Source organism: Silurus meridionalis, chromosome 9, assembly GCF_014805685.1.
Source record: "Silurus meridionalis isolate SWU-2019-XX chromosome 9, ASM1480568v1, whole genome shotgun sequence".
Taxonomy (NCBI): domain Eukaryota; kingdom Metazoa; phylum Chordata; class Actinopteri; order Siluriformes; family Siluridae; genus Silurus; species Silurus meridionalis.
Genome location: NC_060892.1, coordinates 6,765,971 through 6,838,059, shown reverse-complemented (window position 1 = coordinate 6,838,059; position 72,089 = coordinate 6,765,971).

Below are 72,089 nucleotides of genomic sequence, written 5' to 3'. Positions count from 1 at the left end.
GTCCGTTCAGGTGCGTTCGTAAACAAAACGGTGGCTCAATGCTGGAAAGCTGCGCCCTCAGGCCCCATGAAAAAAAATCAGCTGTTTGAGCTTTGATCTTTACCTTCAAACCTTTCTTTCTCTCACTCTCTCTCTCAGTGTGTGTGTGTGTGTGTGTGTGTGTGTGTGTGTGTGTGTATTTAGGGATTAGGTCTGAATCAACAGGTCGACTGCAGTAGGTGTCAATTTGGCCCCTTATTTTCCAACACACAAGCAATAAAGTGAAAATGATTAATGTGCTGTGTTATAGATATATTGTACAGCTGAACCATCCTATAAATCCTCAGGCTCAAAAACTTCAAGGGTACAAAAACAGCCTGTATCTGTAGAATAACAGGTCTGATTATTACATGTTATCCCACCTCCCCCCTTCCTAATTTCTACCATGCACGCGATAGAGATCAAACTGGAAATTGTAATTGTTGTGTATTATCAGGTGTATTACAGGTGAAGTGCTCTATAAATCTTGTGATTATAAAGTGTCAGGAAGATGAAAGAGGGGCCAGACGAATTCGCTGGTCTGTTGAACAAGTGCAATTGACTCAATCCTTTTCTTTTTTTCCCAACGTGTAATACAGGGAAAGGACACTTAAATTGTATACTTGGCAAACTTAAGCATATAAAAGTTCTGAAGATCGCTGACCTGTGTTATTAGTCACATTGTTATCATCAGATTTTTTTATTTAACGCATAATCACAAGGTTGGCGTAGAGGTGGTTATTTTACATTTACCTTTAATCTAAATTCTATTGACCCTCTTAAAATCATAATCAATGATCACAAAAAACAGAGGTCATTTTAACACCAGGTGTTGGATTTTTCCTTTTAACATCGGATGCACACGCTACTGAAATGAAACTGAACACCGTAATTGTGTGTTATCAGGTGTGGTGTACTGCTTATAAAATGCAAAAGAAGAAGAATGAATGAGTTTGGTCTACTGAAAAACAAGAAAACATTTCACCAGGAGACAAGAAACAGAAAATTCCAGATGTTGTTTTCATAAAGAAAACAGATACAGTACACACATAAAAGGTGTAAGAATATTGTGTGTTATAATAACACAAAAATATTTGTGTTATTACTAGTTATATCATTATTAATTGTTTTATGATTTTTACTAGCATTGTTATTATATCATATTCTATATGGTTGAGTTGTGTAATAATAATAATAATAATAATTATAATAATAATTCTTCTTATTATTAATGTATTTGTTGATTTGTTTATTTGTTTATTTATTAGTGCATTCACTTTTCAACTCCTAATAATGGCTTTGGGAATTATTGTTCTTTATTTACCTTTAATGAAAAATCTACATACAGTTGTGTTCAAAATTATTCAACCCCCACTGAAATTGATTGTTTTGGTCGGTTTGACATTGATTATGATCATTCAGTCATCCTGCTTACAATTAAATCAAAGAGGCACGTGTAGGTCAGACAAATATAACATAACATTTATAATGAAATAACCACAAATGTCTTTTCTGAGCTCACATCATTATCAGTTTTATTCAACCCCCAAGTGACATTCAATCTTAGTACTTAGTACAACATCCTTTTACAGTTATAACAGCTTTTAAACGTGAAGCATAGCTTGACACAAGTGTCTTGCAGCGATCTACGGGTATCTTCGCCCATTCATCATGGGCAAAAGCCTCCAGTTCAGTCACATTCTTAGGCTTGCGCACTGCAACTGCTTTCTTTAAGTCCCACCAGAGGTTCTCAATCGGATTTAAGTCTGGTGACTGCGATGGCCACTTCAAAATGTTCCAGCCTTTAATCTGCAACCATGCTCTAGTGGACTTGGAGGTATGCTTGGGATCATTGTCCTGTTGAAAGGTCCAACGTCTTCCAAGCCTCAGGTTTATGACGGACTTCATCACATTGTCATCCAATATCTCCTGGTACTGCAGAAGCAAAACAGCCCCAAAGCATGATTGACCCCCCGCCATGCTTCACAGTAGGCAAGGTGTTCTTTTCTTCATAGGCCTTGTTCTTCCTCCTCCAAACATAGCGTTGATCCATGGGCCCAAACAGTTCTAATTTTGTTTCATCAGTCCACAGAACACTATCCCAAAACTTCTGTGGTTTGTCCACATGACTTTTGGCATACTGCAGTCGACTCTTCTTATTCTTTGGGGACAGCAAGGGGGTGCGCCTGGGAGTTCTGGCATGGAGGCCTTCATTACGCAGGGTGCGCCGTATTGTCTGAGCAGAAACTTCAGTACCCACATCTGACAAATCTTTTCTCAGTTCCTCAGCAGTCACACGGGACTTTTCTCCACTCTACGCTTCAGGTAGCGCACAGCAGTCGAAGTCAGCATCTTCTTTCTGCCACGACCAGGTAGCGTTTCAACAGTGCCCTTTGCCTTGAATTTGCGAATGATGCTTCCTATGGTGTCTCTTGGTATGTTTAACATCTTTGCAATCTTCTTATAGCCATTGCCCTTCCTGTGAAGAGTAATCACCTGTTCTCTTGTCTTCCTGGACCATTCTCTTGACCTCACCATGTTTGTAACCACACCAGTAAATGTCTAGAAGGAGCTGAGTATCACAGTCATTTTAAAGCTGCCTAATTGGTGCTTATTAGGCTTTATTGCTGCTCCTGATATCCACAGGTGTTTTCAATACCTGATTGAAAACACTTCATTGAACCTCTGTTCTTCAGAGTGGTAGTCTTTAAAGGGGTTGAATAATTATGTCAATGAAGAATTCACAAAAGAAACATTTACTACTGTATTACAAAACTAATTGATGTCATTTTAGTTGCATATGGTTCTTTAAGAAGTCCTTGTAGGATTTCATTCTGAATACAATTACAAATGTACACTAAATTCCCTAAAACCATTTACAGCATTGGGGGTTGAATAATTTTGAACACAACTGTATGTAGAATAGAAAATTTCTCTCCTAAAAAAAAAACCAAATAGAACAACAACAAAAAATAGTTTTTTTTTATTTTTAATTCAGTTTTAATATTAATGGACATCAAATTAAAAACCTGTACAGTAAATATTATAATAAAATATTTTACTATTTCTTTACTATTTTTAATGCTTGTGTGTATTTCAGATATATGAACACTAAAATGTGTTATAAATAAATAGTTTAAATATTTTTAAAAAGCCTAAAATAACAAGACTTTATTTTTTATTGTGGCTGGTGCACTAAGAACTTCATATTAACTTCACATGAACTTTATATGACTTCACTCATTTGCATATAATTTGCATACTCTGTCGTGATTGGCTCATGGCTTCTGCCACTGCTAACTTATGAAACGTAAGTAAACTATACAGGTAATAAGAATGCATTGGATACTTAATAGTTTGGTGAGCGTGTGGAACGTGTGTTATAAAATATTTGTACAAAGCTTATGATTGAAAGCTTATGAAAAAAATCATGTCACCTTAAAAAACTCAGGGGTGATTCTGTGATTTACACAATAAGGACAAACGTTTGTGGACACATGATCATAGGATTTGTATGTGCTTTTTTAACATTTCAATCCACAGTTAGTTCCCATTTGCTGTTATAATATTCTGGAAAGATGCTCCACCTTATTTCGGAATGTGTTTGTGGATATTTGTGTTTCATTGTGCATTCAATAACTAGGGTGTTAGCAAAGTCAGGTACTGATTTAGGTGAGGTGATGAGGCCTCTGGTGCAGTCAGCATTCCAATTCATGACAAAGGTATTCAATAGGGATGAGGTCAGATCGCTATAACAGGTCACTCATGATTTTCCACTCCAACATATGTAAAACATATCTTTACAAAACTGGCTTTGTGCACATGTTTCATGCTGGAACAGGTTTAGGTCTCCTAGTTCAATTGTAGGGAAAATGTAATTCAAAGACATCTTGTACAGTTATGTGCCTCTAACTTTGTGGTAACATTTTGGGGAAGAGGCACATATGACTGAAAAATACTGTTTGTCTATATAATATATCTTTAAGAAAAGCTTAAGAGTGTATTTTAAGAATGCACAGCTGGAGTTCAAGTCCTCAGTAGTGTGTGCACATGCATATGTTTGACTCAAACTTTTCCTTGTTTCCACACCTGATCCTTGAAGACCTCCACCACTGCCAAAGTCGAGTAATTGCAGCTTACTCAGAGATTACTCTGATAAATTACTCAGCTAATTGAAATAATGGTATTTGCCAAAGCTGGTAATTATTTCCAAATAATTAACCACGTGTGATTGAAGTGCCTCGAGAGTGGCTAATCAAATAATTTGACCTCGCATATTTGATTTGAGACATTTCGTAGCGAGTGTGTAAGCGTCATCCTGTGAAAAGGAACGCTCTGCCCTGGGGTGCTCATTTACTCGTCTCGTTTATTTGTTTACCCTCAGGGTTTTTGCAAGTGGTGGCTTTTTATGCTAATGCTGTTGTATTTCCTTTGGTAATAATGTTCCCGCTTAGCATATCAAACAACACAACAACAAGTTTTGCTACACTGTACTCTAAATTAAAAGACTCTCGCCAGCCCCTTTGGGCTTTTTTTTAGGTGTGAAGCAGTAGCAAGAGTGTTAACTAGGCGTGAAGAGAAACACAAGGCCCTCGTCTATGAACGACCCCTTCGAGGCTTGATGCTAAGCCTGCGATAAAGCCCGAATTTCCTGTTTCTGGTTTGTCTTAATGGTTCGAAGTTAAAGTAAAAACAGAGCACCCTGTGTGGTAGGGGTTTATCATTTTTTTAAAGCTGTTCTAAGCACCTGTCCTTAACTTTGCCTCCAGTCCACTTCACTGAATGCCAATGCAATTATGTTGACAAATTTTTTCTTTTTTTGTGCTGCTGGTCAGGGTCTAAGCTCATTAGTTGGGTCTTTGAGGATGATGACATCATCACATGGAAGTGTGTAAGTGTATTAAGTGTACTAAACCTCCTAAATCTGCTTTCTTTACCCTTACACCCCACATAGCCTCTACTTCCCTGCTTTGTAATGTCTGCATGAAAGAGTGCCATTTTTTAAGGGTGGCACCCATTTTTATGGTGCTTTTAAGATTGGACTTCTGTAATTTTTGAATGAATGCAGAATGAACTCTCATTTTTTTACTCTCAGAAAAAGACATTTAAAAATATTATAATTTTAACATATAATAATATAAATATATTATATATTATATACCAATATATTATATATAAACATGAAATAAGAATAAAATGTAATCATTGTGTACTTACAATGAAAGTAAAAAAACTATATGAATAAAGGTAATTAGTGTTTAACTTATTTGTTATTTACGGCCTAAATGTAACAACTAATCAACTAATAATTGTGAGTTTAATATTATAGATATGGCATATATTACGCACATTAAATCATAAACATACCAAATGTAAATATAACTAAATTTACTAAATTAATGATGACTTTTTTATATCTTCATATCTGTACTTAATATTAATCAAAACAGAATACATAATAATTTGCATTTTATATGTTAAGCACAAAAAGTAAAAATTAATAAAACCTATAATAATGAATACAAATAAACAACATAGTTTATTTCAAAACAAAAACCAGAAATGTCAAGAAATATAAAATTCCAGCAAAATCTCACAAACATTCCTTTTTATAAATATACACTTACACAGATAAGAAAAAACAATGTTATAAAATAGAAACACAGAGTCAATAAGCAAGTTTTACAATGCCTTTTATAGTGCATGTGTAAAGGTGGGGTGTGTGTACTGAACACGTGCATTGAACACACCTTGCTCTGTAGGTCATTTTACTGTGTAACCCTGAACAAACACTTCACTATCATTGAAAATATCTAAAAATAAGACTGATAAATGTTTAATGATGATCAGTAATGGTAAATGATGAGCTATATGATGTGTGATCTACACACACACACACACACACACACACACACACACACACACACAGTGAGAGTCAACAGTGCTTGTACTGATGCACTGCTGTCCCACTTCATGCAACTAATTAAAGCAGCACTGTGTGTTTGCCGAGGACATCACTATTGTGTTTGTATGGCGGGAAGCAGTGTGTGTGTGTGTGTGTTCTGTGTGTGTGTGTGTGTGTGTGTGTGTGTGTGTGTGTGTGTGTGTGTGTGTGGACGGGGGTCTTGCCACAGCCTATAGCTTGGCAATTACAGTGTGGGTCTCCTGAGAGGATTATGTGAAGTGCTTAAGGGAGAGTAATTGTTTAGTCTCGATGAGCAGAAGGCAGCTGCAGTGTTAAGTGTGTGTGTGTGTGTGTGTGTGTGTGTGTGTGTGTGTGTGTGTGTGTGTGTGTGTGTGTAGATTACACATCATATAGCTCATAATTTACCATTGCTGATCATCATTAAACATTTATCAGTCTCGTTTTTAGATAGTTTCAATTATAGTGAAGTGTTTGTTCAGGGTTACACAGTAAAATGACCTATAGAGAATGCTGTGTTAAAGGTGTGTGTGTGTGTGTTTGTGTGTGTGTGTGAAAGATGCCATCAGGGTGAATACCAAATTTCTGAATATTGCTCTTTTTTCATTTAATTTAATTTGTAAATTATACATTGGGATGAATCTATCTATCTGTCTGTCTGTCTGTCTGTCTGTCTGTCTGTCTGTCTGTCTGTCCGTCCATCCATCCATCCATCCATCCATCTATCTATCTATCTATCTATCTATCTATCTATCTATCTATCTATCTATCTATCTATCTATCTATCTATCTATCTATCTATCTATCTATCTATCTATCACTTCATATAGTAATCCACACACTTTTTGTCATACTTTTTCTTTCTCTCAGTCCTCTCCCACTCTGTCCCTCTTTCCTTTTTAATTTTTTCTGTTCTTTTATTGTCTGCCCCTTTGTCAATATCTCTTTGTCCATTATGTCTCTTAAGAAGACAACAAATATAGATATAGATAGGGAAAGTAATCTTTTTCTCTCTCTCTCTCTCTCTCTCTCTTTCTCTCTCTCTCTCTCTCTCTCTCTCTATCTATCTATCTATCATCTCTCATTTGGTAATCAAGGTCAACTTAAGTATTCTGTAGGTACCTACTAATGACATCATTACTTCTGTGAAGGGGCTCTGTTACAATTTGTAACATCATTAGCTCTCTGTAGTAGTATTGTCACAATGTGGAACATCATTACTTGTGTGAAGTAGTATTAGTACAATTTGTGATGTCATTATTTGTGTGTAGTACTTTTGTTACACTTAGTAATGTAATTACTTTTGTGTAGTAGTTATGTTACAGTTAGTGATGTCAATACTTCTGTGTGGTAGTTCTGTTACTTATTGTGATGTCAAAGTTAGTGATGTCATTACTTCTACCTGGTAGTTCTGTTACAATTAGTGACATCATTACTTCTGTGTTGTAGTTCTGTTACAATATTGACATCATTACTTCTGTGTAGTAGTTTTGTTACATATTGTGATATCAAAGTTAGTGATGCCATTACTTCTGCTGGTAGTTCTGTTACAATTAGTGACATCATTACTTATTTGTTGTAGTTCTGTTACATATTGTGATATCAAAGTTAGTGATGCTATTACTTCGGAAAATCTACACTTAATGGCTGATCACATACATTAAACAGTGCTATATTGGAAAGGATTTTAGTTTATGATGTTGTATATGTTAATTATAATACTGAAAATCCATCATTCTGTTACTTCTCCCATTACAGTAACAGAAAAAAGCCTTTGTTTTCTCCACACACGATTTCTGAGATTTTTTCTCCATAGCAAAACAAGAGGCCACTTTAATCATGACACCAAATGGCCGAGAGTGCAGCAACATTCAAATGGAGTTCGTTCCCCCTGTGTTTCTCATGATGGATGGAACTCGGAGACAGACAAGCGAAATGCTAATTAGAGCTGCATCAGTGAGCCGAATCGTCCTCCCAGGGGGTTCGATGTTCAGGTTCTTAAATTCAGACACATTCCTTTAGTTTCAAACACAGAGGGAACTGTTTAGGGTGGACGATGTGATGAATTCATACTATGGTTATCATCCATAATAGCCGTCTGTAGTGGGTGAAAAAAATTTAAAAACTGGTTTAAAGAGCATTTAAGAATAGCTTACTAGTTTTGTTACTGATGTTACATATTACATCAACAGGTTGTCAGTGGTGGAGCATAGCATGTGTAGATAAATAGCTAGCTAACTGTCTAAGCCTCTTATACCTTTACACAGGAAGTGTTTGCTTGTTTAGCATTTCAACTGAGTCACAGACATTTCCTGGTTCATATGTAGTGGTGAAACTCAAAATAAAAAGTTTAGAGTTTTAGAGTTTTAGATTTGTTCATTATTTCACTTTGGGTTATGGTTTGCTACATAGACATCTTACTCATACATAGCTAGCCAAATGGGTGGGGATTGATATATTTTACCATTAAACGTGGCCTATACCTACCAACGTTTTTATAGTTAATGGCTGTTTGACTGCCCAAAGATGTGTACCAAAGATTGGAGGTGCAACAATACACAAAACATTAGGATCGTAAGATAATTTCTTAGAAGAGAAAATATTCACTAATTCGCATCGGTGCATCAGCATTAAAGTTAGCAATGGGACGCTTTAGTTTAAAAAAGTTGGCATTTGTATCGCTAAGCATTGTTTTTATTCATATTTTCATTAGTAAAAAAACGATTTATTTATATATAATTATTAGTAGTTGCGCTATAGTTTTATTATGTAGAAAGTGACCAATAAATTATGACCAATATTTTAAATGTAGAGTTAGTTCTCCTCACTAAACTGTTTCTCAAGTGTGTTCTCTCAGCGCCACATCTACATTAATATGATGATATGACAACACCACAAAGACGAGGCATGTCCTGAGAATCACATAGAATATACAGGTGCATCTCAATAAATTAGAATGTCATAGAAAAGTTCATTTATTTCAGTAATTCAACTTAAATTTTTAAACACATGTATTAAATACATTTATTGCAAAAAGACTAAAGTATTTTGAGTCAATTGTGATGATTTTGGCTCACATTTAACAAAAACCACCAATTCAATTTTAAAAAATTAAAAAATAAAAAATCTCTTCATTAACATGGCAGAGGTAGAGCTGCATCTTCCTTGAGACAGAACAGGAAAAGAATGCCTGGATTTATGTTATTTTTGTGTTTTTTTTTTCCACTACAAAGGCCTGTTTGTGAAAGGGCCATGCATTAGAATTCAGAAGGCACGTAATAAAATTTGTGATTTGCTGTCTGTAAAAGTAAAGTATCTGTACCATATTTAATCGTATAGCATCATATTTTTTCATTGCATTGTATCACATTTAATCGCACTGGGTTGAATCTATTTGAAATCGGATCAGACTGCGTTATAGGTAGCTGCTTCATTTGTATCTTTATTGTATCGTATAGTTGGCTATGCATCGAGATGCGAATCGCATCGACCTCAGGTATGGAGATGCACATGCCTAATTCTTAGCACAGCTTAGATATTTTTGTTATCACCCGATTAGCAATCAGACAGAATCTTTGTGCAATGCAAAACTAAAATTATTTAATGAAACCTCAAGAGAATCTTCACTGTTTTCCATCCACAACCTGTTGATTAAGAAAAGCATCACGGTAGCAATAATCATCATTCTAAAGGAGGGGAAAAAAGCTCTTAATTGTGGATTCTTTTCAATAATTATAGTAATAGAACTCAAAATGCTGCTAAAAATGTTGATGTTTGATACCTCCAGGCTCAATCCAGGCAAAATCGGAGACTGAAAATTATTGTCATTATCTTCATCGTTATTACACAAATTATCATCACCATAAAGATGGCGAGGGCAGTGAGCAAAGATGGAGGATTAATGATTTGTTCCATGCTTTAAGATGAGAGCGGTGCAATTAATTACTGGTAATTAATTTTACCTTGGTTTGGAGCTCGTCACCATGGAACCTTATGCTTAATCCTGCTCATCTCAAACTGATGGGAACCCCTTTTATCCCGACTCTTCTAGAGGTAAGCAGGAACATTCTTCTTATTCAGGGGCCTCCATGCTAACATACACCACACACACATACACACACTCAGCAAGAGACAGAGAGAGAGAGAGAGAGAGAGAGAAAAGAGTCTGGCCCTGATTAATGGCTGCTAATTAGCAATGTTAATGACCAGGTGTGCGAATGCAGGCCAGCTCCTCTCAGCATGGAACTGCCCCTCATTGAGAGACTTGCAAATTCATTCCCACTGACCTCTTCCCCTCAGGCCGGCGACCCACGATGCATCACTCTCTCATTACCAAGAGAGCCAAGCATCGGGAGGCCAGGGCCTGAGAGCTGCCTGTGTTCCTGTTTCCAGCCTCCTGGATTGTATTAATTAAGCACAATCTTGGCCAAGATGGTGGGGGCACTTGGGAAAGGGGTGGGATGAAGGAGGGTGTATAGGGCATGTGTGTAGGGGTAAGGGGGTGAAGATGAGGAGGAGGAGCAGGTCCAAAGGGAAAATCACGGGTGTCAGATATTACTCATGAATTTAAAGCTTTGTGATGCTTATCAATGATTGAGAGAGAGAGAGAGAGAGAGAGAGAGAGAGAGATGGCTTTCACCTAGTGACCGTCTTGTTTAGTCTAAAACACTATTTGCAATACAACACTATGCACAAACATTTAAATTGCCTCATTACATACACTATACCAAAAGTATGTGGACACAGAACATAACACCTATATGTGCCTGTTGAACATCATATTCCTTAGGCATATGAATAATACAGGGTTTTTTCCTGAGTGTCGTTACAACAACCTCCAAGTTTCTAGACAGTATTTCCCAAAATCTTGGAATGAGGCTGTTGGAACCTGAACTCATTCAGCAATTTTGTTGAGATCAGGCATTGGTGTTGCATAAGAAGGCATGGTGTGGAGTTGGCATTCCAGTTCTTCCCAAACGAGTTTTCTGGGGAGGTTATGGCTTGTGCCAAATAAATGTTTCCAAGCCAACCTTGGCAAAATAGGTTTTTATGTCCTTCTCATTGTGCTTAGGGGATTTTGTCATTCTGGAACATGTTTGTGCCCCTTACTGAAGGCAAATCAGAATTTCAGAGCATACAAAGATATTATAGAAAATGTTATGCTTTAAAATTAATACCAACAGTCTGAAGAAGTGTTGTATATGAGGGTTGACGTTAAGGCAATCTTGATGTCCTTTTGTTTCTCCTGGAAGAAAACCTTAATCATCTTCTTACGGCTGCTCCAGTTAGGGGTCGTCTCAGCTGATCATTTGTCTCCATACTGCCCTGTTCTGCCAACCTTCTTTTGGCCTTCCTCTTTTCCACCTGCCTGTTTGCTCCATCCTTAGCATTCTTCTACCGGTTTACCCTGTACTCTCCATAGGACCAGACCATCTCAATCACACCTCTCTCGTCTTGTCTCCAAAACATCCTACCTGCGTGATCCCACTAATAAACTCATTTCTAATCCTGCCCATCCTTGTCACTCTCAATGAAAATCGCCACATCTTCAACTCTGCTACCTCCAGCTCCAACTACTGTCTTTTTGGCAATGTCACTGTCGCTAAACCATACAAAAAAAAAACCTTAATAGAGTACAAATAAACTTTAGGTAGTTTATATAATAATTTTTTTGACTGACCAGTCATTTTTCTTATAGTGTGTAAGTTTAATGTGCTGCTCTGAACATTTTCAAACTTTTCTTCACATAGGACAAATAGGCAGCAAGAAGCAGTCTGTTCACCAAATAATGTAGCACAGTTTCGATGTGTAACAATACACAAAAACTATAAGATTGTAAGGTCATTTCTTAGCACAGCTTACATTTTTTTATGTTATCACCTGAGTGATCACATGGAATCTCTGTGAAATCTGTGTGAAATACAAAACTGGAATTATTTCATAACACCTCAAAAGAAACCTCACTGTTTTCCATCCACCACCTGTTGATCAAAAAGCAATACGGTAGCAATAATCATTATTCTGAAGGACCACAAAAAAGCTCTTAATTATGGATTCTTTTAAATAATTATAGTAATGGAACTCAAAGTGCTGCTAAAAATGTTGATGTTTGATACTTTCATGCTCAATCCAGGCAAATTACAGAAAATAATGTAAATGTTTTTTTCCTGTGGTATAAATTACAATTTCTGTCATATATCACAAATCCATAATCATTGTATACATCACTTAAAATTAATGTTAGATTTTTTTCATGTGTCAAATAAAAATGTATCAGCTAAAATTTAAAAAGTGAAAAACTGATCGAATTCATAAAGTTTATTAATAATTTGTAATATTTCTATAATTATTTAATGAATTACTTAAAGTGAATAGCCTGCATCTTTTTTAGTGAGGCTTACACATAACACACATCACATAAAGACATTGTGCTCCAGTACATCTGAACAATTGCACATTATCAACTTGTGCTTGTTAATATTATGAACAGCAGCTATGCTAATTCCTCTCCACTGCTTCTCTTTCTCTCCCCATCCCAATTTTGCTCAGTAGCTCCTGGTTCCACAACATTAACTAATTGTATAAGACTGTAGAAAGGACATTACTCATAATTGCACACTCCGGTACTCATGGTGGTTCTCACTCTACTGTGTTTTGTATTGTTTTTAAAATTTATAACCACACTCCTGATATCACACAAATGAGGATGGGTTCTCCTTTTGAGTCTGGTTCCTCTCAAGGTATCATTGTCACACCACCTAAGGGACTTTTTCCTTGCCACAGTTGCCCAAGGCTTCATCATCAGGGATGAACACACATAATTCCCTTTAATTCTTAAGTTCTGAAAAGCTGTTTTGAAACAATGTCCATTGTGAAAAGCGCTATAGAAATAAACCTAATATTCAAAAAGAAAACATTTGTGCGTAAAATGGTGGTGAAATTATTTCATAGAGTCAGGAAAACTCATATGAAGTTCACTGATGTTCCTATTAAGATCTCATTATAAATATAAAAAGGTGTAATTATTTTAAAATACATGTTTGTTGTTTGCTTTAGATTATTTCTAAACAAATGTCTCCGCATGCCAGATGTGGAATGGCACACATATGTGGCAATTTCATTTCAAACATATTGTAACTCTAAAGCTGGTTAGTGGATCCTAATGGGTCTGTTATGGCAGTTTATTGAAATGTTCATTAATGGTAATCATTTATCCAGAAAACACATCCTACAGTGCGTTTTAACATTGGAGGACGCTGCTCTGAGCTATCACATACCAATACACAAAAAAGAGCCAACTAGTTTCTTTAATAATTCCTAATAAACATCTGATGAAAACCATTAAGCTCATCTCTATTAGAATTTTTATTTTAATTATTTTTTGCAGCAGGATGCTCTAAACACGATTGCGATGTATACATAAAAAGTCAGCTTATTGGGTAATTAGATAACATTAGTAAATATTCAGTTCTGCCACCCACACTGCATAGGTGTAGTGCAATAATAAACAGAGAGAGAGAGAGAGAGAGAGAGAGAGAGAGAGAAAGAAAGAAAGAAAGAAAGAGAGAAAGAGAGAGTGTGTGTGTGTCTGTGTGTGTGTGTACACACACACAGGTAGGATTTCGTGATAACCGGTGGCAGGACTAAGATGGCCTGCTTAATTCTCATCCATTCTCGGGCCTGTGAGTGGGAAAGTAGCGTTTATCACACGGCGCGCCACTGAGCTAGTGTTCCCACACACTCTGGTTACATTATTATGGGGTTCGTGAACGTCCCTGGCCAATCGTGACCCTGGGTTCTGGTCAGCTGACCCTGGGTAGGACAACATGGCGGAAACTCAATCTGTGCGATGGAGTTTCAGACCGAGCCCATTGATAGCCACCTCCTCTCTCACTGCACTGCAATTTTCAGCTTCAGTTTCACCTTTTGCTTTCATGCTTTGCTGTTCCCTTCTAAGACCTGGTGTGTGTGTGTTAGAGAGAGAGTTAGAGAGAGAGTAAGAGAGAGTTTAAAGTGGACTTTTGTACACAGGTGCTATGATGAAGCACCACCTAGCTGACATTACAGCCGTCTTTGCAGAGTTTGTGCTTCTCAATAACACCCTTTTACAATGTCGTTTCCTGCTGGGTGCAATCACTCCATTTCTCTTCTAGCTAAACCCATGAGGGTGGCCCAGTTCCCCTAATCTTAAAACATTTTGGAAAATATATCAGTAATAACCTAATCAAACATGGAAAAAATTTGCTGTATTACATGACTGAACTGAGATACCCTTCAGTTTCATCACACATAATTATTGTTTGTTTATTTGCTAGTACTGATCACTCAATTGTGGAGAAACTGCTGATGGTTTCATCAGCAGTCTGGGGATCCATGTGATTATGGAGCAACACAGGAGATTAGAGGATGTATTTGGACTGGAGTTAATGTCAACAGTCTACTACAAAGGCTTCGGACCACAGGTTGCATTAAAAAGACAGCATCTTTTACTGCTGTATGATCTGTAACGAATAGACATTCAGTGCCACCCAGATGAGGATGGGTTTCTATTCTGTCTGGTTCCTCTCAAGGTTTTTCCTCATTCTATTTTAGGGAGTTCTTAGCCACAGTCGCCACTGGCTCGTCATTAGGAATTATAAGCTCGTCCATTTATAAGGAACAAATACAGTACATTCTTTCATTACCACTTTATCTCTGTAAAGCTACTTTGATACAATGTCTATCGTTAAAAGGGTTATACAAATACAAATTTATTGAACTGAATTGGACACAATTCCATTACATATATACAGTATATGAATCTGTATGAATGAATGAACTTGTTTGGAAAACTAGCTAAATGTTTAATGCATTTCAGTTTTTATTGTCATTCCCTGGTGGTCTAGAGGTTAGGATGTGGCGCTCTCACCGCTGCGGCCCGGGTTCGATCCCCGGTCAGGGAACCAAAGCCAGCCACTCTCAGTGCCTGTCCCAAGCCCGGATAAATGGGAAGGGTTGCGTTAGGAAGGGCATCCAGTGTAAAAACATGTGCCAAATCAAACATGCGGAGTATCCGCTGTGGCGACCCCTAACGGGAGAAGCCGAAAGAAAGTTTTTTAGTTTATATTGTCATTATTATTCACAAATGTATTTATTTAAAAAAGTAAAAACAACTGTCATCACTGACATTAGCTTAGTTAACCACAGTAGTGAGTAAAGCGTACAGTTTTGAGCTGAAGTTTTTCACATCGCAAACTGAAATGACACTGTATGTGACTACACTCGAATTCTTTTCAGTTTATAGTGAAAAGTCTTTTGGTAGACATCTATATTATATAATAAAAAAAAGTGGATTAATCAGAATTCATTATTCTAAAAAATCTATAAAGGCTTCTTTTATTAACTAGAGATTTAGTCTCTTATAAACAGGCTTAAAACAATAATAATTAATGTTGTTGAAGATGATCTCCTCCTCTGGTCAGCATGAACTGAGTGAGTGATTGAACGAGTGATTGACAAGCTTCCTGTTTGGCAGAAGTGAAACCGGAGCCACTCTCGCCGCTTTAAGCTCCGTAGGCAGAGGTTCAGCTGAACTTGATGGCTAATTCTCATGGCTCTGTGACCCCGTGTGAAAGCAGATAGCCTTTTCTGATACGGGGGGCGCCGTCTGCCCTGCATGTGAAATGATTCGGACGCAGGTTCACACCCATCGTCTTATCAGTATCGAGGGAAATTGAGGTAAATCATGCCGTCCTGCTGTGATTAGCATGGAAATCACATTTTATATTAGTTTCACCTGTACACGGTCACCAATAAAGTGAGAAACAGTGAACAAGTGGAGACATCTTTGTGTATTTGTATGAATTATATGCTAATGTAACAGGTGAATATGCACAATATTTACCACATATCTTTGCTTTAATAAATAAAAATATAAAATACAATCATAACCTAAAATAAAAAAAAATCTCTACAAGAATAAGCATAATACTCAACATTAAGTCTAAAAATAAAAAAACGTTGTTGTAAAGTTTTATAAAGTAAGTTTCACCATTCCTCACTTCCTTTAGATTTATTAATTTATGCATCTCATTGCTCTAAATACACATTAGTTTTTGTGTGATCTGAAATCATTATGGCTATTAATAAATATTAGCCAGAAGTGGACAAAAGGACAGATGAATTGTATTTAAATCAATGCTTAGTCCATTCAAATAAGCATTAATCAAATACCTTAGTGAAAATAAAATGAAAAAAAAAAAAACTCCCTGAGATAGTATGAGAAAGCCTACATAAGTATTTTTCACTGACGAAAAGAGCTGGTTCCTTACTCCATTTTCTGTATTTTGGGGTAAATACTATAGCAACAAGATCAGATAGCTGGCTGATGTAAAGTTATTTTGACATGAAGTTAACTTAACATTCATATTTTATATTGAAATTTAGACCAATTTTAAAAGATTAATTTGCATTTGGATTATTTCATGGAACTCAAGCAAAAATATACCTTATCGAAAAAATTGTACCTATATATACCTTACCTATACAACTAATCACTTTTAAATAATATCTGAATAAATGAGAAATAACAAAAATACGCAAAAATAAACTTATAATAATTTTCCCGTGAGCGCCAGCAGAAAATGACTAAATGTTTTCACTCAATGTTACATTTCATGGTTTTGCAGATGTTAATGTAACTTCTAACATTAAAGCATCAAAATGCCATCAAGGCCTCTTCAGGTTTTCTTCGATTACTTGCATTCTTGTGTGCATAGTGTATTTTTCCGCCACCTTTTAGTCAATAAATTCAGCTGAATTCCATGCAGGGAACAATGTGACAGGAGGCATGGTGCTAACGACTCAAGGCCAACACCTTCGAACTTTGAAAGCGTTGCAGGTTTTTATAAGATTTTACCATTCAGGAGTTGAAATAACTTCACTAAGGCCTTGTTCCTGTTAGCTCTCTTGATGTTCCAATTGTGTGGGCTAGCATTCATGTGTTACCAATGAAATGAAAACATTTCAATTATTTTAAGATTGGAAAAAAACTGAATTAAATAGTGTGTATAGATTTCATGAGGATTTCTTACATGCCTTAACACTGAATCAGTGTAATTGTTGTGATAAAAAAATAGGTTTTTTTGACTTTATCATTTATTTTGATATTCTCTCTACTCACCTCAAAGTAACCAGATAGAATAGTGTGTGTTAGTGAATTTTTATCTGTGATGCTGAGATTGGTGTTTATTTGTATAATTTTGCACACTTGCACAATTTCTATAGGTAAGACTAATCAAATATAAAATATACCATTGTTCAGCATGGTGCTTTTTAGCGTCATGCTAATCAGGATCGTGTTGAATCACATCACATATTATTTTAGAATTTTTCCATAATGTCTCCAGAGTGTAGCAGTTGATCCTGAAGAATTACTGACTAATTCAGTAGACTTGTCTGCAATTATTAGTCTAACGTATAAATCTGCTTGTGGTATTTTAAACTTCTGGTATTTGAAGTTGAAACTGATGAAACAGCTTCAAGTTTAGGCACACAAACTTCACCTAATAGCCTTTTCTTTACATGTTATTTGCATACAACATCCTCAATTCACACTTAAATACTTTATATTTACACGAAATGCACTTTATAGCCAATAATAAGAGAATTAAGGAGACCACAGAGAGCTACACAAGATCTAAGAAAATATATACCCTAGTTTGTATCATATTTTGCTTTTGTGTAAATGGCTCCAGATTGAAAGATTCTCTCTTAGAAAAGAGGATTGTTAGATTGGAAGAGGATTGTTAGATTGGAAATGTTATGCACTTATAAAGCCATTTTCTCTCTTTACTGCTTTCAGTGTAAAAAATAATGAAGGCATCTTGAATTAACATTATTATTATTTTTTTTTTTGTGAATTAAAAAAAAAAATGAATGCAATTTACATGGATCACACACAGTTTAAAATTGGAAGTTAAAAAATGTTTCCTATTAAAATGTAGCAAATTTGAGTAAGAGTACAACTATTCACTTTCATTAATACTTGCATCAAGTACAAAAATATAGTAAAAGAAATAGATTAATAAATTAAAGTATAGTAAAAATTATGTAAAAGTATAGTAAAAATATATGAAATTTGTTTATAATAATTAAAATGTTAAAAATAATTTAATTAGCTCATGCAAATTTTCTAAATACCTGAATAATTTACACACTCATTGGTTGGTATACACAAATGTAATTTCTCATGTTAAAGAATCACAAGTTCATTAAGGCATCAAGTTTAAATTGTGTATTTTTTCAACACCATTTTAGTAAATAATATAAGCATCAAAACAACTCAGCAATTAGGGTTGCACAAGCCAGTGCACTCTTAATGCCTGTCCCAAGCCCGGATAAATGGGAAGGGTTGCGTTAGGAAGGGAATCCAGCGTAAAAACATGTGCCAAATCAAATATGCGGATCACGAATCAAAAATTCATACCGGATCGGTCGGGGCCCAGGTTACCAACTACCGCCACAGGTATTGCTAGCCAACAGGGTACCGGTGGAAATTAGGCTAATGTTGACCAAAGGAGGAGAAGGAGAGGAGGAAGATGTCTACAGAGACAACAAGGAAAGGAGAAGTAATTTTACACAACAAAAAATTACATAAAGTGCATTGAGTGCAACCAAGTGCAAACAGTGCAGACAAAAAACTGTGCAGACACACAAGACAGTGTGGGACAAATACACATAATACACAAAATAGCACCAACCAGTAAACCTACTGTATACTCTGAATATACAGTACTGTGCAAAGAGGACCATAAAGACTATGAACAATGAGTAAATGTGAACAAACACAATGCAGTGCAAAAACAGCAGTAGCAGCAGTCGAGAGGTGCAAAAAACAGCATGTAAACAGTAAAATATGGTTTAGTATAAATAATAAATAAATGGTGGTGGAATGGATTGAGATGAGTAATGAGTGTGTGTTGAGTTCAGGTTGTACAGTTCAGTAACACACAGTTGAATGAGTGAGTGAGTGAATGTGTGTGTGAGTTTCAGTTTGATGGCTTGCGGGAAAAAGCTGTTGCACAGTCTGGATGTAACAGCCCGAATGCTTCGGAACCGCTTTCCTGATGGCAGGAGGGTGAAAAGTGTGTGTGATGGGTGTGTGGGGTCGTCCACAATGCTGTTGGCTTTGTGGATGCAGCATGTGGTGTAAATGTCTGTGATGGAGGGGAGAGAGACTCCGATGATCTTCTCAGCTGTCCTCACTACCCTCTGTAGGGTCTTGTGATTCGAGATGGTGCAGTTCCCAAACCAGGTAGTGATACAGCTGCTCAAGATGCTCTTGATAGTCCCGCTGTAGAACATGGTCAGGATGGCGGGAGGGAGATGAGCTTTCCTTAGCCTTCTCAGGAAGTAGAAACACTGCTGTGCTTTCTTGGTGATGGAGCTGGTGTTGAGTGACCAGGTGAGGTTATCCAAGGAATTTGGTGCTCTTGACGATCTCCACTGAGGATCAATCGATGATAAGTGGAGAATGGCCGCTCTGTGCTCTCCTAAAATCCACAACCATCTTTTTGGTTTTCAGAGTCAGAGACAGGTTGTTCACTCTATCACCAGGCTGTTAATTGTTCCACCTCCTCTCTGTATGCTGACTCATCGTTCTTGCTGATGAGACCCGCAATGATCATCGGCGAACTTGATGATGTGATTCGACCTGTGCGTTGCTACACAGTTGTGAGTCAGCAGAGTAAACAGCAGTGGGCTGAGCACACAGCCCTGAGGGGCCACAGTGCTCAGTGTGGTAGTGCTGGAGATGCTGTTTCCGCTCTGGACTGACTAAGGTCTACCAGTCAGGAAGTCCAGGATCCAGTTGCAGAGTGAGGTGTTCAGGCCCAGTAGGCTTAGCTTGTCGATCAGATGCTAAGGGATGATTGTGTTGAATGCTGAGCTGAAGTCTATGAACAGCATTCGTACGTACATGTCCTTGTTGTCCAGGTGGGTTAGGGCCAGATGGAGGGTCATGGAGACGACATCGTCTGTGTAACGGTTTGGACAATGCAAAAGCTCCAGTGAGGGTGGAAGCTGGGTCTTGATGTGCCTTGATGTGGGTCTTGAAGCATAAAGAGAAAGAGGCTGAAGAAACAGAATTGGGATTGACAGAAAGATAAGAAAAGTAGGCAGGAGTACAAGGAGATGTGGCAGCAGGTTGAAGAGGGATGTCGCAAAAGTAAAGGAAAAAGCATATCAGGAGCTGTAGGAGAAGTTGGACACTTTGGAATGAGAAAAGGATTTGTACCGATTGGCCAGGCAGAGAGGCCGAGCTGAAAAGGATGTGCTGCGAGTTAGAGCAATAAAGGATACAGATAGAAATGTGTTGAGGAGAGTGTGTTGAGAAGGTGGAGGGAGTATTTTGTGCAGCTGATAAATAAGAAAAATAAGAGAAAGAGATGGTTGGATGATGTGGAGATGGTGAAACAGGAAGTGGATAGGATTGGAGGATGAGGAAGTGAGAGCAGCTATTAAGAGGATGAAGAGTGGAAAGTCGTTTGGACCAGATGACATACCAGTAGAAGCATCAAGATGTTTAGAAAGATGGCAGTGGAGTTTTTAACCAGATTGTAACGAAATTTTGGAAGGTGAGAGGATGCCTGAGGAATGGAGAAAAAGTGTGCTAGTACCGGTTTTTAAGAATATGGGAGATGTAGACCTGCAATAACTACAGGGGAATAAAGTTGATTAGTCACATCATGAAGTTATGAAAGAGTAGTGGAAGCCAGGCTGAGGGAAGAGGTGACCATCTGTGAGCAACAGTATGGTTTCATGCCAAAGAAAGAGCACTACAAATGCAATATTTGCTTTGAGAAGGTGATGGAGAAGAAGGAGTTGAATTGTGTTTGTGGATTGAGAAAAGTGTACAACAGGGTGGAGAGAAGAGTTGTGGTATTGTTTGAGGAATTTAGGTGTGGCAGAGAAGTATCCTGCACAATGAGGGTGGTGCAGGACATGTATGAGGACAGTTTTACAGCTGTAAAGTGTGCAGTAGGAACGACAGACTGGTTCAAGGTGGAGGTAGGACTGCATCAAGAATCAGCTCTGAGCCCTTTCCTGTTTGCAGTGGTGATGGACAGGTTGATGGACAAAGTCAGACAGGAGTCTCCATGGACTATGATGTTTGTGGATGATATTGTGATTTGTGGTGAGAGTAGGGAGCAGGTTGAGAAGAGCTTGAAGAGGTGGAGGTATGCGCTGGAGAAAAGGGGAATAAAATTCAGCAGGATTAAGACAGAGTTCATGTGTGTGAATGAAAGGGAGGCTAGTGGAGTGAAGCGGTTGCAGAGAGAAGAGGTGGAGGTGGAGAAGTTTAGGTACCTGGGGTCAACAGTGCAAAGTAATGGAGAGTGTGTTGGAGAAGTGAAGAAAAGAGTGCAGGCAGGGTGTAGTGGGTGGAGAAGAGTTGCAGGAATGATTTGTGATAGAAGTGTATCTGCAAGAGTAAAAAGGGAAGGTTTATAGGACTGTGTGAGACTTACAATGTTGCATGGTTCAGAGACAGTGGCATTGACTAAAAGACAGGAAGTGGAGATGGAGGTAGCGGAGCTGTAGATGCTGAGATTTTCATTGGGAGTGACGAGCATGGACAGGATTAGAAATTAGTATATTAAAGAGGCCGCGCATGTAGGATGTTTTGGGGACAAGGTGAGGAAGGCGCGATTGAGTGGGTTTGGACATGTGCAGAGGAGGGACATGGGGTATATCGGTAGAAGAATGCTGAGGATGGAGCTGCCAGAAAGGAGGAAAAGAGGAAGGCCAAGCAGGAGGTTTATGGATGTGGTGAGGGAAGACATGCTTGTAGTTGGTTTGAAAGGGGCAAATGTAGGGGACCGAGCAGCCAAAAGAGCAGCCAAAAGACGAAGAAGAATATAAGTAACAAAACTGCTTTTGCTCTTATGTTTCTATAAATTGTACAGTAATCAATTGAATGCCTAAATCTGGACTTTGATTCACGTGTATCATGTGGTAATTATCAGATATAAAAGCCATTACATTATTGTAACAGTAATGTTTATTTGGTATGATATTTCTTGATTGTATGTAGTAAAATATTGTGTACCCCCTATTTCAAAATAATATGCTTTTATATCTTTCTCTTTGTTCTTGAATAAAAAGATTTGGATTGGAATGCTTACAGATGTTGTGAGATCATTATAGATGACCAGCAGGTCGAGGAGATATTCTGGACCTCGAAGTGTACCTTCACCTCCGTCTCTCCTGTCAACTGTGCTCCTATGGGATTGGGTGGTGCTGATGTCCATATTCCTTCAGTCTCTAGCTCCTTCTGAGAAACGCCCGTCTCTTTTTCCTGTCCCAGCTGACATGGCGGAAGGATAACTCGATATGAGAGCACAGATTTTTCTCCATATTCCTCTTTCTTCATTGTTCCCTCTGTAAGCAATAGGGAAGATAAAAGAGTGTGTGAGAAAAAGAGGAGTGGTGTTAACTCTCCATGTCAAAAACTCCCATCATGCTTATATATATATATATATATATATATATATATATATATATATATATATATATATATATATATATATATAATTTTCAATCTTAAGAAAAATACATCCCACACAATCTGATCTTATAGGTCTGGAATTGAATCACCCACTTACGTAGAAAGATGGAATGATGATGAGGCCTACCTGAAAGTCATATAGCTGCACAACAAACAATTTTTTTTTATTATACTTATTTTTCACATCCTCTCATTGCACGATCAATAGATCTGGTTTTCTATGCTGATTTTCAAGTAGTAAATAAATAAATAAATAAATTGTCCACTTGTAATCAAATGATGTTAATCACACATTATTTTCCTGAGCTAAACATTGCAGCAGTGCTTGATAGAAATAAAGCAGTTTGATTAATTTGCTGCTAGAGTGCTACTGCTATGCAAAAAAAAAAAAAACACACACTGAGCACAGAAATTTTCAGGTTAAAAAATACAACTAATGACATTAGAAAACTATTTTACAGTTTTACTGTATTTGTGTGAATTTAAATGAATCACTCAAAACAACAATCCCATTTTTGAAAATATATTGTGTTAAAAATCATACATGAATATGAATACATGACTCTGAAATAATTACATATTGTAAAAAAATCTAATGTAAAATAAATGAATGGTAAAACAAAAAAACAAGCATAGTATTCATCAGAAAATCTATCACGTACAAGTCTGATGTGAAAAAATCTTTTGTCACAAAACAACATGTAAAATAAAAAAAATTATTTATATCTATGATTTATTGAAATTAATACATAATTTATATTGTATACACAAATTTTATTTGGAAAAAATATGTGTGAAGTGGCTTATAACCCCACTTTTTTTGACATGTGAAGTGGTCGTGACATTTCTGTAAGTGAATGTTAGTCTGAACAAATATAAGCAGCTTTAAATACTTGACATTAATCCTCCTCGGTGCTCTGCTTTAAAAGTAAAGTCAACACTAACGTTTTTGAATCATGTCCAGTAGAGATAAGGCCGAGCCGATGTACCTGCCAAAGCAACGTGAGCTTTTTGGAAGCTTACAGAAGTCTACATGTGTAATCAAGTCAACATGATGCTAGAGCCAATTCACCAAAACAAACACACCCTAAACGTGACAGCAAGTGTGTAAAACATGAAGCCTCAGCTGAGAGAGAGAGGGATTATAAAAATACTTAAAATTCTGATCTGTATGCTGCAACTTTTTGTGAATAAAAAATGCTGAACTGTCTCAGTTTCCTCAACAAACACAAAATATTCAATAAACAAAACCTAATAAGCCAAGCCAAGCCAAGTGGGGAATTGATCAACAGCTAAGGTACTGGTTATCTGGCCCTATTACTCCTAAGGTACCACTCATGATCAAGGCTCTGTGTTAACACAAAGTTGGAGGCACATAATTGTATGATGTCTTTGGTTAAGGTAGAACAAAATTTCCTTTACATGAACTAAGAAACCCAAACTTGTTCCAGCAAAACAATGCTCCAATGCACAAAGCCAGCTCCATGAAGATATGGTTTACATCGGTTGGAGAGGAAGATCTCAAGTAGCCTGATACAGATTTATGTCCTCATCACTATTGAGCCCTTTTGGGAAGAAATGGCACACTCCAGAATCTAGTGAAACATCTTTCCTGAAGATTGGAGGATTTTATAACAGCAAATAGGATTAAATGTGGAATGGGATGTTCAAAAAGTACACACAAATCTTCTGGTCAGGTGTCCACAAACCTTTGACTATATAGTGTATATTAAATTTCTAAAATTTTTCTTAACACTTTACATCAGTCCAGTCATAAATTGCTGTATTTTTGACAAAAGTTAGTGATACATATTTATTTTAAAAAGTTTTATCATTTCATCATCCTAACTGCATGTTTAATGTGTGTTTTGTCTTCCCATGGCCCTGCAGTGCAGATCGTTCTGTTTTACCTGCTCATTGTTCATCAATTATTCACCTTCACCATCTGCATGCAAGGGAAGAAGAAAACCCCTTAATAATTAAAGATAAACAGTCCATGGCCCGTCATCAAACAGCTGTGCGGTGTGGCGGGGATAAAATCCAGATGATCTGCTTTTATACAGTTTTTTTGCAGCATCGTTAAGATCGAGTGACAAAACACTGTCATCATTATTATCAAATATCTTCTGTTTGGATCTTGTTAAACTTGTAGACTGGTCTTTTTAATTTAATTTTACCTCAACACTGTAAACTTGTATGGCTAAGCGCTGTCAATTTAATTGCAATCATATAGACTCTCCCTGGAATCTTATTTATAAATTTTAGCAATTTAAGTCCATATAAATATTTACCCTAGAAAAGTTACAAGTATTCAGAGTTGTGTTACACATTAAGTTGTTTAAATAAAAAACTATATGAATAGGAGAATGACCTATAAATGAAACAGGAGATTTGTATATTGCCAATTGACAGTATTGCCTCTAATCTTTCTTTATTAATATATGACCTTTTTAGTATTTTTTCATTCATAAAAAGTTTCCTGCTTTTTTTGTGTTGCATTTGACAGCGAATAAAACAAAGTATTAGTGTTTAAAATCAGGGGGAAACCCTGTTTTAGATGATTCTACTCAAGAAAAGTCTGACCAACTCATGGCTTTTATAGTGCACTTAAAAATCTGAGAATAAATGTTCATAACCTGACTTTGAACACGCATAACTTTCCTTGCAAAGTATGTGGCTTTCCTGCACAATGCAAACCTTAATGTAAATGATGGCCAGAACAGAAGAAACCACCCTGATCATTTTGATTAAGTTTTGCAAAGATGGTTTATGTAACAAAAGATGAATCCTCTTAATGCAGCGACATAAAACACTAATGCAATCTGCTATATGGTTCTCAGCCACAATTATCAGTATAACATCACACATCAAGTATTGACAATGACGTTGGCTTTTATAAGGCACTGTATACTGTACAGATTTATAATCACACTGATGACAGCCAGATGAGGATAGTTTATCTTTTTAATTGGGTTCTTCCTCACTTTTTAATTAAGGATTGAAAAATAGAAATTCACCTCCAGATTTTTTTAAAGCTGCTTTGTGACAATGTTGTTTATTATAAATACTGTACATTCTCTGAATAAGGATTGTTATGAACTATGGCATACACAAACTGAAGCAAATTGTCATGGTTTGGTAGTCTATTTGTGTCATGTGTGTGTGTTCTGTCATACTTTCAGTGTGTGTTTTGTCCCGGTGTTATAGTTTTAGTCCATGTCTCATGTTTATGCCATGGAGGTTCAGTCTGACAGATTAGTGATGAGTCTCAGATGCTCCGCCCATGGGACATGGAGTTTTTCATTCTCTTTTTAACACCCCTTTCTGTTCACAAGCTTCAGTATTTTCAATGCTAAATATGACGATCAGCTTTTCAGTGCAAGATATAAGAAATATTAGTCATAAGTTTTGTCATGAATTCACAAAATATTATCATTTGCTTGCTGGTGGAAAATGTCAGTGATTGGTTGTTGGTAAATAAATCTAATAAATCAATTTTTTTACTTATAGGCAAGTTGTTGTAAGGAAAAAATGGTATTGTATAGTATTTAATAGTAGTAGTATAGTATATCCTATTTGCACAATATACATTTTTTTTAAAAATACATTTTCTCACGTCAAATGAAAAATGTACATCCTGACGTTGGGAGAGTGAAGGTGGAGGGCAGAGGAGGGTAGAGGTGGATTTTGGGGTGGGGGAGGTAAGGGGGAGTGACAGGATGATGGACAATAACGCCAATCCTGAGCTCTTGAAAGAGCATCTTTTAGGTATCAGATGCCTAAAGTTGAGCTTTCTGGTCAACCAGACACCTCCCCTGGGAGCTCACCTGAGCCTGGATCAAAGTGCTGCTTTTTCCTACTACCTGAAACACACACACACACACACACACACACACACACATAAACACACACACACAGTGTTCTTCTTGGTCTCTGTCCGGTCTCCTGAGATGAAGGTGTGGTGAATCCCACAGGACAGGAAACGTTACTCTCAACTAAAAGAGACATGACCTTCTTTTTTTTTTTTTTACGGAAAAAAAACACCTCCTTCGCTTCATATTCACCCTGATTTGGGATGAGAACCTGTCACCTCCTTCTGTTTATTTAGTAAAAGGATGTTGCAAGGAGGCAGCTCGATTTTGGATTCTGCTCTGTCCCTGATTTATATGTTGACCCAACATTCAGATTGTGTGCCACAATACGACCTCGTTTAGCTCGCTGCGTCTATTGTGTGCATCCGAGAGGTTTGATACGCTCTTTGTCGCTTCGAATTCGATGTGGTATCTTGAAGAGATCACGTCTCATCAGAAGCAGGGGGGGTGAGAATTTTTTTTTATAATAACATCTTCAATTGGAAATAATGATCTTCTCAGATGCGGAGTGTGTAGAGCAAAAGAGGGGCCGAAAGAAAAGCACATACACAATGCCGGCTTGTTAGAGCCAATTTTCCTTAATAGTGTTGTGAAAGGAGCTGCGAAGGCCCTGAAAAATTGGAGGTGTACAAAGCAGTGGCCATCAAGGCTATAATTGCGAGAATCTCAATTGTAATGCCGTGATGACACTTGATATCTGTGTCTGTGTTTGAAATCTGCAATATCATTTTTAATCCTTTTATATTTCAAGCTGAAAGTAAACACATTTAAGAGAGTCATCAGGCTTTACACTAAACACTCAGTTCGAAGACTTTCTCTCTCTTTTTACATGCGTAGCGCCAGGTTCGTCGCTCCCTCGCTCATGTTTTGCAAGGTGATCTTTCCACAGGGGGAATAGAGTAGCTTGTTGAAAATAAACAGAAACACACCCAATGTCAGAGTTGGAAATCATGACAAAAGCAGTGACATAAAAGATGAAGTAACAATTATGTCTTTTAACCAGTGGTGGACAGTCATGAATAAATGTCATTCATTACTGTACTTAAGTAGCTTTTTCATGTATCTGTATTTTACTTGAGTATTTCCATTTGGGGAGACTTTTACTTTTACTTTTATCTGGTGTAGTTAATAAACCAAAAACCCCAGCTTGTAAATATACCAAGAAAACTGTAAATAAATGTAAACTTCACCATCCTGAAGAAAAAAGGTCACGGCTTAATCTCTGATGGTTTCAAATGCTGACACTGGAGACTCCTTCCATAGATGTTGAATCTGGAGGAAGTGGTAGCTCAGATCCTGGGCTTCTGACTGAACGGTTGTGAGTTCAAATCCCAGCATTGCCAAGTTGCCACTGCTGGTCTTGGCAAAGAGAACTGAAATAAAGTGCTCTGCATAAGGGCATCTGCCAACTACCATAAAAGTAAATGAACACATTTCTCTTTACAGAGGACTTCACCATATCAATTATGTGGAGCATCTGAGACAAACACCACTGAATTACCAACATAAATTGTTAAAATTTTCTAATGACTGCATTAATATAAACTTATGACTTATGCTTCTGTTACAGTACATTAAACAAACCCTTCTGACCAATTAGAATTCACTCAGACCAATTCAACATTAATATAAAAAATAGTTTTATATAGTGCATGTGTGTTTGTGTATGTGTGTATGTGTGGGAAAAGGAGGGGGTGTTATATCTGCCCTTTTGCAGTTACAGCAACAGCAGCTGGTGAGCAGGAATCTTCACCCAGGCGGAGTCACTCAGAACGACTGCAGGGAACAGACTGACACCGGACACTCTCTCTCTCTCTCTCTCTCTCTCTCTCTCTCTCTCTTTTCCCTGTGTCTCTCCATCCTTTGCACTCTTTCTCTCAGCCTACATTCCTGGCTGTTTCTTTTGTCTCCTTTTATCTTTCTCTTGCTTAGTCACCATATCCATCTATTTTGTTCTTCATAATTTGTTTATCTGTCTATCTCTCTTTAACCTTTTTACTCTCCCATGTGTGTTGTTTGTCTGTACTCACATGTCCATTAATGTTTTGCTTGTTTAAGGTTTAGACCTTGATGGCTGATCTCTTTTTCCCTCTCCCCTTTTCTGTCTTTTTTATTTTCCTCTTATGCTTATAAGTGTAGCAAAGAAAACTGTGAACATCTATCTATCTATCTATCTATCTATCTATCTATCTATCTATCTATCTATCTATCTATCTATCTATCTATCATCTATCTGTCTGTCTGTCTGTCTGTCTGTCTGTCTGTCTGTCTGTCTAAATCTATCTAATTTCTTGTCTCTCTTGACCTGTTTACCTTTCCTCCTATCTGTCTTTTTATCTCCTCTTGTAGGTCTATTTTCTGTCAATCTCTGTCCTATTGGTCTCTATCTCTGTTTCTTTTCCTGGTTTCCTTCTGTTTCTCACTCTCTCTGTTCAACTCAACTCAACTCAACTCAACTCAACTCAACTCAACTCAACACACAACTTTATCACGTTGCCTGTCTCTATATTCCCCTATCTTTCTGTCTGTCTTTATATCACTTGTCCTCCACACTTTTTTGCCCATCTCTCTCTCTCTCTCTCTCTCTCTCTCTCTCTCTCTCTCTCTCTCTCTTTTCTGAGCAAAGGACAGAATTTCAGTTCTCACAGCTTCCTAAAACCAGACCTTGACTCCACCCAGTAACGTTACCTGTCTCCTCATGCCATGTGTATTGTTCTCAATCCCCTTGGTGCATGACACACTTTTTTTGGGCTCCTCTCGCACTCGTCCGTCTCTCTCTGTGAGCCGTCAGAGAGTAAACCCAATCCCTCCTTCATTCCTTCCTTGTGAGCAGACGTTGAAGCTGTGGCTGCTGTTCCTGCACGGCTGTGTTCGGCTTGAATTACACTCAGGTGAAACAAGTAATCAGTGCTGCAGGGATGGCTTCTTTTACTTTCTTTTCTGCAGAAAGATTAGCACCACTGTAGTGTGTGCTACTGAACACCACAGGACACCCTCAACGTGTGTCTGTATAACTGATAATCTGCTAAAGTAAAGCTTCACATCAAACTTCATGGTTTTTCAGGTTGTAAACATCTAAATATTTAAATTTATGGCATTTGGCAGACGGCCTAATGCAGATCCACTTACGACTATCTCATTCATACTACTGAGCAGCTATGGCATTAAAGGCCCTGCTCAGGGGCCCAGGAATGGCAGCTTGGCAAGACTGGGATTTGAGCTCACAACCATTGTATCCAAAGTCCAATGCCTTAATGCCACTAAGCTTCCAACTCCCCACTATTATGTTATTCCCAATATTACTATTGACTAGTCTAAACTGTGTGTATGTGTGTGGAGAAAGAGTAAGAGAGAGAGAGAGAGAGAGAGAGAGAGAGAGAGAGAGAGAGATTGTAAACCAAACAGTTTGATTACTGTCATCAGATCGATCCAGTTGAGAGAAACTAGAGCCCAAGCACTCTTGTTTCAGTGTAGTAATTAGCTTCACCAGTCACTAATATCTCTCTCTCTCTCTCTCTCTCTCTCTCTCTTACTCACACACACACACACACACACACACACACACACATATATGCAGACATTACAGGGGTGATCGGCTGTCATTTAGGCATTTTATTAGCTGAGTTAAATGGTTTTAAATGAGGAGGTTTGAAGAAATATATGAATAAGTTTTAGCATGAATAAAAAGGCAAAGGAGTAACACCTCTCTTACTAGGACTGACAAGACCAGTACATAGGCCATCCCTTTTTTATATGACACACAAGTACACAAGCTACACATCATTCACCAGTACTGACAAGTACATGACCCCATGGTAAATAAAAATATCAAAAAAGTCAAGACATAGCCTAGCTTACCCAGGAGTGTTGAAGAATAGTGATCAGTATAGGGTAGTATACTGTAATTTGTTCATTTTTGTAATTTGCGTGACAGAGCTGGACAAAACAAGCTTTAAGAAGCACACCTGTAGCTGATGACACTAATCAGTGGGCTCTGTTTCATTGTCCGGCGACGTCAATGTAAAGGAGAGAGACAACAGCTAAAATTGGGCTTTAAAAAATCTAAAAGACTAAAAAATATGAGCTCTAACACCAAGAAAACGTAACTCTGTCGAGCACTGGCGAGAGTAAGGCATCTCGCATGGCAGGAGATTAGAACATCCTGGCAGTGTACCAATGTATCATACTGCATATACGCTACTATGTTTGCCTGCCACACATAAAAATCTTTTTTTTTTTTTTACAATTTTGTTGTATCACTGTCATTAATGTAAGATTAAAAAATCGTAAGTCGAACCATCGTAACTCCGCGACTACCTGTACATAGAGAAGTAACATCTAGCTCTGTGGGTAAGTGTTGGAGTTCAGAGCTCATTACCACCAAGCTGTCACTGTTCGGCCCTTGTATAAATTCAGCTACATAAAAAAAAGATTTAACGTTGCTCTGGATAAGATTGTCTGCCAAATGCTGTACAATGTAAATGTACATAGGCCACACCTCCTTCACTAGGACTGACAAGTACCTAGGCTACAGTTCCTTCTATATGACAGACAAGTACACACCCTTTTCCAGGACTGACAGGAACATAGGCCATGTCTCCTTCACTGGGACTGACAAGTACATAGGCCTGACAGGTATACAAGCCACCCCTATTTCTGACATTCAATCCATAAAAAAGACAATTATGGAAAAGCAACTGTCAACAATCAAGATGAAGAGAGTTTATTTAAGGGAATAGAGTGTAAATAGGTTTGGTTTTGGTGGAGTAGATCTGCTACACTCCTGCTACTGCTGCTGAGCAAGTCCAAAGTCTGCTGTGTTAAGCATGCTCAAACAAACTGTAGAGATGTTAAGAACCACGCTGTAACTGCAAAACATGGAGGTGGACATTTGATCATGAATGCCATTTACATACCTCACAGCTTCATGATTGTCTACAGAAGCCATTTAAAGAACCTTGGTTCTAGATCACTTAAATTTGTTGACAGTACAAAAACAGTAAAAGCATATGTAGAAGTGATTCATCTTTATGATTAATACGGACAGCTCAAAGCGAGCATGGAATGAGTGTAGAAGATTGATTCACTGTTTGTTGTAAAACAATGCATGAACATCTTTCAGCTTAGTTTTAATAGCAGAGCGGAAATCTGATCTGGCTTAAGCTGAAGCAGCATCAACACCCGAGAACATGGTGTAATTGGGGGGGTTTCTGGTTAACCTCAATGTCTGAATGTTGGGTCTGAGTGTTATTTTAAACAGCGTACATACTATGGAATTAAAACGGCCTATGTGCGTATTTAGAGATCACTTAAATGGTGAGAATCAACATACATTTAAACATGCAGTGACATCCTCACCTTTTAGGGTTTATCTTAAGGCTCAGCTGAAGAAAACATTTTAAGAGTTCCAAATTGTACACTAAATTCTTATAAAGTGTATTGTTTAAAACATTTGGAACACCTGTTTTTGCAAGCCATATGTTCTTCTTTCCCTAACTGTTACCAAAAAGATGGAGGAACTCAATTGTATTTGAAGGCTTTGAAAGCTGTAGAATAAGATTTTCTCTTCACTTGAAATAGGAGACCCAAACCTGTTACAGCATGACAATGTCCTTGTGGACAAAGCTAGCTCCATGAACAAACAGTTTATATGGGTTTACATCTTGAGTTGTCTGCTATCTTGCTCAGATTTCAACTCTATATAACACAATTGGCATGAATTGGAATGCTGACTGCTCTCCAGGCCTGTTCACCTTACTTACATCAGTATCTGACTTTACTAAAACCCCTGTGGCTGAATGAGCACAAATCTCCATAGGCACACAAAAATTATATACAAATTTTGTAGATCACTGTTAATAGTTTTACATCTATAGAATGCAAAAAAAAGTTGCTAATGTTGTTTTGTTGTCTGTGAGGCAGAACCAAACAAAAAATCTTTGACAATTTAGCTGGTCTACACAAGAAAGAGCAATAAAACGGCCTTATATGGATAGTTACATGAACATGTTTGTGTGTGTCTGTGTGTGTGTGTGTGTGTTACATGCTCATTGACAATCTTCAAGTGCAAAGATCTCATTAATCTCTCCTTTGGGATTTTTCTGGGCTGCTCAATAACTGCCTGTCGAATCCACTCAAGAGTTCCTCTGTGATGGAGAGAAAAAACTCCTCTCTATCCACATCCCTCCTTCCCAGATTAACTCAGCAATCCTTTAATAACCATCTCTTTTTTACCCTTTTCTTCCCTCCCATCCACCCTTCTCCAGCCTCCTGTGGTTTCACTTGGGCCACTTTATTTCAAGAGGCCATCTTTTATTTCTCCTTCAGCACAGTAATGACAGCACAGCTATTAATTAATTGCACATGTAATTGCAAAATTATGTTTTTTGGGAAACTCGGTAATGATCTGTGGAATTACCCGATGAGGTCACATTGTGAGGGATTTTTTGAATGTTGCGCGTGTAATCCAGCCGTACTTTTCCAGTCCCCGTCGGTAATCTTTATAAAGTCGTGTCATGGCCGTCACTCTTTTCCTGACCAGAGAGCAAGCAAACGGGCAATCCTCTGCTGATTTCCACTTTCACCCACTTTAATTAACTCAGCTGTAAGATAATAGACGGGATTTAAAGCCGAGTGCAGGAAAGTTTAGACAGTAATTTCGACATCTTGTCGCTCTTTGAGGCTGAAATGAGACGTGAAAGCCTACTCTGATCTGTTTATTGTGCACCACACTGGAGAGAAGATGCGTGGTTTTCTGCTCCGTTTGATATGAAGGACGTTTATTGTTCAGCCAAAGCAGGAATTCTGTGGAAAGGAGCGAAGCGTCCTCATGGCCAAATTGTTTTGTCTGAAATGATTCAGATTGATTTTTTAGCACAAAAGCTTTTAAATTGGAACTGAAACACCATTCGACCAATCCTGTTTGACCGAAACACATCTAATTAAAACGGAAAAATATTTCGGCTCCTTTATTTCATTCATTTAAAATATATTTTTTTTAAATTGTTTTTTCACTGTTCATATATAATATAAAGAATAGCATATATACACAAGGATTTATCTTTCTTGAACATTTTCACATATTTAAAATTAACTTAATTGGAATTTTAAGACAGGAATCTACACAAATAGAAAACTTGAGTTGTGTTCAAGTACATACTCACTCCCTAAATTAGTCTTGGTGCTAACATTTACAATCAGATGCTATGTAATTCATTGAATCGAAGCAGCCTTTGTGCAATTAAAGTGGCATGGGATTACACAGTGCGTAGGTAAAAAGGGGATAAGTCAGAAAAACAACAGAAAGCTACCACCAACTTGCTTCACAGAAGGGAGGTCTTCACTTCTAAAATATTATTTGTTTAGGGTTCTGACATTACATCCTATTGAAGTCCAATACAGTCCAGTATGTAATGCTGCAAAATGCGAAAAGAGTGGGGGGTGCAGGGGGGGTCAATAATTATACAATACACTAAAGCAGTGGTCCCCAAAATCTTTTTGCACCACGGAAACCACAGATTAATGTTAGACAATATTTTCATGGACCGGCCTTTAAGGTGTGGCGGAAAAAACAACAAAATAAAATGATACGACCGGCATAAAAATTGGTATTTTCTAAAATATAATAATAAACGTGAATCCACTGTGTTGTTTTTTTGTTCATTTTGCTAGCTTGTGGGTTTCAATTTAGCGGTAATGTATTATGTGTTAGCGGCCAGAGCAGCACCTTTAAGAAGGTAGCGGATGGAGGTAAGACATGTGACTGAGGCATCTTGAAATGCATCAAGAGTGAGTCATAGACAGATGTGGCGGAGATAATCTGGTAATTTTCAAAATAAAACATCGATTAGAATCAGATAATAAATAAAACGGAAATAATGTAAGTTATGTATTCTTTCTGTGTGGCCCGGTATCGGTGCCGGTCCGCGGACCATGGGTTGGGAACCACTGCACTAAAGAAACAGCTTATTCAAAAGAATTAATATAAAATATAAATTTGAGAATAAAGGTTATTCATAATATATTTTCCACATAAATCACTTTAAACTCTCTTTGAAAATATGTTAGAAATGGTTTTATTAAACGTTGTCTGCTGATGAACCTGAGTCAGGTGTTACACTATGAAAAATATTGATAATATGGTTCAACTCTTAATAAAATGACAAGTATCCATGTTCTGCTTGAATCATGTGTGTGTGTGTGTGTGTGTGTGTGTGTGTGTGTGTGTGTGTGTGTCTGTATGCGTGTGTGTGTCATGCTGAAAGTTTGTGTGCTTCTCATGCAGTTCTGTTTACGCCAATGAAAGGCTTTTATTCAGCACCTAGACTCGTCTGTTTCCCAGGAGTGTCGTCCTCCATGGCTGTCTCTCTATGTGTCTCCTGGTTTGTCTCACCACCTGTTTGTCTCTCTTTGTCTTCCTCTCTATCTGTTTTTCTCCTTGTCCCCTTTCTCACTGTCTACAATTTTAAGCAGTGTGTAGCATGTACATGATAAAGATATGTCTGTTTCTATGCAGTGACATTCAGAGACAAAAGTTCCTAGTTTTGTCTATAAAATGTTAGGAAATAAGAAACCTGTAGAAACCGGTTAGGTTTTTTCCATAAAACAGAGATGAAAACTTTTTAAAGAGTTATACATTTTGCACTAAACAGTTATTTAAATGTAAAATAAATAATTCAGTATTCTTAGTCTTGAAAAAGGTTCGGCCCGGAATCTTTTCTAATAGTAAAAACACTGCTGTAAGTTTCTACATAAAGCTATTTTTACAAACATTCTCTCTCCCTGTACCTGTTCTCCCTACCTGTTCTCTTTAGGTGTCTGTCTGTCTGTCTGTCTGTCAGTCTATGTCTGCTACGTGTGTCTTTCTCTCTCTCTGTATAATAAGGTGCTGTTTGGAGGTCTGTCGGCCTCCTTGGTGACGGATAGATGAGAAGTGCAGTGTGAGCGCTGGGACTCGAATTTGATCTGGGTCAGTGCGTGCGCACACACACACGCACACACACACACACACACACACACACACACACACACACACACACACACACACACTCACACACACAGTCCTATACATGTATGACCATTAATACATGATGAAAATATGTATAGTATCTTGTACACCCCTCAGCAACCATTTGAAGTCAAGTCAAATCTAAAATAAAGTTTATTTCTATAGCGCTTTTCACAACGGATTGTCTTGAAGCAGCTTTACAGAATTTAAGAGTTAAGGTGAATGTTGTGTATTTATCCTTGATGAGCACGCCATGGCGACTGTGGCAGGGAAAAGCTCTCTTAGATCTTATGAGGAAGAAACCTTGAGAGGATCCAGACTCAAAAGGGCAACCCATCCTCATTCGGGTGATATCAAGAGTGTGATTATAGTCTTGAAAAAATACAGAACACCAGAGAGTGAGAACTAACATGAGCACCGGAGTGTAAGATTGAGAGTAATGTTCTTTCTACAGTCTTATACAGTAATTTGCGGTTTACTGAGCAACTTATAAAATAGCTCAACATTTGGAACATTTTAGTATAAAACTTTCTTTTGGCTTCTCCCATTAGGGGTCACCACAGCAGATCATCCGTATTTATGATCCGCATGTTTGATTTGGCACGTTTTACGCTGGATGCCCTTCCTAACGCAACCCTCCCATTTAACTGGCACTAAGAGTGCACTGGCTTGTGCAACCCTAATGGCTGGGGTTGGTTCCCTGACTGGGAATCAAACCGGGGCCGCATCCTAACCACTAGACCACTAGGGAACTTGGAACATTTTAGTATACTATAAATAAAACTATAGAAATTAAACTTGTATATACTAGAATATATGTGCAGCTTATATACTGTATATGCAGTACAGATTTAATGTCCTCTAACCAGTGATGGACGAAGTACACAAAGCATGTTCTTCAGTAAAAGTAGAGATACACTTGGTAAAATATTATTTTAGTAAAAGTGAAAGTGCTCCCTTTAAACTTTCCCTTAAGTAAAATTATTGTACCTAAGTAAGTACTATAATTTATTATGGCTATAATGTTTTTATTATAATTTTTAAGACTTTTGCTTAATGAACTGAAAATGTTATTCTTAGCACACTAATCTATTAATAGAATGTTATCAATGTGTCAAACACTGATTGATATCTAATAAATTATCATGAGCCCAAAACCTTCTGCTTGATGTTGAACTGATGTTGAACTGTATGTTGGTGTTAAGTAGATACCACCAATCAGCAATGGTGGTCCTATCTTGAATTAGAGAACAAAACGAGTTATAACAGAGCGCGTGTTCCACCCATATTGGTGGCTTGACACGTGTTTGCCCAGTTACATTTCTATCCACCCATAAATGATCGACCTTGCAACGCCTGTTCTGAGTGGACTCCATCTTGGAAAACCTCTGTATGACTGTCATGCTGGAAACGGAGGCGGAAGCCGGAGTAACGGCAAACAAACTTTATTAAACACAAAGGCAGAGCCAACACAAATACCTGCGTTCGCAGGGATAATCCAGGATACGGAGTCCGGGGAAAAGGCAGATATAGTCCCAAACGCGCCTGGGGAGAGGCACGGTCCACGCGAAGAGTGAAAGTCCGAGACGAACGGCACGTAGCGGGGATAAGCATAAGCGAACACACGCCAACACGAAACACACAGGATCACACGTGGACGGCATGAACGTGCAATAACGGACGGGGAGTGTGGGTGAGTGAGCGGTTTATATTGGAGCTGGGAGTGAGTGAATAACTAGCTCCAGCTGTGCGTGATTTGGGCTGAGAGCTTGGGAGCACGAGGAGGCAATGACAGCCACCGAAGGGGGCATGGCAGGTGGATTCCTGACAATGACCCGGCTCACTGCAATGTACCTCAGTTTCAGGGTGTTACTAATCTTCTTTTAGCCTCTGCCATATTTATGAAAAGCAACACTTCTAATTCTCAAATCCTCAGAGAGTTCTTTGCCATGAGGTGCCATGTTGAACATCCAGTGGTCAGTATGAAAGAATTGTCCACCAAATTTCAACTGCTCTAATACCTCCTGGGGAAGTAATGTGCAATGTTTAGTGTGTTCCTTAGTTAAGATGTGTGTAAAATACAGCACTATGTTCAGTAAAGGTTTCTAAGATCACGACTGACTCCTTCTGAGTGAACGATATATATGTGAACAATATACGACTGGCTGTAAACATGACCATGCTCGATTGTATCAAAGAGTTTGATGAATGCTCAACTTAGTCTTTTGAAGAATACGTAGAAAGACTGGAATGTTTTTCCATGTAAATGACATCGATGATGATGCAAAAAGTGTTGCTCAACACAACACAATGCAAGACAACACAGGACAGTGCGAGACATTACACAAAACACAAAATAGCTTCGCCAGTAAACCTGTCGTAACGAGATAAAGTGAACAGTAGCAAAAATGTAAACAGAATATTGCGGAAAAGAGCAAATAGCAGCAATCCAGGAAGATGTGCAAAAAACGGCATGTAAACACTTTGTGGTAATGATTTAGTGTGAGTGGTACTGAATCATGGTACGCAAGATTACAAACTTAATATAAATATAACTCTTGAATTCTACAAAGCAAACTTGGAAAGTGCTAATTTAAGTGTTTCAGGAAGAGGTAGGTCTTCAATCGTCGCTTGAATATAGTCAGGGACTCCGCTGTATGGACATCTAGGGGAAGTCCACCTCGGTGCCAGAACAGAGAAGAGCCTTGAAATATCCTTGCCTCTCATTCTGAGAGAAGGTGGTACCAGTCGAGCAGTGCTGGAGGATCTCAGACAGCTTGGTGCAGCGCGAGATGTGATTAGGTCTCTGAGGTAAGATGGTACTGGTCCATTTTTGGCCTTGTAGGCAAGCATCAGTGTTTTGAATCTGATACGTGCAGCTACTGAAAGCCAGTGAAGGGAGCGCAGCAGTGGGGTGGTATGGGAGAACTTGGGCAGATTGAACAAAAGTCGTGCAGCTGCATTTTGGATCATTTGCATTGGACAAATAGCGTTTAGGGGAAGATCTGCCAGCAGAGAGTTGCAGTAGTCGAGTCTTGAAATGACAAGAGATTGAACAAGCACCTGTGCTGCCTGTGTGGACAGAAATGCTGTTCATCCCAGGTGATCTCCAAATAACACTTTATGACTCTCTGCTCTCCCCTTCAGCCACTGCTCATAACCTTGGGGTAACTATGGACAATGAACTGTCCTTTCTCCCACAAGTCGCTAATGTGGCTCGCTGCTGTCGATTTCTTCTCTACGAAGGATGTTGAAGAGAAGAAATCGACAGCAGCGAGCCACATTAGCGACTTGGTTACGAGCAGTGGCTGAAGGGGAGCGCAGAGAGTCATGAAGTGTTATTTGGAGATCACCTGGGATGACCAGCAGTTCTGTTTTGCTGGGGTTGAGTTTAAGTTGGTGAGCACTCATCCACGAAGATATGTCTGTCAAGCATGCCGAGATCCGAGCTGAAGCTGTGGTATCTGATGTAGGGAAAGAAAAGATTAGTTGAGTGTCATCTGCATAGCAGTGGTAAGAAAACCCATGTGAGGATATGACTTCACCAATGGAGTGGGTATAGAGGGAGAAAAGGAGGGGACCAAGTACTGAGCCTTGTGGGACACCAGTGGTGAGTCTGCATGGGGCAGATGTGGATCTCCTCCATGTTACCTGGTATGAGCGACCTTCCAGGTAGGAAGCAAACCATTTACATGCTGTTCCGTGGATACTGAGGCTCTTGAGGGTTGACAAGAGAGTCTTGTGGTTAACTGTGTCAAATGCTGCTGAAATGTCCAGGAATATTACAGATGACAAAAACAGAAACAAGAAACAGCCAAAAGGGCCGTCTCTGTGGAATGTGCTGCTTTAAACCCAGACTGGTTCGGATCATGAAAGTTGTTCTGTGAGAGATAGACAGACAGTTGGTTAAAAACAGTGCGTTCCAGAGATTTAGAAAAAAAATAAGAGAAGTGATACCGGTCTGTTTTCTTTTTAATCGTAGAAGGAGGCAAAGTCATTAGCAGTCAGGGAGGATGGAGCAGGTGTGGCAGGGTGGTTGAGTAGTGAAGAGAAGATGTTGTGTAGCTTATGAGGATCTTGTGCAGAGGCCTCGAGCTTTTCCTTGTAAAAGGCAGTTTTAGTAGAAGTCGCATCCAAAGGAAAGGAGTGCACGGTAAGATGCGAGGTCTGCATCGAGTTGTAATTGAAATTATTCATAAACATGGTATGCGCTTCCATTGCTATGCTGATCATACACAGTTGTATATTTCAGCAAAGCCAGATGAGAGAGATCATCTTAACAATGTCGAGAAGTGTGTAAAGGACATTAGACAGTGGATGCTTGATAACTTTCTTCTGCTCAACTCAGATAAGACAGAAGTACATATACTAGGACCACATGCAGCTAAAAGCAAACTTTCAGATTATGTAGCATCTCTGGATGGTGTTGTTTCAGCGTGTACGGCTGTCAAAGACCTTGGTGTTATTATTGACCCTAGTCTTTCCTTTGAGGCTCACGTGAATAATATCACCAGGATCGCCTTCTTTCACCTTAGAAATATTGCTAAAATTAGAAATATGATGTCGTTACAGGATGCAGAAAAACTAGTTCATGCTTTTGTTACTTTTAGATTAGACTACTGTAATGCTTTACTGTCTGGGTGTGCAAATAAGTGCATAAATAAGCTTCAGTTAGTTCAGAATGCAGCAGCAAGAGTCCTCACTAGATCTAGGAAATATGACCACATCACCCCTGTTTTAATCAGTCTACACTGGCTCCAAGTCAAATCTCGCATTGATTGTAAAATACTACGTAAAATAATACGTATAAAGCACTTAATGGTCTCGCACTGCAATATCTGAGTGAACTTCTGTACCAGTATGATCCTCCACGCCTACTTAGATCAAAAGGTGCTGGCTATCTGTTGGTTCCTCAAATAATGAAGACTACAGCAGGGAGCAGATCTTTTTCTTATAAAGCCCCACAGTTATGGAACAGCCTTCCAATCAGTGTTCGGGACTCAGACACAGTCTCAGTGTTCAAGTCGAGGTTAAAAACATATTTATTCAGTCAAGCCTTTAATCAGTAGATTTTTTCTTAGGTAAAGGCTAAGATCTGGAGGGAACATGGATATAGAGTGTTTGGTGAACTGGGATATTTGTATGCTGTCGCCCCTTACATTCACACGTTCACTCAGGTTTGTTGATGGTGGTGTGGTGGGTCGTCTCTTATCCCAGAGATCCCTCATGTCTGTATTACCGTCTGGTTCTTCCTTTTAGTTATGCTGCCATAGCGAGTCTTGCCGGAGTCCAAACTGCACAGTGACATTACTTTTCATACAACAATAAGGACACTTAATAATCCATATCCTTCTCTTCCTGTCACCCTCTCTCTCTCTCTCTCTCTCTCTCTCTCTCTCTCGGTCAAGTTAAACTTGTTAACTCCCCTCCGTGGATCTTCCCACTTCGTCCAGGCCTGCCTCTGGATAGCGTTCTCTTCGACTGGAGGCTACTCTGTGCAGCTTGGGACGGGTTCTCATCAATGCCTTGGGTGGTTCCATGAAATTCCGGAGTAAGAACGGGCGCTTTGAGGATGGATTGGACTGTAGTTAATGTCAACAGTCTCCTACACTGACTCAGAAATTCAGTTTGCTTCTGATCATCAACACTGTACCCCGCAACATTGTATATCTGCTACAAATGGACATTCATTGCAAACCAGATGAGAATGGGTTCCCTCTTGAGTCTGGTTCCTCTCAAGGTTTCTTCCTTATGCCATCTCGGTCATTTTTCTTGTCACAGTCCCTACCGGCTTGCTCATCAGGGACAACCTTACTTATAAAGAACATATTCACTTTTAATCACCACATTATCTGTGTAAATCTGCTTTGAGACAATGTTCATTGTTGAAAGCGCTATACAAATAAAAATGAATTGAATTGAATTGATTTCTTCCACTTCCTCTCTGTGGATCTGAGTTCCCGTCGATTGCTGCGCAAAACTTCTGACAGCCACGGTGTGGAACAAGAAGTTTTTTTGGGTTTTGTAGTCAAGGGGCAAAGGAGGTCCATTGTTGAGGAAAGAGATGAGAGGAAGGAGTCAGTAGCAACGTCCAAGGGTAGAGAGACATGTAAATTATTTTTAGGTTGAATAGGAGGAGTGATTGAAAAAGAAACCAGGTGATGATCAGAGATTGGAAGTGGAGTGGCAGTCATGTCTGTAGCTGGGGTGGGGCGGGTGAAAACCAGGTCCAGGACATTTCCTCCTTTGTGTGTTGGAGGGTAGCTGTTATATGTCAAGGAGAAGGTATTCAGAAAAGGCAAAAGGCAAGATGACTGAAGTTTGTCGGATGGGAGGTTGAAGTCACCAAAAACTGACAGTTTGTCAATGTTCAGAGACAGGTTGTTGGCTCCACACCAGGCTGTTAACCATTGCACCTCCTCTCTGTATGCTGACTTGTCGTTCTTGCTGATGAGACCCACCATAGTCGTGTCATCTGCAAACTTGATGATGTGATTCGAGCTGTTTATTGCTACACAGTCGTAAGTCAGCAGAGTGAACAGCAGTGGGCTGAGCACACATCCCTGAGGGGCTCCAGTGCTCAGTGTGGAATGCAAAACACATTGCCCTTGTTTGTCATTGGGGGCCATGGCACAAGGCTGCTGGTTTGCACTGATTACTACTAAACAAGGAACATGGCTATTAAGCCTGATGTGTATCCCATACCCAACCAACCCATGAACTGTTCTCAAAGCTAGCAGGGGGAGTTGATTTCACCAGGCTTGATTTGAAACAACGGTTGCAATTCGGGGTTTCAACAGCTGTTTCAATATTTTAAAGATTTATGGACACCTTGCACGCAGGAATCTGAGAACTCCAGCCATATCTGGATGTCATAGCAATTTCAGGCAGAACCATGAAACACAACACATGGCAACGAGCTGTACTAAAGTGCTTTGCTGAAGCTGGGTTGCGACAACAAAAACAAAAAAGCATTTTTGCAGCAACTCAAGTGGAGTTTTTGTGGTTTCATGTGGATAAGGATGGCATCTAACCAACCTGTGAACAAGTGGAAGCTATCCAAAATGCCCTGGCCCTCGGAACAAAACAGAGTTTCAGGCATTCTTGAGGCTACTTACCTTTTACAGCTGTTTTTACTCCCACAAGGCTACTGTTTTGGAACCCCTGCATCACCTTCTTGACCAGTCTGCCAAATGGCAATGGAAAGCAGTTGCTGCAAAAGGATAAGAAACATGATGGCAAGGAGAGGCTTTTTGTTTTGCTTTTAGAACAATGACCACTGCTGAGCGGTATTATGCCCAGTTCGATAAGGAGGCACTGGCGATAGTTTTATTCTTGTCAGATTTGCAGAATTTCCACCAGTATCTTGCAGGCCACCACTTTGTAATTTTCACGGACCACAAACCCTTGCTTTAACTCTTATGCCATTCTAATCGTATACATGGAGGGACTCGCAAGTAGTTAGGTGTGGTGGCCAGGCATGGACAAAGATGTAGAGGAAACTGTCAAGGCATGCAAAACTTGTCAAATGTCACGTCAAATGCCTCCGAAGGCAAAATATTCCTGATAGTGGTTGATGTACACAGCAAGTGGTTAGAGGTATCTCTGATAAGTTAAATTTCATTGTCATCAGTTATCAACACACTTAGACTCACTGTTAATGAAGAGTCGTCTGACCACTGCCCTGGATTGCTTGCACCCCAACCATGAAGGTGATAAAAATGCAGTGTTACAGTGTAAGAGAGTTTAGACTAAATTACTTGGTGTCAGGACTGGTGATGGGCAGGTGCACCGAAGGCATGTTGATCAGCTGCTAGACAGGGTGGCACCCTCAGGAGACAAATCAAGGTCCAAGCCAGGTGGCTACACTGTCCTTCTCCTGGACCCACAGTGGCAGACAGGCCTGAATTACAGCCACCTACCACAGAGGACGAAATTCCTGTGAAGAGCTTGCCAGTGCTGAAGGCATGTCTGAATTCCCTGCTCCTAGGTGGTACCCTGTACGAAAGGGCCAGTCCCCAAGAAGGTTTTTAGATTTTTTGAACTAGGGGAAAGGGGTGTAGAGTATTGGTTAAGTATTGCAGTTCCTTTAAGGGAAGGGGAGGGTGTTACTAGATTTTCTCCTGGGGAAGTGATGTGCAGTGTTATGTGTGTTCCTAGCATGGGCTGAGTTAAGATGTGTGTAAAATGCAGCACTATGTCCAGTAAAGGTTCCTAAGATCAAGACTGACTCCTCCTGTCATAAATGTATCTTTCAATATGGTCCTGTCAAGCAGACAAAAACATGAACATGATGAAAAGGACATGTGGCTTTGCATAGTTAAGCAACATACAGCTTTTATCACTTAGGGTGTACTCACTTTTGTTGTCAGCTATTTTTAAAATAATGGCTGTATGTTGAATTATTTAGGACAGTAAATCTATACTGCTATACAAGCTTCACATTGACTACTCTAAAATATATCCAAGTTTAATTTCTATAATATTGTCCTTTCAGAAGATTTTGTGAGATACTGTATATGTCTATACTAACTTTGTTACCTAAAACACACTAAACCAATCATGCCTGGTCTTATACTTATACTATATACATAAACACTATAACACCCCAACTATACTATGGCTATACATTCTAATTTCATACCCATACTAACTCTATATACCCCAACACTGTAACTATACAAACCCCATAATCACCAACATTACAACCATACTAATACTATAGACCCTAACACTTTAGTCATACTAAGCCTATACACCCCATAACTCTGTAACCATACTAGCCCTATACACAGTAACACCATAACAATATAAATTCTATACACCCTAACAAAATAACAATATAACCATTATACACCCTAACACCTTATTTATATTGACCCTATACAGCCTTACATTACAATAATACTAACAATGTACCCACTAATATCAAAACCATATTACCAATAACACTAGACACCCTAACATCTCAACCAAACTAACACTATACAACCTATCATTACAACCATACTGAGACCCCAACACCACAATCATACTAACACTATACACTCTAACAACACAACTATACGAACACTATAAACCCTAACACCATAATCATAATAACCCAATACACCGAACACCACAACTAGACCAACTCTACACATATTACCACCACAACCATATTAACACCCTAAAGACACAGCCATACTAACTCTACACTCTAACACCATAACCATCCTAAAATTATATACCCTGTTACAACCAAACTAACACTATACACCCTAACACCACAACCACACTAACACCATACACCTTGACACCACAAGCAGCCAAACCAACGTTAAACATCCTAATATTAAACAACACTTAACATAATAATCATAATCAATACTATATAGACCCTAACCATATTAACATCATACACACTAGTACCAAAACGCCTTACAATTTTATACCCTAACACCACAACTATAATATCGCTAGACAGAGTAACCATACCAACAATATAGACTTATACACTGTTAAAATTTATACATACTAACCATACAACCTTATACATACCAACCACCTAACCATATATACTGGAACAACCATAACACCCTAACATTTCTAACTCCAGCTAATCTAATTTAATCCTAGTTCTAGTAATTCTGACAATTAATAAAACCCTTTTGAGTACCCAGAGCAACTAACCACCAGTTTTAGTTAACTACAATGATCCTAACCTCACTATCAACCTGATCATTCTAATCCTACCTGCAGTAACTGTTGTATGATGACTGTAGTAATTGTAGTTCATATTTAGCATCAAATGTACCAATCAAATCCCATTTCACATGCCAATTCTGCTGTAGAAGTGTGAGAACAGAAGAAAAAACAGGTCGATATTGTAACTTTCATCATAATATTTTTTTTAAGTGCACGTGGTGTGCAAGGTCTTTTTTTAATATACATCCAGAGACCTTGCCAAACTTTTCAGACTGTTAGCACTCTTCCATTTAGAGAACAAGCAGGAGGGGATGGTCGATCACATTTATCCACAGTTTACACCTTTTTTCTTGATCTCTGAGCTTGGCGCAGATCACGTTTCCAGCGAAAGAAAGGCGAGGGAAGGGCAGGGCTGGAAGGAGGGGGAGAAAAAAGTTCTCTCAGTGCTAGGCTGGATTGAAAAGCGAGCTTGGTGCTGACAGCTAAATGCGCTAATTTTCTTCTGGGAGCTCGGTTTGTCTTACTGATTGGCAGATAAAGCTAAGGACTCAGCTACGGACCAAAATTCGACACGATGACATCAGCCACAATGGAGCAAGCCAAAACTTTATAATATATCAGCGTGATGAAACACTTTATGTCCATACATAAAGGAAAAATAATCTGATTATTTCTCACTATAAACTTATCCAGGCTTATACTTTTTATCCATTTGTGGTTATGTTTAACACCGCGGTATGTCCGTAATACAAATTCTTGTTCCTGCTAATGTTATAGCAGCTATAAACAGTGGCTTCCTCGATGAGCCGCTTTTGTTTCTCTTACATTGATAAGCTTAAAGTGTTTCCTTAATTTCTGTGCACCGTAAAAGTTTCATGATACTTACATCTTTTAATATCTTTTTAATATCAGCAAGCCTATTGCTTGTGAAAGAGATGCTAATAATGGTAATGGTAACGCTAGCACTAATTCTAATTGCACCCCTACACACTTTTGAATTGAACTTCAGAATCAGGAATTAGGAAAACGGGGACTTATATTTTGCATCTCAAATCGGCAGATTCAATAGACCCTCGACATGTACAATTTGATGTAATTATCACCTTTTCCCCAATATGACGGCTAATAAGTGCACTGTCTTCCCTGTATGCCAAGCAAACACAATGGCTGTGCAATAATCACCTGGGTATTTTTTCTCCTCATTTTTTTTTTAAAGTTGCATTAGAGTGGTGATTACGTATAATATCGACTTCTTATCTGCTTAAGGCCTTGCTTCATTACACCTACTGTATCCCTTACATTACAATGCCGTGAAACCTGAATAAAACCCCCTGCATCAAAAGGCCCAGTTTAGATGTCAAAAGCCCAATGGGGTTCATTAAGACATACGCAGACAAAGCAGCATTCAGGCCTAGACAAAAAAACGTAAAAAAAAAAAAAAAGAGAGAGAGAAAAAATAAGGTGACCCACAGCACGCCAGAACTACTGATGAGTCGTTTCAATATTTTGCGTGGCCATTTTGATGATACCCGAGCGAGGTTTGCTCAGCGGAGTGTGCCGAACAAAAGGGCTGATTGAGTGTGAGGGGAGAATAGAGCTTGTTCACATTGTCTAATGCTTTTGCAAAAGCTAACAGACTGCTGGGAAAGTGAGACTCATGGGAAAAAAAAGCAGCACTAGGGGGCAGTGCCACCGCATAGTCAGGTTAAAAAGGAGAAAAAAATAGAGCCAACGTCCCATTTTAATCCCGTGTTTTGTTGGAAACACATTGAGGTTGTGTTTAGGACTGTTTCTGTTCATAATAACATATTTATGGCATATACGTACGCACAATATAAGCCTTATAAAGAGCTTACTAACTGATATAAGGTGTTCGCTAATGTTGAATAACAATCAGCATGCTAATGCATAAGTTCTCAAGTGCAATCGTACAATGATATCTGCACTTTTCTTTTAAAAAATAAATAAATAAAAAATACACACTTTAATCTGGTCATGCAGCTTTTTTTAGTCTTCAATGAGTTTAGCACGCACTATACATATATATATATATATATATATATATATATATATATATATATATATATATATATATATATATATGTATATATGTATATATGTGTGTGTGTGTGTGTGTGTGTGTGTGTGTGTGTGTTTGTTCCATTTTTAAGGGTCTTTTAATAATAATATTATATAAAACAAAACAACCTCTTGTCAAATACACATTGTGTTCACATTTGAATACTTTAAGAATTATAACATGGTGTCTTATTTTGCAGAAAATCTAAAATCTTACTTTGGTAAAATAAGTCAATAATTACAAAATAAAACATAGACATGAGAAATGCTTTCTCGGCTCTTTTACTCTCCTTGTGAACGCTTTAGATGCTCTTCACAGTGACATCATTCTAGTCACAGATGTTTTTCTACACTTTAAGCACACAGGACACGCACGCACACACGCACGCACTCACACACACACACACACACACACACACACACACACACACACACACACACACACACATACACACACATACACACACACACACAAAAACAGGGGCCAGTAAAACCAGGGCCAGCTTCTGCTGAGGCCGTTACCCACAATTCACGTCTGCGCTGGATAGTTCCCACTAGGTTCTGGTCGGCCTGGAAACGGCAACTTATTAATCTTGTGATGGAGGGCCAGCTGCCTGAATCACCACCGACCTGCTTGTGCTTGTGCGCCTTCTTTCTACTTCATTTACTTCCAGTTTCTTCTCTGTTTACAGCTAAAAGAGAGGGAAAAAAACATGACACTTGAACCTATGCACCATTCTAATGCATGAATTAAAGTTTTTTAAATGATGCAAGTCCTTCTCTACATAATATTCATCTTTTTTCTACTTTTAAAAGTTTTGTTTTTGCTGTAAAGTGACCTTGGGTGATAAGTGGGTGATAGAAAGACACTAGGCATGTTGAGTGTAAGTTGTTTGCTTTTGTGTAAGTGGTAATAGGAGTTTTATTTAATATTTATGAATAAATTCCATTTATTGTTTATTTTTTCTCCTTTCCAAGCGAATCACTGTATATCACATAATCATTAATAAATGACGTATCTACCAGGACAGGACAAAAATCATGCACTTTTTCCTGTCCCGTCCTTCTTTTTCTAAAGTAAAAAGAAAGAAAACCTCCTTACTGATGAGGTTGGCTAATTCAGGCCAAGCGCTTCAGTTCCCCAAGCTTTAATGATATTCCCGTGGCATATCGGACCGTCGTTGCCTGGAGACCGGATTTCAGCTCGGCCCCTCTCTCCATTCCCACACATCAGAGCTCTGAAAAGCAAAGTTTTTTTCCTCCGGGAGCTTTTGATTCGGTCCGGGCCGAGGCCCTTCCCCCTGCTGGGGCGGTTTGGGTGGGCAGGACGCTGGTCACACATCAAGGCCTGGAAACAAAGCCCCCAGGAAACCTGCCTCACACACACACACACACACACACACACACACACACACACACACACACACACACACACATTCTCTGTGCGTGGAGTAACTGCACTGACCTCCATTTCTTCACCATCAATTCATAATCTGAATCATTACTCTCCAATAGCAGCAGGACCCCAAGTGTTTTATTCCTCGTATACCACAGCAATTTGCCAACTGTTAAAAACTTATTGGAAAACTGCATCAAGTTAAATCCGCTGTACAGTAGATGTAAGAAAGTTACAGCTTTTACTCTGACTGTTCCTAAATCCTAGCACTGGGGACTCCTTCCATGAATGTTAATAAAAATGGACACTTCCATACAGAAAACTCTGTTTAATAATCCGTTTATGTAGCGCTTTCCCAATCAAATCGCTGCAGTTGTAGTTGCAGCTGCCTGAGCTGCCGTTTTAAAACATTAATCAGCAAACCAGAATTCAACAGCACTCTTGTGTAGTGACCTTGAATGAGTTTTAAAGACATATTGAATGATGCATTATAAAACTTTCCCACCCCAGTGAGGTTCAGCTGGGTACCATCAATGTGTCATCATTACATACTGTACACAGCCTTAGATAACCATGGCTAGTCCATACATTAACTAAATATTAATTAACTATTGATTAATACACTTACTGTACATACTGTAAGAATAGAACAACCCCTTTTTACAGGACCAAGTCACTAAATCACACTAATCACAATAGTTTACAGTAGTAGTTTTATAATTATTAATAATTGGTGACTGGCTGGTTCCATTTTAAATCTGGTTCTTGTGAAGGTTTCATCCTAAGGTCATCTCAGGGAGTTTTTTCTCATCTTTGTGACCTTTGGCTCACTCAAATTAATACATTTATAGGTTATTTTAGGCATTCCATATTCCATATACTGTATATTCCCTCTATATATTTAATGTATAATCATATCTAATTCTGCAAAGCTTCTTTGTGACACTGTCCACTATATAGTTCTATATAAACATAATTAAATGGAATTGAATTGAATCAATCTAAAAACATGCATAATACAGCAAAACTCGAATCTTGAAGATCCAATCACTAAACAGATCTTACAACTCTCCCGGAAATCATTTCTTCGACTTCGTACAAATTGGCCACATTTTCCCCGTTGCATTGTGTGAATGGAGTATGAATTGTTAAGGATGTCGCTGTCAGTCATACACAAGCAAGGACTCGTCTCATATTGCAGGGGGAAATAAAGGCAGCAATTGTGAAGGGCCTTATCGGGGCCATGTTGTGTAGGCTAGCGATGTGATAAGGTCCGGCAACAAGGAGAAGACTGTTTGTGAACTCGGGGAAAGACGGAGGCCTCTTCCGCCGAGACAGAAAGCAACGTTTTCTGTTCTGACAGATGTTTTGAGAGATCGAAAGCTGGAGCTGAAATGTTGAAACTTTTAATTAACAGTATAAATGGTGCTGTTTAATCTCTTGTGTCATCATTTAGATTCACTCCCTCAAGTTCTGTACAGCTCTTTAGACTACCAAGTTCTTGGTGACCCAATAAATGATTTTGGTCAAAACAATGTTTTCTGAATGTTAAAATTTCTGGGAGGTTTTATTTCATGTTCAGTTTAACACATTGGCTTACCTGTTAGATATGGTCTAACTGGGAATGATGTAGAAATGTGTACAATGCATTGTGTAAACAATCTCAGAAAACTTGACAATTGAACAGTCATTAAAATTCAATATTTTCATGAATAGTTTGTAAACATCAGCATTAATGCTTCCATAATGTTAAATTTGATCTAATTGGGAATGCTAATTGAATCAAATGTATTGTAAACGTTCCTGAAATCATCCCAGATAAACTAAATCAAACCTAAGTTAAAAATGTTGTAGCAAAATTATAGAAAGCTTTTTAATTAATTATATAAAACATTTCCTATAACAGCTATAAAATATGCTTTTCAGTACTTTATTAGTGTCAAGTACCCAAGTGTATTAATATACAGTTTGCAAATAATTGTACATGTGGTGCAGCAACATTTTGACTTGTTAATGCTAATATCAGGTATGGTTGAAGATGAGGTTTTCACAATATATGCTACAACCCGTTGTAACGTTATATTCTTTTTTTTTTTTTTTTGCATATTTCACATATACAGAACTATATGCTAGAGAAATATAACTGAAATCATATTTTGGAAAGTTAGCAAAATCAATTATGCTACAGTTTTCACTTTTCTAGTCATTGTGCATTTGTGGGACGTGAGCACCGTATCCCCCCCACCCCCGCCCACATATTCCACTCCCCAATTTCTTGCCCCCCATGCACCTCGACATTCCCGTGTGCTGATGTAAGCCTCTCAAATGAGCTGGGCCGTAGATTAGCGCAGTGTTTCCAGGCACTACACACTCCAACGGCTTTCCACTCCAGGGCTCTCACTCAAGCCCAAACTCTCCTGGAGTGCCATTTCAAATTAATTAAGCCTTTTTCTCATCGGCCACCGCTGAGTCCTTGCATCTCTGGACCACATTTCTCTCTTCAGAGCCTTTGTAAGCTTTCTGATGAGGGCAAAACTTACGGGGGAAATGACAATATAAGCAGGTCGGGGAATTCTTTTTTTGGAAATGCAAGTGGCAATACTAAACCTGTGCATTCAGGGAGACATCTATAAAGCAAGAGCTGTTGTTATGTGCACAAGGTCAGAAACTCATGGTTTCAAATCACATCTAGAATATTTGCTAGGGATAAATCAAATCAAAGCTCTTCAAGGTCATCTTTATTTCCAGTCTTTGGCATTGTTGATCAGCATTGAACAAATGGATGTTAATTTATAACTACAGCATATCGATTAAGTTTATTTAACACTAGAAATGGGCAACCATATTATATAACCCGGAGCAACAAGGGCAGAACTTGATCTAAAAGCAATTTTCAAAAATTCAGAAATCTGCTCAGCAATTTGCAAATTATAATGGGTAATAATGGCTTCTAGTTTTAAATATACAGTATAATAAATTATTTACCTAATACCATCTAGCGTCCTAGTGATCATAGCTATGGATTTTAATTACTCAAAATAAAATAAAATAAAATGTTTATCAGGTTTGGATAGCTAACCATGCTTGCTAAACTAACTACTTTTCTGTTTTTAGTTTTTATGTAATTGGCTAAAATTGATATAAATTTGTCTTGGTGTGGATAAAAGCTTAACGATATCAATCTGATGCTATCAATGTCAATTTATAGGTTTGTTTCAACATTCTGTGTTGCCCCCCTCCAGGTAATTGATACAACACTGTCTGATAACCTTGTCGTAAAATCCTACTGTAGCACACCTAATGTAAGAAGCCTAACAAAACAAAACAAACAGTCTAGCAAGGGAAAAAAAACAGTATTAGCATAAGATTTATACACTCAGACATCTGTACAGAGCGAATTAGCATAAATTAACATCGTCAGCAAAAGCCAAGAAGCTCCTGCTGTTTGCATAACATGATAGATCTCTCAGCTTTTTGCCCTAAATGTTAACAAACTCCCCCTTAAAACCCCTCCCTTTCACTGGAAGTTTACTGATGCTATCTCTGGTTTCCCCAAGTCACTGAAAAAATATTGGCATCTCCGATTGTTCCCTTTATCTCAGCGTTGTGATGGGAAAAACAGAGGGAGACACGTGTTGGTTTTGGTGGCACATGTGCTGGCCTTTTCAATAGCTTTCTTCTTTCTCTCTCTCTCCCTCGCTCTCTCTCTCTCTCTCTCTCTTTCTGTTCTCTCGCTCGTTATTCTTCTGTCCGTTTGGTTAATTAAATGCGAGTTTGAGTCGTGTTTCATTACATCAACGCTATTGAGGGGCCCTTCGAGAACGACTGGCTCTGATCAAGCCATGAAACAGAGGAATGGACATGGACACATGTCCAAGAGACAAGAATTAAAGGTTTAATTAACAAAAAAGTAGAATATAAAATATGCAAAAACAGAATAAAATAAATTGCAAACTGATTTAACTTTTTAATATTTGTAACAATTCACCTAACTGCAGAACCCAAAGTCCACAGTTGGAGTCAAAGCTGATTCAGCTTCTCCTACCTGGGAGGAATCAGGTTGGATATATGTGTTGTTATGTGTGTTGTACAGCATCTTGTCAGTTAAATATTAGAAAGGGTTTTGCTTGTGTTAGATGTTAGAGCAAATTCAGTTCCACCCACTGGTCTTTTGTTTTCCACAGTTTTTTGGTAAACAATATAACAGTTTTTTGTATAAATCATATAAATCTAGTCTGATTTGGTAATCTGAGCTAGTTCTTACTCTATAAATGTTAATGTTATTCATTTTATCAATAATGTGCATATGAAAACTAACTGCATGCTGTTTGAGTTCAAATGTGTTTGATAACATGATAATATTATTGAGTCTTGCAACTGTAAAATTATTGTTATCATTTACAGTGATATGTTTGCATGAAATGTCTGGCTTCAGCTGTAAAAAGTTTCTAACTTGTATCATTTTCTAATGTCCTGGCTGCTAAACATTACAGTACAGTGTTCTCTACAGTGATGGACAGTAATGAAATAAGTGCAATTCGTTACTGTATTCAAGTAGCTTATTTGTGTATTTGTATTTTAATAAAGTATTTCCATTTGGGGAGATATTTATTTTAATTTCATTACATTTCAAAGTCAAATATCTTACTTTTACTCAACTACATTTTAGGAAATCAGTCGTTCCTTTTTATTTATGAGTGGATAAAAAAGTAACTGGTCAAGCACGCAGCAAGCCACCAATCGGTAGAACGCGTGCTTTGTTTTGAACTTGTTTTGATTGCCGCTTGGTACATACAGTTCAGCATCAGTTCAACAGCAGGCAGAATATTTTAAGAGTAATAAATGATGGAAGAAAATTCGGACAGAAAAGAAGACAATAGATATCAATCAGTGTTTGACGCATTAATATCATTCTATTAATAGATTGCTGTGCTAATAGTAACATTAAAGTCTTTTCACAATAAGCAAGGGTCTTGTGACAAAAATGATAATAAGACATTATAGCTATAATGTCATAGTACTTTGGATACTTAAGTAGTAAAAATACCTTTGTACTCAATTGAAAGTTTAAAGTGAGCTCTCTTATTTTTACTGGAGTAAAAGTTTTCCTAGTATATCTCTACTTGAACTCACATGGTTTATATAATTTGTCCTCCACTGTTCCTCTGTTTGTTAGAAATTCAACCCTATCATGTTCTCACTGGGAAATAAAAACAAGGAGAATCCTAAGATCGATCCTTGTGGAACTCTACAGATTATTTTCGTTCTATCTGCCTTGTTTGGGGAAGAGAAAAAGTTGAATCAGCATCGCCTGATAAATCAGAATTCTTTACTCAGTGCAGTGATTTATTCTTCCACACAAAACCTTACGGAGGAAAAGCAAGTCAATAACGCAATCTAGAATTGGTGCCTTCATGAAATTCTAAGATTTCCCCACCCTGATTACCGCTGCTAATCTGATCCGTGCGTCGGTCCAAAACTTTGTTTGAAACGTTGAGTTTCATTTTGCTGGGAATCTCTTGCTCCCTGTTTCAGTGCCTGATCAGCGCCTCACTTTTCTCTCTCTTGTCTCTGCTCTGCACTTTTGCAGAAGTTTGATTAATCAAGATAATTAATTTCTCGCTAAATTACAGCCTTCATTCGAGCTGCCTTTAGCCGGAGTGAGAGCTGTTTTGACAGCACGGCATGCGGGTTGTCTTTAAGCGCAACTCGGCCCTGTTTAATGACAAAGATATCATGTGGTGCATCTTCAAACACCACGCTGACACGTGGTATTTATGCAGTCATTCTGTAACAAGGCAAATTGCACTTTTTATGACATTCGGAGGTTTCTTTCGTGAGATACAGACGTAGGCTGGTGCTGATTAATAATGCATTTTTTTATTTTAATAAAAACTGATTTTAAAAAGACGAAAGCATCAAAAGAGACAAAGAGCCATTGTGTATTTACAAAATTATCCAGTCCTGTCATTGTGGCAGTGAGTCACGTTTGAAGGCGGCATAAAGTCGCATAAAGGAGCAATTTAATTCTAATTTCGCTCCAATCTGTGTCTGAAACAATTGAAATAGGGATTTGATGTGTTTATCTCAGTGTGTAATTAGGTATTGTTCAGCACTGAAAAGTTTCCATCGCGAGCAACGAAGCTGCGTTGGCAAGAGTGTTAGCGCTTAATCTTTTTACTTCAGGCATCAGTTTCCTGTTGTGTTAAAACTTATTTGGCGTGTTTGAATCCACCAGTATCACAGGATTTATCTTAATTGTTTCACAAGTTGAAGCAGAAATGTTTAACAAGCTCTTTATCCTAGAAATCTAACCCCGAACAATGTTTGGAGCATTCTAGCTCTTGGTGGAATTCTATCCATCTCTTTTTTGGGGAGGCAAAAGACTTCAACCAATTGTATATAAATGTTATACATTTTTGTTTTGACAAAATATTAGATCATTTTTTTCTTGGGATAAAATATGACAGAATTTTCCAGTTGTTTCAGGACATGTCCCTCTCTATAGACTCTCTTCGCTTTGACAAATATTAGTCATTTCCTCAAGCGGAGTCTAAATCAGAGTGTGCGTCAAATCAAGCATGTGCGATGTGTGAGGCAGAATGTTTTACAACTATAGAAAATGATTTTTTTTTTATATACATGTACTGTGTGTGGTTAGATGCATGCCTATACTGAGCCTTTTTAATGTTTGAAAACACCTAGTCTTTTATCACTTTTGAAATACACGTATGTTCCTTTTGTTTCTTTGCAACAAGCAGTATTTAAAATTGGAAAGTGAATGACTGGAAGAATGTGAACGGAGAACTTTTGTAAGATGGAGAACACTAAAGAAGGTGTTAGCAGACTTCCAAAATGACAATCCAAAATAAAGGTGGAAGCTTATTGTTTGGGGCTTGCTTTGGAGCAGGGAAGGTTGGAGACTTATTCCAGGTGGAAGGAAAACTGAAATAACGTGACTTCCATTTCATACTTCAACACCATGCAGTTACATCTGGACTGTGGCTCATTGAACTGACTTCACCATATAAAAAGACAATGACTTGAAGCGTACATTTAAGTTATGTAAGCATAGAGAGCAAACAGTTGGCTGGAGTAATATCTATCATGGAATGGCCTGCCCAGTCACTTAAATCCTATTTACCTGCTCTGGGATGTACTGGATTACAAGATCATAAAGAAATCTCTAACGAGCGAAAATAACTTTGGCAAGTTTTACAAGTATTTCAGCTGAAAGTTCACCATATGTACATTTATATAATTCTTTGTTCAAAGTAAATCTTCATGCCATTAATTTATTTAGTGTGTAGCATAAAAAAAACAAAAAGAACTTGAATAATCATGCAAAATCATAAAAAGAATGGGTGTTTCAAACTTTTGATCGGCACTGTATGAAAATATCTAGTTTTTACAACATTATAGATGTCTTGGGTTTATTTTACACTGGCATTCCTGTATCTCTACCCTTTAACTCAGATTAATAGTTCACATTTACTGAAAAATTCAGCAAACCAAAATCACGTTATTGATTTACTTCCTGCAGTAGAGTTGAATCGGAACCTCTCGTTAGAGTTTATTCGGTTATTGAAGGTAACTTCTAGTTAGATCAAATTATTCTTTAATTAGATTAAAATGAATTGTTGACAAATATCAAGTTGGGTCCGCTACACAGCTAATTAGCACGACTGCTAGTTAGCAAACAAATTTTACTCTGTAAGTCGGTATAAAGAAATTGGTACATATCAGAGTGAAATCTGGTTCAAGGACACAAAGAGACGCTGATATGGCATTTTTTATTTGAATATGGAAATATTATGTAAATTTAAATCATATTTGAATTTAAATCAAAGTGGCATTTAATGAAAGCACACTCCATCCTGTCCTGCCTCTACACACACACACACACACACACACACACACACACAGGATGGCATCTTTAGCAAATACAGCTTTGTGTACTTTTCTCAGTGGTGTGCCCTGGGGCATCCATGTCCAAGGGGAGCTTGCTCTCTCTCTCTCTCTCTCTCTCTTTCTGTGTGTGTGTGTGTGTGTGTGTGTGTGTGTGTGTGTGTGTGCGTGTGGTTATTGAGCACTGGATTAGACGGTTGTGTCTCCAGAGTCACATGACAAATGACTAATTAACTCCCACAAATCGGCTTTAATGTGAAAGCGAGAGTGAAGTCATGGTTCAAAAACTCAAACACGACCTTTTAGCTTTATTTAAAAATACCGAAAAAAGTATTTAAAGCTCTTTAACCTTTTTTTATTATTATTTTGAGAAGTCTGTGTGCTTTTTGAAAACTGCACTTGTAATTTTGTTGTATTTAAGAAATATGGCTATACCTGTATATATATATATATATATATATATATATATATATATATATATATATATATATATATATATATATATATACCATATATATTTTTCTTTAAAAAATGATCTTGCAATTAATATTATTATTAATATTATTATTATTATTATTATTATTATTATATCCCCCACACTATAGCCTCACTGTATTGTAATAGTAGCAATACTACTACTACTACTACTACTAATTATTATTATTATTATTATTATTATTATAATAATTCAAATATTGTTATTGTTATTATTATTATTATTATTATTATTATACATTTCTTTAATATTATATAAGTATGGTTTAATTATAGATATTACATTACATTACAGTTTGCATATATAACATTTTTAACAATTTATCAATACAGATAAATAAGGTTTATGTACTATTTTAACCTACATCATTATTTATTTCATATTTTAATTTAATTAACTTTATATCTCTGGGTGCAATTTTATTATTTACTTTGTTTTATTTATAAGCAATTTGATTTCTAAATTCAAGTTTTATAAAATGTTTGGCAATAATTGGAATATGGTGTAATTATTAACTTGACAACTGAGTGTATAGGAATTTTTTTAAAGAAAAAAGGTTTAGAGTGTGTGTGTGTGTGGGGGTTTAAGAGAGATATATAAATAAATAAATAAATAAATAAATAAATAAATAAAGTACACTGTACAAATGTATTTTTTATTCTGTAGAATAGGGAAGAATAGAGAGTAGCTTGAGCTCCACAGGTGTGCACTGCAATTCATTAAGAAAAACTCAGATAAAGGATGTAAGTAATTAATTGACTGCGTCCAATGAAGTTCACGTTCAGTGAGAGAGAGTGGGTGAGAGAGAGACAGAGGGAGGGAGAAAAGGAGAGAGAGAGAGAGAGAGAGAGAGAGAGAGAGAGAGAGAGAGAGAGAGGAGAATTAACCGAGATGTAAAGTGTTGGGTTATTAGGAGCGATATGGGGAAAAATATCAGAGTGTGCATTCCTCAATGAACACAGGATTTCAAAGCAAGGGCAATTATTTGCTCAGTAGGCCTCACTAATCCTGCTTTATCTGCATGGACACCAGTGAAAACCAGTACTCTGCTGATCAAAAGAGGGGAGAGAGAGAGAGAGAGAGAGAGAGAGAGAGAGAGAGAGAGAGAGAGAGAGAGAGAGAGAGAGAGAGAGAGAGAGGGGTCTTTTTGAAAACAGAGCTTTAAAACTGAGACGATTCCTTTTTAATGAAGCTGATTAAGCCATTTTATTGGCTCCCTTGTAATGCAATACCTTTGTTTCTTTCATCTCTCTCTCTCTCTCTCTCTCTCTCTCTCTCTCTGATGATTTTGATGTACCTCAACCCACATTCTTATTTCTTCAGTGTTAAATCTTTTTTCCTGTGACTCAAGCTGTTGTTTATTATTTAATTTATAATAACATTATTAAATATAATTCAGTGAAATTACAAAATCCAGACAGGTCAAGTGGTATTACATCCACTCAAATGCTGATCAGTGGACTGAAAAGTAACACCTAATCAAGACTAAAACATTCTGTGAGTCAAACACTGATACTTTAAGCCTTTGAGAAAAGTACTGATTAGCATTTATTGACAGACACTTGGTGTTGGTTATTTAAGAGAGTTATTTCAATTTAATTCAATTTCATTTTATTTGCAATCCCTAACAACTTCATCAATATTTAAAAACAAAGATATTATAATTATGCTCTTTTTAAAAGAAAACTAAATCCCACAGCACCCTCATTCAATCCCACTTCATCCCATTCACTCCTCTTACACCCCATTCACTCTCCGCTTCAATCCCATTTACTCCTCCTTCACCCTATTTACTCCCCCTTCACTTCCCCACTTCACCTCTATTCACTTCCCTTTCACCCCCCATTCAATGTATATTTTAAAAATATATATGTTAATTTGTTCATTATAGCTCTAACATTCATTATTGCTCTAACATTGTTGAAGTAATTACCTCTTAACTGTTGAAGACAAGTGTAAAACTCTTCATAGCAACTACAGTCTTCAATTTTTGTAGCAGACTGTTTACATTAATAACATTCCAAATCCATCTTCAGGTTTCTTAAGTGAAAGATCTCCATCCAGAGGTGGAGCGTCAGGATAAATCAGGCAGATGTGAAAGAAGAAAGAAACAGTATCACTAGTACCTACGGCATTTTTAACTCAACAGGGATTGGGAATTTATGGTAGTTCAGTTATTCGAGTTACAGGAGTTATGTTATGTGAGTAATAGGAGCTATGTTATGGGTGTAATCTTAAGGGTGTAATCTTAGGGGAGTAATGTTATGGGAGTAATGTTATGGGATCTCTTTTATGGGAGTTAAGGGAGTAATGCTATGGGAGGTATAGGAGCTATTTTCTGGAAGTTATGTTGTAGGTGTTATGGGAGTGGTTATGTTATGGGATTTATTTTATGGGAGTTCTGTCATGGTTATACTATAGGAGTTATAGGATCTATGTGTATAAGAGTTATATTACCGGAGTTATGGCAGTTATAGGAGCTACATTATGGGAGTTATGTTTTGGGAGTTCTGTCATGGGAGATATACTATGGGAGTTATAGGAGCTATGTTATGGGAGTGATTATGTTAGGGGTGTTATGTTATGGGAGTTATAGGAGCTATGTGTACGGGAGTTATATTATGGGAGTTATAGAAGCTATGTTATGGGAGTTATGTTGTGGGAGCTATGAGTTATGTTTGGGAGCTGATTAGAAATGCAAGAGACATTGGAATCTTGGATTATACAGAAACGTCTCTCATGACTAGAGAGGAGTGAATCCTGACCATGAAAGTTTCACTGATTCAACACTGATTCATTTACAGAGAGGAGCAAATCCCACCTCCTGTCCAAAAGATCACAGGTAGAAACACTTATCAGCTGAATGACAGGAAAGAGTCATAGCTGAATGATTCACTGATTTACACACAAATATTTCTGAATGAGAGAACTGTGTGTGTGTGTGTGTGTGTGTGTGTGTGTGTGTGTGTGTGTGTGTGTGTGTGTATACACCTTCATAATAAAACTGAATTTGATTCACTTTCATTCAAAATGCATTCAATGAAGGCTACAAACTTCTTGCACTAATGCTAATGCAGCTAATGAAATCGTATAGCCTCTAGTTTCACATTATAACTGTATTGTGTAAAGGAAAAGCAGTACATTTTTTACAGACCTTTAATAAAAATGCACCCTTTTCCTAGCTCTCTCTGTTTGTCTGATCATTTCCGAATCACTCACACACTCAAACACAAACACACACACACACACACACACACGCACACACACACACACACACACACACACACACACACGTTTAATTCCTAGCAAGAGCAGGCGAGCAGTGTTTTTGGCCCAAGGCACATTTCACACAGCCAGGTGTGTGTACATCACAGAACTGTAAAAAAAGGCTGTGTAATTATTTTAGCAAGAAGTTGCTGACAGCAAATGTCTTCCCCTTCGTCTCACGCATCACTTAAGCTGCTAATAAAGATGTGTGTTCATTGATTTAAGCCGACTAATGATACTTTGCAACTCAAACGCACCGAAACTTTCTCTGTGCATTTGCTGAAATAAGCAGGAACAGTTCAGAAGCGTCAGAGTGGCACAGTGCACTGTAAAATATGATGTAAGATTTATAGAGCAAACATTTATGTGTCCTGGTTAATATATCACCAAGGTTTCTTAGATAAGGGGAGTTTCCTAAGTTAAGAAAGCTAGGAATGTTCTTTCCACTTCAGAGCAAGTGTTGCATGCTCTTGCAGAGCAAGTGTTTGCTAAAAAAAAAAAAAACAGCAGGCATTTTAAACCGTTGGTGTGAAGATACAGTACCAAGGCAAAAGCTATAGTATCTATCTATCTATCTATCTATCTATCTATCTATCTATCTATCTATCTATCTATCTATCTATCTATCTATCTATCTATCTATCTATCTATCTGTCCGTCTGTCCGTCTGTCCGTCTGTCCGTCTGTCTGTCCCATTAACACCTGCTAATTAACACATTAACACATGCTAATTAACACATGCTAATATTTTGTTGGTCCCCTTTTTGCTGACAAAACAGTCCTGACCCATCGAGCATTAACAGCAATAAATTCTTCAGCAATTTGAGCTACAGAAGCTCACTGGTCATAATGTCATAATGTCATAATGTTATGCCTGATTGATGTATAATTAAATTTAGTATCTTTAGTACTTTTTTAACACCCATTGACTGAACTAAACTGCACAGAGTATAATACGCAATATGAATATACAATATGAATGTATGCCAAATGTATACATGTGTAAATTATTTTAAATATTTTTCTTTTTCATTTTAAAATTCCAAATTCTCCAAACATTTTTTAAATAGCAAAATGTAATTTTATTTAGAAAGCATACATGATTGGCAATTTTATGTGAACATATAAAAAGTGATATATTTGCTTTATCAAAAACTTGGGGAAAACCTTTCAAATTCTTATTTTGTAAAAGGCATTCCTAAAAACTATGAGGAAAAAAAAGAAAGAAGTATTGGGAGACCTGACTTTTCCAGCCATATGTGTTTCTTCCACAAACTCCTACCACAAAGTTAGGGGAACACAATTGTATAGGAATTCTTTAAATGTAGTAATTTTTCCCTTCATTGAAATAGGAGACTCAAACCTGTTCCAACATGACATTGTCCCTGTGCACAAAGCCAGGTCTATGAAGATATACTTTACATGAGTTTGAGTGGAAGATCTTGACTAGCCTGTTGATCCCTATTGAACACCTTTGAGATGAACTGGCACACACTCCAGGTCTCCTCACTGTACATTAGTACCTGAACTCCTTTTGGCTGAATGAGCACAAACCTCCACAAGCACACTCAAAAATCTAGATAAACATCTTCAAGTTGAGGTTACTACAGCAAATTAGAATTAAATGTGGAATAGGATGTTCCAAAAGCATATACTAATGTTATGGTCAGGTGCCCACAAACCATTGTCAATATAGTGTATATGTAATATAGATATAAAATTATTAGGTTTATTTCAGCACAATTCATATACCTGAAATCATTTCATATGTCAACTATTAGGGGGGAAATAGCTAACTAAAAATTAGCTTGAAATGTGTGTGAAAAATTCCACACTTTTGGCTTGACATGTGTCCATCTGTACCGACTCCTCCACTGTCCCGGAGCAAAGCTGGCATTTCATTTAAATATGGTACTCTGCTGAATGACACTCTTTTTAATGTTTCTTCTTTCCCCTCTCCTGTCCCTTACATGCCTCCTATTAAGCAATGTTTTGACATAGATTACAACTCTCTCAGTGTCTCCTCTATTCCTGACAGCCAGATCACACAAGGCCTCCCAAATTATTAGGGAAGGTGCAGATGCACCGCTTTTCCCTCAAGTAGCCACCTTTTGTCCTGTTTTCAATCTCACCTGGACATGTCGGAAATGGAACGGAGCCCCAATTTACGAGCTGCAATTTTAAAATGTATTCTCGACTACACTTTCTTTTTTACAGACGAAACATCTGATTTTACACTTTGAAGCACAACACGATTTTTTTGCATCTGTTCGAAGAATGAAAATGACGGCCGCACGTAAAGTCAGACATGAAGCTGATCATATCCTCCAAATGTTACTAAAATTGCAGGGGGAAAAAATCAGAGGCTGTTCTCTGCTCTTTAATTTTGCAGCGATCTCCATGTTGACAAATCTGACAGGTGTCAAGATGAAAGAGAATTATTGCAACATGCATACTTCACATTTGCCAGAAGGCATCAGTATGTTATGGGTAATATTTGGATTGAACACAATAATAGGTAAATTTTTTGAAACAAAAATTGCTTCACATGAAGTAAACTTCACATGTATTATATACAATATGTAAATAATAATTATCATTAGTAGTAGTAACAATACTTAAATTGGTAAAGTTCTTCACAGCAAACTTTCAACTTTGAAGAGAATTTGAAGTTGAAATACAGAAAAAATAAGGGTGACAGACAGACAGATACTGATAGAAAGATGACAGATGACAGTCTTAGCAAGATTGACACAAGTTGATAGATGGAGAGAGAGTTTTATTAGTGGCCAGACAGAAAGAGTGATACAGGTAAATTGCTAAAATAAAATATGTAGAGAGTGTATATGAGCTATAGGTACATTAATAGAAATATGAGTGAGAGAGAGAGAGAGAGAGAGAGAGAGAGAGAGAGAGAGAGAGACATTTCTCACACAAAGAAGTATTTTTTACATTTCTAAAAGGAGCAGGACCAGGTGTTTGGCTCCAAAAAGTGTAAGGTTTAAGAAAACTAAGGTAGAGGGGTCAGGTGTAAAGCTTTAAAAGTCTGAGGAGGTGGAATCAGGTGTAAAGCTTGAGATATCTGAGGTAGGGGTGTTTGGTGTAATGCTTCATAAAACTGAGGTAGTGGAGTACGGAGTGAAACTTTAAAAGACATATGTAGTGGAGTCAGGTGTGAAGATTTAAGAGACTGATGTAGTAGAGTCCGGTGTAAAGCTTTAGAAAACTGAGGTAGTGGAGTCCGGTGTAAAACTTTAGAAAACTGAGGTAGTAGAGTCTAATGTAAAGATTTGGAAAACTGTGTTAGTGGAGTCTGGGGTAAGGATTTATAAAACTAAGGTAGTGGAGTTAGGTGTAAAGCTTAAAAAATCTGAGGAGGTAGAGTCAGGTGTACAGTTTCAGACAACCAGGGAATGGAATTGAGTGTACATCTTAAGATAGAGCTGAGGGGGTAAAATAAGATTATTAGAAAGCCATAGATGATGCCAGGCTTCAGGCTCAATTTGAAAAGGTTCTAAGATAATTCAGAGTTGGGGCCTGGCATAGGGCTTTAAAGAATTGAGGGGGTAAAGTTATGTGTATAGTTTTAATTGATTTGGCAGGGCAGGGCCCAAAACAATTCAATCAACTTCAGGATGAACCATCTTGTGTTCATTCTATACAATAAGTAGGACTCTACAGATTATATATATATACACACACACACACACACACACACACACACACACACACACACACACACACATATATATATATATATATATATATATATATATATATATATATATATATATATATATATATATACTTTGTTATTTTATTTAATTTATATTTATATATTTAAAATAAGCACTGAACACTAAATATCTGAACAGAACATTTTTGTGTTTTAACAAAAAGCCATAAGTAATAATTCACTCTGTACATAATAAAACTCTAAATGCTAACAAATGGAGGACGGCACACTTGGCAAGATGAGCAACCGATCATCAGTGCTGATTAATCTTGTACAGCTAATCCTCCCAAAATACTCGCACTGCTCCATTTAAAAATGCGTTTTTACGACTCGCTGTGAAAGTTTGCCCGTAATTATAGAGTACTTCTTACTAATTGGATAATAATTGGTGCAGGTGCACTGATCTGGGGCTTTTAAAGCTTTAGCTTGGGAAGCGATGGTGGCACAGAGCCAGAAAAAGCCTCTCAACCCGCACATTTTACTTTCACATGGAAATTTCACGTCTTCAGTTCACGGTTGTATGTTGCACTTTAATTAGCCAGAGCAATATATGTGAGGTTATGTCATAAAAAAACATGCATAACAGTGTACTGTAAGAGAAATGGTCCTGTTTCTGTTTATGTGTGTCACAATTTGAATAAAGGAGAATATTTTGTGTATAGTGTATGGAAAATAAAGTAAATGTACAGTTTATTATACAGTGCAATACATTTCGTTGTAAAGAATATATAGTGTTTGTATATAGGCGTGTATGGTATCAGGGTATAAAAAAATTATAATAAAAAAATTAACAATAATATTCATATATAGTTTATGTATAAGCTATATAACATCAATATATAGCATGTGTTTATTTTCAGAATATGAAAATACTGTATGTATAGAATAGGAATTATTTGATCCCCTGCTGATTTTGTGAGTTTGCCCCATACAAACAAATTAACAGCCTTGGATTTGTATGGTAGTTTTATTTTATTTTAGGTATTTTTGATATTTTTATTTAGGTTTATTTCAGACAGAACACTGAAGATGGGTCATGGATGGGTCTTCCAGTATGAAAATAACCAAAAACATACAGCCGAAGCAACATTCTTATGGTCTTGTAGCCCATTCCTGCGTTGTGCAGGTCTACAATCTTGTCACTGGTGTCCTGTGACAGCTCTTTGGTCTTGACCATGGTGGTGGAGAGGTTTGAATGGAAGAGGTTGATTCTGTGACTGGTGTCTTTTAAACAAATAATGAGTTTTTCCCGTTTTTTTTTTTAAATAATTTCTTTCTTTCTGTTGAAGTAAATCTACCATTAAAATGAATGTGTTCATTTGTGTTAATTTCTTTAAAAGGGGTAAATTTACTAAATCAGCAAGGGATTAAATAATTATTTCACACACTGTATATATGTCCCGGATGGACCAGGCATCAGAAACCAGGAGAAAATAGAATGTCTTTTATCGTCTTAACATAGACACTTAAGAGAGGTGACTGGAGAAAATGGTAAACTTAACTGAATGCTTCCTTAGACGCATAGCCAGGAGAATGGAAGCATGGAAGCCTGGAAGCACAGGGAACCAGAGAGGTAGGTGATCTATGGTCTTAACTAGTAAATCAGACCATTAGTGAAGGAGAATAGGGATCTTACAAAGGGGACAGGTAAATGGGGAACAGGTGTAGGTGATTAGTAGGAGGAGGACAGGTGTAGCTGATTAGTAGCAGGGAGAGGCTGAGTGAGAGTGTAAGCCTTAGAGGGAGGTGTGGCTGGTGGTTCTCTGACAATATAACATACATGTACATGTACATGTAAAGTATACAGTATGTAGAGTGTACAGTATGTAGAGTATACATTATGTAGGGTATACAGTATAAATGTATTGTATAGATTCAGACTATAATACATATTGTATACAGTGTTTTACAAAGTGAGTACATGACTCACATTTCAGCAACCATTTTAGTAAAACTTCTCAAAGGATAATTCTATACAAATAAAACTTATTTTAGAGTAGTCAATATGCAGCTTGTATATCCTCTGAAAATAACTCCACATACAGCCATTATTGTCAAAATGGCTGTCAACAAAAGTGAGTGAACCCTAAGTGTTGTTTATCTGTATGTCGATTAACCATGCAAAGTCACATGGTTTTGTCTGCTTGACAGGACCATACAAATTTATGTATCTTGAATTATAGCAGTTCAAATGTGGTACAATTCTCTCATACTGACCACTGTATGTTCACATGGCACCTCATGGAAAGGAAGTCTCTGAAGGTTTAAGAATTAGAATTGTTGCTCTCCACAAAGATGGCCATTAGTCTATAACAAGATCGGTAACACCCTGAAACTGAGTTATAGTACATTGACCAGGGTCATACAGAGGTTTTCCAAGACGGGTTCCACTCGAAACAGGTCTCACAAGGATTGATCAAAAACAGGATGAGTCCTCGTGCTGTACGTCAGGTGCAGAAGCTGGCTTCAAAAAACATACACATGAATGCTCACAAGAAAGAGCTGGCTCACAAGAAAGCATGCAAACAGTTTGCTGAAAACAACCTGTACAAGAGCATGAATTAATGGAACCATGTCGATTTATTAAGATAAACTTGTTTGGCTCAGATGGTGTCCAGCATGTGTGGCGTGACCCTGTTGAGGAGTACCAAGAAAATTGTGTCTTGCATACAGTCAAGCATGGTGGTGGTAGCATCATGGTCTGGGGCTGCATGAGTACTGTGGAGCTGCGGTTCATTGAGTAAAACATGGATTTCAACATGTACTTTGACATTCTGAAGAAGGATATGATGCAATCCCTTCAGAAACTGGGCCAGACACCAGTTTTGCAACATTATAACGATCCCAAACACACTGCCAAGATGACAACTGCCTTGCTGAGGAAGCTGAAGGTAAAGGTGTTGGAGTGACCAAGTACGTATCCAGACCTGAACTCTATTGCGCACCTGTAGAGCATCCTCAAGAAGGAGGTGGAGAAGCACCATGTGTCTAACATCCAGCAGCTCCGTGATGTCATTATGGAGGAGTCAAAGAGGATCCCAGCAACAACCTGTGCAGCTCTTGTAAATTCCATGCCCAGAAGGCAGTGCTAGATAACAATGTTGCTCACACAAAATATTGACACTTTGGAAACGGTTTTGACATGTACACTTAGGGTGTACTCACTTTTGTTAACAGTTATTTAGACAATAATAGCTGTATGTTGAGATATTTTTAGAGGAAAGTACTGCTGTACAAGCTGCACATTGACTACTCTAAGATATATCCAACTTTAATTTCTCTAGTATTGTCCATTGAGAACATATACTAAAATGGTTTCTGAAATGTTTGGGGTGTACTCACTTTTGTATGTTTAAGATATTGTTTATAATGAAAATAAATAATTCATAATATGAGTACTGTATAAAATATGCCTGTGTTTTAGGGTATAAACCATTTTCAAGCCAGGCATTTCACACCTAGACCTTCAGTGGTGTCCTACCTGAACCAATTCACCTCTGTATACCGTCATTATACCAAAGAAACTGACACTAGGTTACGTATGTAACCCTAGTTCCCTGAGGGAACGAGAGCTGCATCGAAAAACTGATTTGGGAACGCCTCACTTTGTTCATGTTCTGAAGCTACAAAATGGGAGCACGTTGGCAGCGACATCAGCTCCTGAAAAACGAGAAATTAAGCGCTGCAGCGCTGGACCCTTTTTGCTGGACCCTTTGACGCAGCTCTTGTTCCCTTTTAGGAACTCGAGCTGCATTGAAAACACTTTAGGAACAGGTGTCCAATCATGCCATACTGACCAGTTCCTGTCTAGTGTGTCTGAGCACAACCGGCATGCAGGACAGAGGAGCCGGGAGTGGCTCTGATGTCAAGGTCGTAAAACCTGACAAAGGTCAGCGGGGTGGACCAGCCTGCAGCGTTACAAATGGTAACCCCCTAGTGGTTGATGTACAAGACCATTGACATGTTGTCCGTACAGACCAACACGTGGCAACCTCTCAGGTCTCGGTGGAAGTGTTTCAGTGCCAAGAACACGGGCATCATCTCCAGGCAGTTTATGTGCCATGAGGGATGTGACTTGTCCCACTGACATTGGGCGGAGTGGCCCTCATGACCGCTCCCCACCCCATAAGGGATGTGTCCGGTGTTAAATGGAGGAGGCCAAGTGGCATAACACTGGACGCTGCTGCCATGAGACCAAGCAGCCTCTGGAACTGCTTCACAGTAAGTAACTGTGAAGCAGTTCGAGCTAATACCAACCAATCGTCGATATAATTTAGATTGCGGATGCCCTAAATCTGCAACGGGGCTAGAGCCGCATTCATGCACTTGGTGAAAGTGCGGGGTTAGAGTGCAAGGCTGAAAGGGAGGACTCGATATTGGTAAGCTATGTGGAAATAGGCGTCCCTTAGATCTATCATGCCAAACCAGTCCTCGGCCTTGATCTGAGACACAATCTACTTGAGAGTGAGCATCCTAAACCTAAGCCTCCTAAATGAGCGTTTCAAGAAGCGCAGATCTAGGATCGGCCTCATTCCACCATCCTTCTTTGGAACAAAGAAGTACTGGCTGTTGTAGCCTGACTCTCTGACTAAGGGAGGAACCACCTTGATGGCCTCTTTCCTTAGGAGGGTGCACACTTCCTGTCCCAGGACAAGAGCCTGCTTGTGTCCCACCACAGTAGGACACAACCCGTTGAACCAGGGAGGAGGGAACCCAAACTGAATCGAGTAGCCCTTCACTACTGTGTGCAGGACCTACCGAGATATGTCTGGCAGGCCTTTTTGAGCTGCCAGACTCTCAAGGCTGGTCTCTGACCCTTCCAGAGTGGCTGGAGCAAGTGCCCTGCAGCCGTTGGGGCCTCTTGAAAGGCGGCGGGTCTCCTAAATCCACAGCGACCTTTCGGACGGAAATGGAGGGAGACTGCACTCTAAGGCACATCTTGTGGGAGAGTTAACAGCCTGGCCTCCCCATCTGCTCTTGAGGCTGACTTCTAACCCTCTCAGAACAGCTGGGGCGATCCCGCATGAGGATGGAAGGAGTCACCCGGTGGAGGGAGACTGCGCTCTGAGGCACATCTTGTGGGGGAGCTAACAGTCTGGCCTTCTGGTGATGTCGAGGAGGTGCGAGCACCATGTAATGAGGTGTAATCCGCACCGAATTTCCGACAGGGTGAGCTACAGATGCCTTTCTGTGGCTACTAAGGCTGACATGGAGCGACTGATGGCCCGCTCCATGTCATTTCCTTGGTTAGGTCAGCAGTGCGACGTAAATCCTTGATGTTGTCAGCCCCAGAGTTAAAGCCCTCTTCCAACTCTCACAGCAGGTCGGCCTGGTATGCCCATACCTATCGTGTGGAGGCAGCCCACAGCCTGACATGCTGCTGCGTAAGCTCTGCCTACTAGAGCCGAAGTGGATTTCAAAGCTTAGTAGGCAGTACCGGAGCCTTTAGTGATGCAACACCTGGGGAGAGATAGCCAGCTAGCTTCTCTTCAACCCTGGGCATCTCCCCATAGCTGCACTCCCTGAACCCTACTATATTCGCGTATAGCGAATGTGGGGGAAAGGTACGGGCATTTGGGGTTTGGCATATGGGGTCTCCCAGGACATAGACACCTCGGGAAAAAACGGTAGGCTGTGGAGGCTGTGGAGGCTGTGCTGCGGGATGCAGGAAACGGCAAAACAGTAAAAATGCATGATGCATTAAGAATGTGTACTTATATACGTACAGTACAGACCAAAAGTTTGGACACACCTTCTCATTCAAAGAGTTTTCTTTATTTTCATGACTATGAAAATTGTAGAGTCACACTGAAGGCATCAAGGGCTATTTGACCAAGAAGGAGAGTGATGGGGTGCTGCGCCAGATGACCTGGCCTCCACAGTCACCGGACCTGAACCCAATCGAGATGGTTTAGGGGTGAGCTGGACCGCAGAGTGAAGGCAAAAGGGCCAACAAGTGCCAAGCATCTCTCGGGGAACTCCTTCAAGACTGTTGGAAGACCATTTCAGGTGACTACCTCTTGAAGCTCATCAAGAGAATGCCAAGAGTGTGCAAAGCAGTAATCGAAGCAAAAGGTGGCTACTTTAAAGAACCTAGAATATGACATTTTTCAGTTGTTTCACACTTTTTTGTTATGTATATAATTCCATATATAATTCCACATGTGTTAATTCATAGTTTTGATGCCTTCAGTGTGAATCTACAATTTTCATAGTCATGAAAATAAAGAAAACTCTTTGAATGAGAAGGTGTGTCCAAACTTTTGGTCTGTACTGTATATACATATGTATATATATATGTGTGTGTGTGTGTGTGTGTGTATAGGCTGTGTGCATTGTATAATAAATAATATATAATGTATTTAAATAATGTCAACTTGAATACAGTGCATAATAGCTTAGTGTAGAAACAAAAGATATATTGTGAATGCATATGCGCAAATATTATATAAACAGTGTTTTGAGTATTTTCTTTTGTAACATTCAATTTAAAATCTATTGTGATAAATTCCACATTTTGAAGTGCCATACAAAATTAAATATGTCACAAATTGATAACACAAGGTCACGTGCAACATGCAAATGCAGGGAAGCACTTTTATAGAATATTTACTTCTACACCCAGATATACTCTTCTGTTGCACTGCACTGCATTAAGGTCACATTTCCACAGCTTTTCTTGAGCTACAATTAGCTCATCTCTGTGGATTTTAACAGCACAGGGAGTGTATTAGCTGATTAATAATCCTAATATGTTGGGAAAAAAAAACGACAATCTTCTTTGAACTCCACTCAGTGTGGCTCATGAAAGTACACGATTATATTGTTAGCGCTGTAAATATAAAATAAAAAAAAAAACATTGCAGTGCTCTTAGTTTCACGTAAACAAATAATCCATAGCGTCTGTGCTAGAGCCCATCTCTCATCTGCTCAGATTAGACGGCTGGTGGAGGAGAAAAGAATGTTCGCTGGCTTTTATGTCTGCCGCAGACCTGCATTTTCCCTCTATTTAGCCCTGCTTAGGAAAATTACCACTTAATAAATGCGGCCCAGGGAGAGTGAGAGTAATTGAAGCTTTTCTGGAATCTTTGCCTCCTAGTTTTCAAGTGCACAGCATTAATAATGAAGGTGATATGAACGCCGCTGAATGGGTGGAGATGCTGAGGGGTCGCTCTCTCTCTCCCTCTCTCACTTTCCTTTCCATCTCTACCTCTCTCTCTACCTGTGGCTCAGGAGCTTTCTTATGGAAATCAAGCGCGGTGTTTCGTTTGAAGGATGAAGGATCTGGAGTGACGGAAGTGCTTGGGTGTGTTTAATGAAGCTGCAGTTATCTTCCCAAACGTACCCCCATCCTTTTTCCTTACCCATGCATCCCTTAATCCCACTTTTCACCTCTAATACAGAGCCTTTTCTCTTTTTTTTAGCAGTGTTTGTGTGAGCCATAATGGGAAATAGACACATTAATAATAAAAAATATATTACAAATGGAAAGAAACTCGTTTCTTGAATCAGCTATTGGAATTGTTTATTTATTCATTCATTCTTCTAGCTTTTTTTGCCAAAATTACCAAGTGCCTGGTTGTATGTATAGGGTATAGGTTGTATGTAGAATATAAATATACAGCATATTGTATGTATAGTGTATAGGATATGCATATTCAAGATCTATGTGTTATAGAATAGGAGTATATAAAATATATTAGTAAATAATGTGTCAGCTAAAAAAAAAAAACTATCTATCTATCTATCTATATATATATATCTATCTATCTATATATATATATATATATATATATATATATATATATATATATAGTGTGTTCTGAACATTAGTTCAAATCTTATAGTTTTTACTGATATTTTTTTATGCTGGATGAATCCACATTTCAGGCTTCATCTGGACTCCCTGAACCTTTCCCACTCTCCTCTTTTTTTTTTTTTTTTTTTCTAACAACGCACGTTTCGTTTGAACTCCCGGCTCGGCCCTTTTGATAAGGAGCCCCGCAGTTCATTTACCTTTGCTGCTAAATGCAAAGAGAACTACGCCCAGTTCCCTTTGAGTCCATATCATGACCCAAGGCAAACAGACCGCTTCGGAATTGAGACACTTCCAAGACGAATGAGCTGATAAAGCTTTTGCAGGAGGTGAGG